At 34.4% G+C, this 71,776-nt stretch overlaps 1 protein-coding gene across 1 annotated transcript; it reads right to left on the bottom strand.

Moving 5' to 3' along the window:
• Positions 1-22,629: 22,629 nt before the first annotated feature.
• LOC114182425 (4-coumarate--CoA ligase-like 9) lies at positions 22,630-40,238 on the bottom strand. The gene is made up of 6 exons (XM_028069294.1): positions 38,881-40,238; positions 25,801-25,981; positions 25,405-25,547; positions 25,127-25,194; positions 23,548-23,650; positions 22,630-22,911 (listed from the first exon to the last, which is right to left on the bottom strand). Exons 1-6 carry the CDS (start codon positions 39,955-39,957, stop codon positions 22,831-22,833), a joined length of 1,653 nt encoding a protein of 550 aa, XP_027925095.1. The 5' UTR covers positions 39,958-40,238; the 3' UTR covers positions 22,630-22,830.
• Positions 40,239-71,776: the final 31,538 nt, after the last annotated feature.

The raw sequence follows: 71,776 nt of genomic DNA, 5'->3' as shown, positions 1-71,776 counted from the left end.
AATTTAGTGCTCACATATGTCCATTTGTTTCAATTTTGTCCTCATATATGTCTATTTGTTTCAATTTAGTCCCCACATATATCCTTTTGATTTAATTTAATCCCAATTTTTTTTTCAAAATAGATAAATATTGGCTCTCTTATTATTTATATAAATGTTATATTGATATTTGTTATTAAAAATGACTTACAAAATTAAGTATTGATATTTATATTAAAATTTAGTAATAAAAGTCATGAATAACAAAACATGGGTTAATAATTAAAAAAAATATAATATGTTATAACATCTTTTCAAAATAGAGCAATATTATCTCTTTCTTAAATTTGAAATTTGAGACCAAACTTCTTACTTATATAAATGTTATACTCATAAGAGAGAGACAATATTTCTCTATTTTGAAAAAAAAAAGGGACTAAATTGAATAAAAAGGACATATGTAGGGACTAAATTGAAACAAATAGACATATGTGGGAACTAAATTGAAACAAATAGACATATGTGAGGACTAAATTGAAATCAAGATAATGATACTAGGAAGTGATAATAACGCGTGTCAGTACCTTGCCACGTCGCATTGATAGTGCCACGTGTCACACTAGGGACCTAACACGTGGCAAAAAAATTCAAAATCAATTAAAAGAAATTCAAAAAAATTAAAAAAAAAAACAAAGACTGACATGTGGCATGTCGTTAACGACGTTAGTAATTTTTTTCTGAAAGAGACCTAATTGAGACATTTTTTCAAAAGTTGAGACGCAATTGACACTTTTTTAGTAGTGGGGACCAAACTGAAACATCCGAACGAAAGTGGATACCATCCGACTAATTAAGCCAAGAAAATATATATTGTCCCACAACTTAGCATAGATAACAAGTACATGTTAAGTGAATTAAAGGTAAGAGATGATATCAGTTTGGGGTAGGGTGTAAATACCTTACCACCTATCAAGGTATGAGATTGAATAAGTTTAAGGTAGGTTTTTGTAAACAAAACCTATCCCAGGAAAATGAATAAGTTTAGGGTAGGCTTTTGTGAAAACCCTACCCTAGAAAAAAAAAGTAAAAGAGAAAAGACAACGATTTTATGTGATAGAAAGGTGTTCCATGAAATACATGAAAATTGTGGAGCATACTCATAATAACATTCACATGTGAGTTTTGTCTTAGGCTTAATGGTGTTTTTGAATTCCTTAAAAAACCAATATTTTTTCGAGGCAAGCCTTGTTACAAGCCTATGAAAGACCTTTTGATCTTACCAATGATTTAAATTTTATAACTTAGATGATGGGCAAAAGTTGATGAAGTGGTTTATAACATGTTGAGTGATTATTATTGTACACATGTGTGCTGAGTGAAATACTGAATTGTTGAGAATTATTTCAATAGTCTGGCTCTTAATTCTTAACATGATTGAGGATTGAAGTGGATAAATGCAAATCATACTATTTTGTCTCGAACTCTTAGTACTATAAAAGTTTTTTTATGTGGCACAAAGTTAGTTGCTCTTAAAATGTTTTGACCAATTGATTAAAGTTGTCAAAATCCAAAAATTTTAAGCTTTCATGAGGACATGAAAATATTTAAGTTTGGGGTATTTTGATAATTGGCATTATCATGTTTTTATTTTATTTATTTTTACGTTTAATTCTTATTTTATTTTTGGATTTTATTTGATATTTCAAAATTTATTCAATAAAAGTGGAAAAGATAAATGATGGGGATATATTTTGTAAATAAGTGGAAATCTCGAAGATTTTGGAAGATTATCAATAAAATGAGTGAAATATTGACTAACCAAAAATTATCAATAGTATCAGTTCTCCACAAAGTCAGTTACTCAAGTTCAAGTTAGAAGAATTAAAGATAATTCGAAAATATGGAGTTGTAGAAGATTAAAAAGATAAATCCAACATGGAATTCCAGTACAAAATCCCGAAGAAGTTTTTATCTTATATTTTTCTCAATAAAGTTATTTGTTTCCATTGTGCTAATTTCAATTGATTTTTTACATTTAATTCTAAATTTAATTTTTAATCTAAACCAAAAATGTTTTGTTCTTTGTACCTTTATTAGTAAAGAATCCATTAAATTTAAATCACATTAGTCTTCATGGGAACAATATCTGGACTTGTGCTCTGTATTACTTGTGTGATTTAGTACACTTGTCAAACATGTAACAAATATCCCTACAACAAATAATTTTCTCTTTTTTTATAGCAAAGACCAAGATTAGTAGTGCCTTTTACATAACTAAATATTTGCTTATCAACACTTAAATGTACTTTTGTTGAGTTTGATAAAATTTTGCACTAAAACAAGAAAGAAAAGAAAACATTAAACATTATGTTAGATCTAGATATAATGAGATATAGTAATGATCCAACCATATGCCTATGCATGGTATAATCTACAAACTTTGACTCTTGTTGATTATAGGTGTGACGCCCTGACTACTATACTAAATAATTATTATTTGATAAAAAGATATGGAATTATTTTTTTTCCATAAGATTATCTTTCAGAGAACATTAATAATAACATAACTTCATATTCATATATATAGTTTACATCTCCATAATTGTTCATGAAATATTACAAAAATATATATTTGTAAAATATTAAGATTCCTACATTAGAATAGAATATTTATCTATATTTTTAATATCTCCTAAAGATATTAATAGAAATTATCCATGAGTCAATCTTCAGAGGATCCACCAATAATATCCCGAACAACTCTCACTGAGCATGTTCCTCTTCTGCTCGTGCAACAGGTACATATGAAAGAAAAATATGAAAGGAGTGAGATCTTTATAAGCCTTAAATATCAATCTTAATAAACTCAACAAACAATACAGACACCGGGGGCCTAGATTTGGACCTACAACCACAAAACTTGATCTTGTTTTACCAGACATATGGATCCATATTCCACTTCTGATGTTCCATCATGAACATCAAAAGTTACTTTGGGAAGTGATTAGGTAGTTGAGTATTTCTCATAAAACATTGGTACAATTATAATTATTTCTTTCTTGAGAATATTAGCCATTTATCGGCCCACAAAAGAGATATATACTCACTACCTAACCTTGGCGATGCCGAGCAGGTATCAGATAGTCTCAAGTTTGGCCTATGAATATCCTAGTCCAGTGCGCTATTCTAAACTATCTAGATATTCACCTACTTGGTAAAACTTCCTTAGACCCCACCATGGTCCCTGCCTTTCATCCCGCAGTGTACCAAACTGTGACTTCCCAAATACAAACACTTTGACACTGGTTTAATCTGAACTTATTGAAACCAAACTTAACTCTTACTTAACTGACACACTCTTGGATGTTTTCAAAGGTCATAAAATGTGATGACTATCAAATCATGTCATTGTATAAACTATACACAAAGAATATAAAACAACGTTAAAATGTACATGTAATTTTCTTCTATCCAAGCTCACTAAATAAAATAATATTTACTTTCACTTCACACATTTTTTTAATTATAAAATAATGATAAAATAAGAATCAAAGCAAGAACTTTAAATAAATTATTAGATAAGGATTAGAACATTATAAATAGATATAATAACAAAAATATAAATTAAACAGGACCAGTGCGTAACTGTAAATATATTAATTGAAATAAATAAACACGACCAATGCATAACTAGAGATAAATAAAATAAAATAAAATAATTAAGTAGGATCAGTGTGTAACTAGAGATAAAAAAATAAAATAAATAAATAGGACCAGTGCGTAACTGGAGATAAATTAAATAAAATAAATAAATAGGATCAATGCATAATTGGAGATTAAATAAAATAAATAAACACGATCAGTGCATAACTGGAGATAAATTAAATAAAATAAATAAACAATACCAGTACATAACTGGAGATAAATTAAATAAAATAAAATAAATAAATAGGACTAGTGCGTAACTGGAGATAAATAAAATAAAATAAAATAAATAAATAGGACTAGTGCATAATTGGAGATTAAATAAAACAAATAAATATAAGAGGATAATAAATAAAAATAAGTTAAATGAAAGTAAATAGAATAATATAAGAGTCAAAATAAATAAAAGATTAATATAAAACCCATGAATTTATCAAGATTAATATAAAAAGAGCTTAACCTCACTCCCCCTTACCTTATTAATTGAAGGGCACACACACTAATAAACTAATAATATTTGAAGAGGATTAGGATCTCTTTGAATCTATGCTATAAAATTTCTTTCCCTATTTTCTCTTTCTCTCTCTTCTTTCTCTTTCTCTTTCTCTCTCTCCTTTCTTTCTCTTTCTCCTTCTTTCTCCTTTCTTTCTCTCTCTCCTTTCTTTCTTTCCTTTCTTTCACTTTCTTCTTCATGTAACAACTTCTTCTCTTACTATATATATAAGCTTATGCATGTGCTAATTTTTAAAATCATCATTACATACATTAATGAAGAGATAATCCTTATCTCTTCATCTTATCTTCTTCTTTTTTTTTCTTTTCTTCTTATCTTTTCTTCTTATCTTCTTATCTCTTCTTCTTCTTCTTCTTGTTTTCTTTTCTTTTTCTTTTCTATATTTTTTTATCTCTTTTAGAAAATTCTTCATATTTTTTTTTACACACACCTATTTAATTAAAATATTTTTACCTAATATATATATATATATATATATATATATATATATATATATATTATTTGTTTTGTTTTGTTCTTATTGTTATTTTCAATAAGTAAAAACTACATCATGATAAAATATATTTTTAATGTTTAAACTACATCATAATAAAATATAAAACATTAGTAAAAATAGAATATTTTCTAAGTGTTTTATTTAAAATAAATAGTACAGTTTATTAAAAAATAGGGATGTGTTTTGATGCATGGGAGTCTTCATTTCTTTATCATCTTCCAAGTTAAATTTCTTAAGAATTTCTTTAACATACTTAGTTTGATGGATAAAAATATGATCCTTAGCTTGCTTAATTTGTAGGCCAAGGAAGAATAGCTTTCCCATCATACTCATATCAAACTCCTTCTTCATTAGACTAGAAAATTCTTCAGATAAAGATTTATTGGTAGCACAAAGATTATGTTGTATCCATATATTTGTATTAAAATGAAATCATTTAAATGATTTTTTCTTGAAAAGGGTGGTATCTACTTGTCCTCTAGTCAATCCATTTTCAATTAAAAATATACCCAATCTTTCATACTAAGCTCAAGGAGCTTACTATTGTTATATATAATAATTTGAATATTGCAAAAGCTGTCAGTTGCAACGACGAGACCGTGATCTTCGGATGCAAAATTGGTGCATGGTTGCAACCATATCCTTTTAAACGTTGGGATATTTTATTTCCTTCGCAGGCCATGGATTTTGGCCCATTTATGCCCCCATCCACCATCTATAAATAGAGCATCATTCTCCTCCTTAAAACACACACTTTCATACTCTCATTCTTTCTCTCTAATTCTCTCCTCCTTTCTCTCTTATATCTCTTCTCTCATTCTGGGTTTATTTATTTACTCTTTTTAAGAGTTACTTTGCTAGTTCTGAGATCCTTGGAAATTCTGAGAAGTTCCTATTGTATCCTAGGGGGCTTGCGCAATACACTGCGGATAAGTCCTTAAAGGCAGTGAATCTACACGCCTCGGGAAGTTTATTTGGTTCATGACTTGTCAGCTACTACAACAATCTTAAGGACTTATGGCTGACAACAACAACAACACATCCTCTACGGAGAATCCAAATACTGTTTCCGGAGCTCAGACAGTCTTTGCGAAACCTTTTCCGGATGTGTCAAAAATCAAGGTGTTCTCTGGACAGAACTTCCGACGCTGGCAAGAACGTGTGTCTACCCTTTTAGACATGTATGGAGTTGCTACTGCTCTCACATCCTCAAAGCCCAACTCCAATATCCCTTCAAAACAAGTTGAAGACTGGATTCATGCAAATAAGACGTAGTCAGACAAAGATTCATCATAGGAAACTACTACCAATGGGAGATGATTGAAGATAAGGACATTAAGATCCAAATCAACGAATATCACAAGTTGCTTGAAGATATCAAAGCAGAGAACATAATCCTTCATGATGAGTTTGTTTCAGAACTCCTAATCGAGAAACTATCGTCATCTTGGATTGACTATAAACAGCAACTGAAACACAGGCACAAGAAGATGTCGCTTCAAGAGCTCATTACACACATCATAGTCGAAGATACGAACAGGCAGGAATGTGCTATTGCAAGGGCCAAAGCATTATCGGAAAAAGCTAACATTGTAGAAGAAAAACCTGCACCAAAAAGGTACGAGAATAAACCTGATCACAATAAGAAAAGTAATTTTCGAAACTTTCGTCCCAAAGGATTTGACCCCACCTTTAAGAAAAAGGGAAATTGCTTCGTATGTGGGAAGCCTGGCCATCATGCACCTCAGTGCAGGCGTAGAGCAAGAAACGACAATCCTCCTAGGGCAAATATAGCTCAAGGGGAAGATACTATAGTTGCGGTCGTTTCACAAGTAAATTTGATGACCAATGTGAGTAAGTGGGCGGTAGACTCTGGTGCTACCAGGCACATCTGTGCAAACAGAAGTGCTTTTACCTCTTATACCAGTATAGGGGAAGGAGAAGAACACGTCTATCTTGGTGACTCTAAGACAACTCATGTCCTTGGGAAAGGAAAGGTTCTTCTGAAACTCACATCGGGGAAGACTCTGGCCTTGAGTGATGTGCTGCATGTGCCCTCTATTAGAGTTAATCTAATATCTGTAGCTCTACTGGGAAAAGTTGGGGTTAAAGTGTCATTTGAATCTAACAAGATTGTAATGACAAAAAATAATGTTTTCGTGGGGAAGGGATATTGTGATCAAGGTCTCTTTGTACTTAATATTTCAGAAATTATTAATGAATCTTCTTCTGCTTATGTCGTTGACTCGTATGATATGTGGCATGCTAGATTAGGACATGTGAATTCTTCGTATGTTATGAAATTGCAACGACTAGGATTAATTAATATGCATGATAAACAAAGTGGTAAATGTGATATTTGTGTAGAATCTAAAATAACAAAGAAAACTTGTTATCCTATAGAACGTCAATCTGAATTATTAGGGTTAATTCATTCTGATCTAGCCGACTTAAAACAGACTATGTCTAGAGGTGGTAAAAATTATTTTGTAACCTTTATAGATGATTATTCTAGATACACTAAAGTGTACTTAATCAGGCATAAAGATGAAGCTTGCGATGTGTTTTTAAAATATAAAGCAGAAGTAGAAAATCAATTGAATAAGAAAATTAAAAGGATTAGATCAGAAAGAGGTGGTGAATATGTTCTGTTTAATGAATATTGTGTTAGAGAAGGTATCATCCATGAAGTAACCCCACCATATTCACCTGAGTCTAATGGAGTAGCTGAGAGAAAGAATAGAACTTTTAAGGAAATGATGAATGCCATGCTTATTAGTTCTAGCGCACCTAATAACCTTTGGGGAGAAGCCCTTCTTACTGCATGTTTTTTACAAAATAGGATACCTCATAAGAAAACTGGTAAAACACCTTATGAATTGTGGAGAGGTTATCAACCTAATCTTAAATATCTAAGAGTGTGGGGGTGCCTAGCTAAGGTAATGTTACCCGATCCTAAGAAAAGAAAAATAGGCTCTAAAACCTCTGATTATATATTTTTAGGCTATGCCGAACATAGTGCTGTCTATAGGTTTCTTGTTCTTAAAAGTGATGTAATTGAACATAATACTATTGTGGAGACAAAAAATGTGGATTTCTTTGAACATATATTTCCTTTAAAGGATAGTGAGACACCTGAACAGTCTATAGATAATAATAGTGATGCCATGTGTGAAGTTTTGAGAAGAAGTAAAAGACAAAGGAAGGAAACTTCTTTTGGAAATGACTTTTATACCTATCTAGTTGAAAATGATCCAACAAGCTTTTTTGAGGCTACTAGAGTTCCTGATGCAAAACAGTGGGATAAGGCCATTAGGACTGAAATTGAATCAATTCAGAAAAATAATACTTGGACCTTAGTAGATTTGCCTAAAGGAGCAAAACCCATTGGTTGTAAGTGGATATTTAAGAAAAAATATCACCCATATGGATCCATAGATAAGTATAAAGCAAGGTTAGTAGCAAAAGGTTTTACTCAAAAACCCAACATAGATTACTTTGACACCTTTTCCCCTGTGACTAGGATTTCCTCAATCCAAGTTTTGTTAGCCTTAGCAGCTACCTATAAGCTAGTGATACATCAAATGGATGTTAAGACTGCTTTTCTAAATGGTGATTTAGAGGAGGAAATCTATATGACTAAACCTGACGGGTGTGTTGTCCCTGGTCAAGAAAATAAGGTATGCAAGCTTTTAAAATCTTTGTATGGGTTAAAACAAGCACGTAAACAGTGGCATGAAAAAATAGATAGTGTCTTACTATGTGATGGTTTCTTACCTAATGATGTTGATAAATGTGTGTATTCTAAATTTGAAAATGCTGAATGTGTCATTATATGTGGATGACATGTTAATATTTGGTACATGCATTGATATAGTTTCTAAAACTAAATTGTTTCTAGGATCTAATTTTGAAATGAAAAACATGGGTGAAGCCAGTGTGATTTTAGGTGTTAGAATCATAAGGAAGGGAGATAGTATATTACTATCCCAAGAACAATACATTGAGAAACTTCTTAGGAAATTTGGTTATTATGAGTTCAAACCAGTGAGTACCCCTTATGATGCTAACTCTAAATTAATGAAAAATAGAGGAGAATTTGTTTCTCAACCTCAGTATGCCCAGATAATTGGGAGCTTACTGCACTTAATGAGCTTTTCAAGACCTGATATTGCTTATGCAGTAGGTAGACTGAGTAGATACACTCAATGTCCTAATCAGGAACATTGGGATGCACTTGCAAGACTTATGAAATACTTACGAGGTTCAATGGATTCTGCCATTGAATATAGTGGATTTCCCGCTGTACTAGAAAGGTACAGTGATGCTAACTGGATCTTTGATTCAGATGAGACAAAATCCATTAGTGGTTATGTATTCACACTTGGGGGGTGGTGCGATTACATGGAGATCAGCCAGGCAAACAATTATTGCAAGATCAATAATGGAATCTGAGTTTGTTGCTCTCGAAATGGCTGGTAGTGAGGCTGAGTGGTTGAAAAACTTCTTAGCAAACATTCCTCTAGGAATGAAACCAACCCCATCTGTTTCAATTCATTGTGATTGCCAATCGGCAATAGCTATAGCTAAAAACAAGAACTACAATGGGAAGAACAGACATATTCAATTGAGACATAATTTGGTTAAGCAGCTGCTAAAGAGTGTAATTATTTCCATTGATTATGTGAGGTCAGAACAAAATCTAGCAGATCCTCTGACTAAACCCTTGGGAGGAAACATGATATTAGAAACATCAAGGGGAATGGGACTTAAGCCACTTGCAAACAAACAAGTGATGGCAACCCAACCTTTGTGATTGGAGATCCCATGAATAAGGTTCATATGGGTAAAAACAAGTCACTTGTTAGTTCTGATAGCACTAAAATGATTTTAAATCAATTATGTCCATTCCTATGGTGTGTGTGAAAGTGCTAGAGACTACATTTTTAGAGGTTAAACTTTGTCATTAAAATTCTTTACGGTGTAAGAATTTTAGTTTAAACAAAGTTTTAATGATTTTCATATCCCTTACGGGTGGTGTATGATTTGTAGCATACACTTGATGAAATCACCTGTATGAGATCTTGGCATTATTTCTAGAGCACTCATGAACACCGGGCACGCGCATGGCCTAGTAAGCGCAACACAGCGATAACAACAAAGAATTGTGGGGGTGTATTGTGATTGATGAACCGCTAACACACATCAAGTGTCCTTGGTTCATATAGCTTGCTATACCAACTACACTGTGTGTTAAGTTTCCCAATCTAAGACTGGTTCATATAGCTTGCTATACCAGTTCTGATGCATTACATCTTATATGAAACCCATAATTTTCTCTTTTCTTCTTTCTATCTCTTATCTTTTGCAATATGTGGGGGATTGTTATATATAATAATTTGAATATTGTAAAAGCTGTCAGTTGCAACGACGAGACCGTGATCTTCGGATGCAAAATTGGTGCATGGTTGCAACCATATCCTTTTAAACATTGGGATATTTTATTTCCTTCGCAGGCCATGCATTTTGGCCCATTTATGCCCCCATCCACCATCTATAAATAGAGCATCATTCTCCTCCTTAAAACACACACTTTCATACTTTCATTCTTTCTCTCTAATTCTCTCCTCCTTTCTCTCTTATATCTCTTCTCTCATTCTGGGTTTATTTATTTACTCTTTTTAAGAGTTACTTTGCTAGTTCTGAGATCCTTGGAAATTCTGAGAAATTCCTATTGTATCCTGGGGGGCTTGCGCAATACACCGCAGATAAGTCCTTAAGGGCGGTGAATCTACACGCCTTGGGAAGTTTATTTGGTTCATGATTTGTCAGCTACTATAACAACTATAAACCATATTATGCTTTTTTGAGTTTGTAGACAAAATTAGGATGCGTGGTATTTTCAAAACGATAGGGTTTTCTACATAGACTCTTTCTTGACGTGGAGTTTGCATTTAGCATTGTTCTTGCCATCTCTTATAAAGCTCAATTTTTCCTTTCAACAACACCATTTTGTTGTGGTGTCCTTGGAGTGGAAAAAATATGTTTTATTCCAAAGTTTTCAAATAGGCTATAAAAAAAAATTTGAAATTCCCCATTGTGATCACTTCTAACAAAAATAATACATAAGCTTTTTTTCGTTATAAACTTGTTTTAAAAATTTGCTAAAGATTTTGTAAGACTCATCCTTATGGCTTGAGAATTTCACCCATGTCCATCTAGTATAATCATCTACAATAACTAGACCATACCTCTTACAATTTAAGGATTCAATTCTTGTAGGAACAAATAGATCTATGTTATCATCTTAAGAGGTCTTTGAGTGGAAATTTCAATTTTTCTTTCAAAAGAACTTTGGATTTGCTTGCTCTTAACGCATGACTCATAGAGAATATTATTTTTCAATGAAACTTCTTCCATGCCTCTCACAATACTATGTTTATTCAACTTTGAGAGTAATCAAACTTACATGGCCACACTTTATGTGCCACAGCTAGTGATCTTGTTTTATGGTCATTAGACAAGACACTTTTTGGGCTCACAACTTATCCATATCAATCTTATAAAAATTGTCTTATCTTTTAGAGGTAAATAAGTGTGTTTTATTATAGTTTTTTTAATATGTCTTTATCCTTATTAAACATTACATCACACCCATTGTCACATAATTAGCTTATGCTAAACATGTTGTGATTTAATCCATCAACTAAAAGAACATAACTAATGAATAAAGAAGGTATGAGACTTACTTGACTGATATCAATTATCCTTCCATGCTGGTCTCCTTCAAATGTTATCTTTCCTCCTCTCTTCAACTAAAAGTCTCATAATGTAGTCCTTTCTCCAGTCATATGTCGCAAGTATCAACTATCAAGTACCATGATAGGGGTCTTCTTTGTTGGATTGAAGATGTCTGCAAAATATTTGTTACATATATTACAATTTGTTTTTGTGTTTATACAACTTATTAGAAAGAAAATAAATTTTATAAGATACAAGTACTAAAAAAGAATCAAATAATTCTACACCAAATATTTTTAAAAATATAACATTATAATTATAAAGAAATATATAAATTAATTATTGCCATATATGTGATATACTATTGAATTACTTGTTTTTATTTAAAATTCATAAATTATTTATAATCAAATCTTTGAATTATATATAATATAGAGACACAATAAGTTTATATGAATTTAGTAAATTACAATTTCAATAAATGTTTATTTCCTAAAATTGATTTTAATAATAGTATCTTAATGATAATGTGTTTCAAATTTTACATAATTAATTTATATATATATATATATATATATATATATATATATATATATATATATTAAAATGAATATTTAAATGTTTTGAAATTATATCATATCCTAAATTTAAGTGATGAAATAAAACTATAAAAAATTTTAAGAATTTATGAAATTTTTATGTATAATTCAATTCGTAAGATTAAAAAATTTAACAGTACAACGAATTAAATTTACATTTTATAAAATTTATTAAAGTTGTAGTTTGACTAAATTTTTGTTGTTATATACATGTTTAATCACACGAAAGGTCCCCATTTTTATTAAAAAATCTTAATTGAGTCCTCCATTTCTAAGTCGTCCCAATTGATCTTATTTTTTGAAAATTTATTTTAATTTGACCATTTTCGTTAGGGTATCATTGACGACCTTAATTGTGTGCCACGTGTCAACTCGTGGTTTTTTTTATTTTTTTATTTTTTATTTTTTATTTTTTTCTAAATTTTTCTAATTATTAATATATAAATGGTTAAATTATGTCTTTAGTCCCCATTTTCGTAGAAAAATATCGATTTGGTCCCTTTTTTTATTTGTCTCAATTTGGTCCGTATTTTGGAAAATTTGATGTAATCAAGTCCTTTCTGTTAGTATTGTAATAAAAACGTTAAAGAGGTACCACATGTCGGTCCGTAGTTTTTTTATCTTTATTTTTATTTTTAATTTTTTTTAATTTTTAATTTTTAATTTTTTTTATTTTAAAAAAAATTAAAAACTTTTCACGTGTCAAGTTGACGTCATGCCACATAGCAGTGATAATGTGAATGTCACAACAACAATGTCATGCGTCATTGTCTCATTCTTAATTTCGTACCTGTCTTTTTATTTGGTCTAAATTTAGTCCTAATTTTTATAAAAAATTTACAATTTCGTCTCTCTCCTAATTGAAACAAAGATTAATTTTTTATATAAATGTTATACAAATAATTTTATTAAATTTGATATTTTTATTCAAAAAGATATTTTTGTTATATATTTTTAACAAAACTAAGTTTATATAAAATTTGTATTTCACATTTAATTTATTTTTCAAAAATATACAATTATTTAAAATATAAATTCAAATAAAAACCTAATATTAAAGTATGATGTAATAAAATATCAATACAATAATTTGAATTTTTTTCTACTAGCATTATTTTCTATTAACAACTTCAAAATAATTTTAAATAAAATTCAATGTGAAATATAATATTAAATAAACTTAATTTTATTAAAATCATTTAATAAAAATATCAATTTTAATAAAAATATTTTATACTATTTATATAAAAATTAAATTTGGTTTCAATTTGGAAAGAGACAAAATTGCTAAATATATACAAATATTAGGACTAGATTGAGACAAAATCAAAATACAAAAACCAAATTGAGATGAGAAAATGACACCTAGAGTGACAGTGATACGTGACATTGTCATTGCTGTAAGACCCACTTTTATTGAGTGCCCTAATGTTAAGGGCTGCCACACTATTGGGCCTAAAGGGCTGGCCCATAGGGTGCCAAGGCCCCTAAAGCAGCCAAGGTCCCTCAATTGCAAGTCATTTTGAAAAATCAGTGCCCTAACTCACCCATTTTCTCTCCACAGAACCTCTGCTAGGGTTTGGATATCTACCCAAGTTCAAGTGAGCTCAACCTCCATCTCCTGTTCACATAAGTTAGTTCTCGAACCTAGTCTTTCTAAGTTGTTTTAGTGGTTTATGTCGGGACTCACTGTGTGAATCCAATCTCCTTTGTCGTGCCACTGTTTTCGTTCATAGATTTGTCCTTGGAGCTACTGGTTTCGCTGGCTTAAGAGTCAAAGTCCAATATTAGCCCTTTTCAATGTAAGGGAAGCTAGGGTTTCACATTAATTCTATTTTATGTGATTAATGTTTTGTGAAATATGAGAAAAGATTGGGGGGTTTTGGTATATTTCTGAGTTAGGGGTTCAAATGTTCATGAAACTGTGATATTTGACGTTATTTCTCGTTGCTGGATGGGTCGCACAGTCGTTGGGCGAGTACCTTTGGTCGCTGGGCGACTCTATGTTTTTCTCATATGCGTATTTTTAGTAAAATTGAATTTACCGACTCCTTAACCGTTGGATTGAGCTCAAATTTTGACATTTGGTTCATAACATGCTATTTTATGGTTTGACCGGTTGGATCGTCGATTAGATGTTTGTAGCTTGAGAAATGTGTCACGCATTACTGCAATGATTTTGGTTTTTGCTGATAATAAATTTTCTTAGGAATTTTGGTGTATAGAATTTTGCTGATTATGGTTGTGGGTTGTGCTTGATTGTATAGAATTGCAGGTACTTAAATGTTGGCACACATTTATTTGGGATGAATACTATTTTGTGATATATGTATGTCTTGGTATGCATTTATAAAGTATGAGATGAATGAATTTGCATGAGTGATGTGATTCATGGATTGTGAATGATGAACTTGGATAAATCTTAGCATGCAATTTCAATGAAATGTTTGGTTTATGATGTACCTTATATAATGCATGAGACCTACGAAATGATATGCATGATATAAGTTGTGGTTACAAATTGGATTGATATGATTGTATGATCTCGGCATGTGAAACAAATGAGATGGTTGGTGTTAGAGTGGCATGGTATTGGCATGAGATGAAATTCCACAACTATGGTTTGAGAGTAATGAATGGGTATGGAACCACTGGGAAAGAAATGAAAGGGGTGAATTATAAAGAGCTGGTATGTGATGTATATGTATGTGTGTGATACATCTTTCTTAATTAGTCTGGTATGCTTGGTCTATGTCAGTGCGTAATTCCTTGGAAATCTCTAGGTGGGATTTCAGGGTCATGCTTCAGTGGTCGGGACGTAATTCCATGGCTCCTGTTAGTGGGTGTCCATGGTTGTGCCCCATCTATCTAACTTGGTAAGGATTCAAGGTAAGGATTGCATCCTAACACTCTAAGGAGTTAGTTAGTCTCACTTAGAGCAAACTGACTCTTGTGGTGAGAGTAGCAGGAGGCCTGAAACCCATTAAGGGCTAACCTTGTGTGTAGGGGAATTTGATTCATTGTAACACTTGTAACACATAGCTCAGGGGTGAGCAGCTCGGGGTGAGGAGAGGTATCCACCACAAGTGTAAGCATCCGCTGAGTCCGACCGGGTTATATGTATCCGGATGAGTCGAGTCGAGTCTTAGTGTATTGATTTGGAAGGTCATAACATGCTTCGATGATGTATGTATATTGGACTGTGAAAGTATATCTGATTGCATTGATGAAATCTTTTTGGCTCTAGCTAACCCTTTTCTCGTTTGAATGTCTTGTATGTTATTCTTCTACTTATGCAATGATCATCAATTTATTGATGGGAGCAGATGCGAGAGGTACTTGTGGTCAACAGGGGAGAGATGATTTCGCTGCATAGTCTACTTGGGCTGGACTTCACGTTTTATTTGGGATTTTCTTTAGGGCTAAGGCCCGTGTATTGTATTGTCCCTAAGGCTTTATTTCGAATATTGGCTATCTCTTACTTCTTTTGGGTTGTAGGCATTGTAGTGAGCTTTAGTATTTTCTTTTAAGTACCTTGGATAACTGTAAGGAGTGACCTTATACTTCGCAACTTGGCTTTTTATATTATCCGGTGTAAGATTTCATTTAATTATGTTATTATTTAAATGGGGTGTTACATTAATGGTATCAGAGTAGTTCCTCCTTAGGATGACCTGAGGTTGTAGGTTTGTCATGCCTCGAGGGCGTAAGGTTTCAAGTATAGTCGAGTTTGTCAGTGAAACCAAAAGTTTTAAGAACAGAAAATATCTTGATAAAGTGATGAGGGTGCACACTCATGACTAGATCGAAGGTTGTTTTTCCTTTCGTAATTCTAATGGTTTGGGGAAGGAAGGGTAACAGACGAAATGTTTGGTTGTCTGTAGATGATTGAGTGTTGCCTTGTATGTTCTAGTTTGTCTTGTTACGCCTCTGTGTTTTGTGTCTCGTGTCTGTAGCGATGAGGGAATGCAGATTTAAGCTCAACTTGACCTACTCACCCTTACCAGGGTTGGTGGGGCCTTTGAGAAAATCTTTTGTCTCAAGGGTGCGAAGATGTAGAGGATTGTATATTGATAGATGATGAAAGTTGAGTATTGGTTTAGAAGGCTGAGAAATGATGTTGAAAGTTAAGAAGCAACGCTTTGGACTGAGAGAGAGGTACAAGATCAAGTTCTAAGATCGTACACCACAAGTTTTAGGAGAAGAGTTGAGTTCAGAGATTAGTATATGAGAAGATATCGGGGCGTGCTCATGCGGTAGGGTGTGAGAAATCAACTTGGTTTTACACCTTGACAATGTCTAAGGTTCGAAGTGTAATAGTGTGGGAGGTTTGAGGTTGAGGGTGGAGGCCATGAACTGTATAGGGAAAGTAGACGTGTAGTTGGAAGCTTATGAGAGGCAGAGCTTTGAAGATCAGCCAAGTGTGATGATGTTATAGGAGAAGGGAATATATTACGAGTTATATACCAGATCAATTCAGTAAGTAGTAGTCGGGTCTCCTTAGCAGTAGTTACCCAAGTTAGGAGGAGAGGGGATGTTTTAAGTAAAGTGGGCCACAAAATAGGAAGGTTTGACATTGGATATGAGATGAACGATTTCAAGCATCAGAAGGAGAAGCACATGGTTAAGTTTGTTGTTGTAGGGAAGGACAATTAGTAATGTCACAACACGAGGAAAGGGGAAAGGAAAACAAAAGTTTTGAGTAGCTATGAGAGTGTTTGCGATGATTAGCGCTAAAGTGGCCAACACGGGTGGTGATTGGATTATGGGCTTTGGCTTCGCTTAGGGTCGTACACTCTTTGATGTCTCTAGTATGGTATAGGAGTCATGGTTGTCTACAAGAAGGAGCTGAGTTTGAGAAGGTGGTTTTTGTTATAGTAGCGACCAAGTGAAGATTCGCTCGGGTGTGTGGTGCCTTCGTGGTGATCAAAGTGTTTAAATTCAAACCCAATTCAAATTGTTTCCTTTGCAAGGTTGGGACATAGTCTCCAAGGTGAATTGGTTATTTTCTCAATCCCATTCCAATGAGCTGAGACGACCAACAAGGTGATGTTCTTTGATTAAAAAAGGATAAGTCAGTGATTACGTATGAAGTACAGAACAAACTAAATAGTTGGGGCAAAGTGTCACGTGAATCAGAGTCATCTGACAAAGGAAAGTGAATAATAGACGCAAAGGATCCCGGTAGCAGAAGAGTTTGTAGACGTGTTCTGAAACAAGTATTAGAATTTTAACCTTGGTGTGGTGGCGTTCACTTTTGCATTGGTGTCTGAAGGAGGACTTGTGCCAATAATTTCTAATTGGATGGTTCCTACTGAGAATTTGAAGTAAATACAGAGTGAGGGAGATGTTGGAGAAGTAGTGGCTTATACTAAATATAACAACAAGGATGACTGCGAGTTTGGTGAATCTTAAAGGAGAGGTAGTGGGAGGATAGACTGTTCAAGGGTAAACGTTGGATAAGGGAGGATAGACTTTTTGACCTATGGTTTAAAAAAGGTGGATGTGATGTTGAGAAAATAGGAGGTTAAGGCTATAAACAAGGGAGTCAAAAGGATTTTGCAAGTTCCATAGAAGTTTTGGAGGAAGGTTTCTTAGCGATGATTGATTCCTTGTCACGGCATACATGAAAGGAACATCATTTTGAGTAAACAAATAAGTGACTTTGTGTGTTGATCAGAGTAGTGCAACGGGATTACGACAAGTGATGCTTATGAAGGGTAAGAGGTGCGTGAAAAGAACTATCTTACTCACGACCTAGAGTATTACTACGACAACCAGTTCTTGTTGAACAACAAAAGTGTCGTTCTTATGAGTATCAATTAAAGATGTTCAAAGAATCAATTAGAGTCGGAATTATGGGGTTACTCAGAGAAAGTTGTGCAAGAGTAGTAGGAGATTTGATTTATGATTTCAAGTTAGAGTGTCAACTTGGAGTTTATAAAGTGAGAGTAGATGTTTAGCCAGGGAATGGAATTCAAGATCTGTGATTTGACGAGTTAAGAGTAAGGGTTGATTGAGAAACCTAAGTGTTTGGGGTGGAAAGAGAATATGTGAGGAGATTTCATTAGTTTAGTCATCCGACTAGAACTAATCAGCCTCCCAACAAGGTTGGGGAAGAAGCAATTCAGAAAAATCTTAATTGAGAAGTATCTTTGAGTTGATAGGTATAAATCAAACTAAAAATTTCCAAGTCAAGGAAAGAATGGTTCTAAGGCTTTTGTGGAGGGATGGTTACAAGTTAATAGATCAGAAACTAAGGTGAGATGCCGAAATGAATTTGGTGGTTGTAAAAGAGGGAAGCTTAATTTGGAAATGGAATGACTTGGTTGTGGATTTTGTTACCATTGGTTGAAGTTAGTACAAGAGATAAGATGTTATGAGTGTCGTTATGCATAAAAGTGGTCAAGGGTGTTGGTGGTGAGGTAGTAGGCCATAACTCAATAGTGATCAAGTTAGTGGAGTGATGTATAAAGGGGTGAACAAGATGACGGGAAGTGATAACAAACATGCTTTGGTTTGAGACTTAAAGTGATATGAGACTTTGATAAAAACCTACAAGAGGTGTGGAAGAGCATATGTTGGGTGAGTCAGTATATCAGATACAAGTTAGTTGGGCAAGTACGAAAGAGCAACTCCAGTGTTAAGGTTGTAAGTTAGAAGTTTCTTCGAGTGTAATGACTAAACCAATTTACATTGTTGGACACATATCGTATAGTACAAAGGTAAAGTTTCCAGTGACTATAGGTGTTGGAGTCATCAAATATGTCATGTCTAGGTGGTGGTTGTCGGAGGATGTGAGGGAAACGCGGTTTTCTTTCTATCCCATCGGTGAACTTTCAAGGTCGAAAATTTTCTTGTTGGGGAGAATGTAAGACCCACTTTTATTGAGTGCCCTAATGTTAAGGGCTGCCACACTATTGGGCCTAAAGGGCTGACCCATAGGGTGCTAAGGCCCCTAAAGCAGCCAAGGTCCCTCAATTACAAGTCATTCTGAAAAATTAGTGCCCTAACTCACCCATTTTCTCTCCACAGAACCTCTGCTAGGGTTTGGAGATCTACCCAAGTTCAAGTGAGCTCAACCTCCGTCTCCCATTCACGTAAGTTAGTTCTCAAACCTAACCTTTCTAAGTTGTTTTCGTGGTTTATGTCGGGACTCACTGTGTGAATCCAATCTCCTTTGTCGTGCCACTGTTTCAGTTCATAGCTTTGTCCTTGGAGCTACTGGTTTCGCTGGCTTAAGAGTCGAAGTCCAATATTAGCCCTTTTCTAGGTAAGGGAAGCTAAGGTTTCACGTTATTTCTATTTTATGTGATTAATGTTTTGTGAAACATGAGAAAAGATTGGGGGCTTTTGGTATATTTCTGAGTTAGGGGTTCAAATGTTCATGAAACTATGATATCTGACGTTATTTCTCGTTGTTGGATGCGTCGCACAGTCGTTGGGCGAATGTGTGTTTTTCTGATATGCGCAGTTTTAGTAAAATTGAATTTTCCGACTCCTTAACCGTTGGATTGAGCTCAAATTTTGACATTTGGTTCATAACATGCTATTGTATGGTTTGACCGGTTGGATCGTCGATTAGATGTCTGTAGCTTGAGAAATGTGTCACGCATTACTGCAATGATTTTGGTTTTTGCTGATAATAAATTTTCTTAGGAAATTTGGTGTAAGAATTATGGTTGTGGGTTGTGGTTGATTGTATGGAATTGCAGGTACTTAACTGTTGGCACACATTTATTTGGGATGAATACTATTTTGTGATATATGTATGTCTTGGTATGCATTTATAAAGTATGAGATGAATGAATTTGCATGAGTGATGTGATTCATGGATTGTGAATGATGAACTTGGATAAATCTTAGCATGCGATTTCAATGAAATGTTTGGTTTATGATGTACCTTATATAATGCATTAGACCTACGAAATGATATGCATGATATAAGTTGTGGTTACAAATTGGATTGATATGATTGTATGATCTCGGCATGTGAAAACAAATGAGATGGTTGGTGTTAGAGTGGCATGGTATTGGCATGAGATGAAATTCCACAACTATGGTTTGAGAGTAATGAATGGGTATGGAACCACTGGGAAAGAAATGAAAGGGGTGAATTATAAAGAGCTGGTATGTGATGTATATGTATGTGTGTGATACATCTTTCTTGATTGGTTTGGTATGCCTCGTCTGTGTCAGCGTAATTCCTTGGAAATCTCTAGGTGGGATTTCAGGGTCGTGCTTCAGTGGTCGGGACGTAATTCCATGGCTCCTGTTAGTGGGTGTCCATGGTGGTGCCCCATCTATATAACTTGGTAAGGATTCAAGGTAAGGATTGCATCCTGACACTCTAAGGAGTTAGTTAGTCTCACTTAGAGCAGACTGACTCTTGTGGTAAGAGTAGCAAGAGGCCTGAAACCCATTAAGGGCTAACCTTGTGTGGGGGGGGGGGAATTTGATTCATTGTAACACTTGTAACACATAGCTTAGAGGTGAGCAGCTCTGGGTGAGCAGAGGTATCCACCACAAGTGTAAGCATCCACTACATCCGACCGGGTTATATGTATCCGGATGAGTCGAGTCGAGTCTTAGTGTATTGATTTGGAAGGTCATAACATGCTTGGATGATGTATGTATACTGGACTGTGAAAGTTTATCTGATTGCATTGATGAAATCTTTTTGGCTCTAGCTTACCGTTTTCTCGTTTGAATGTCTTGTATGTTATTCTTCTACTTTTGTGATGATCATCAATTTATTGATGGGAGCAGATGCGAGAGGTACTCGTGGTCAACATGGGTGAGATGATTCCGCTGCATAGTCTACTTGGGTTGGACTTCACGTTTTATTTGGGCTTTTCTTTAGGGCTAAGGCCCGTGTATTGTATTGTCCATAAGGCTTTATTTCGAATACTGGTTATCTCTTACTCCTTTTGGGTTGTAGGCATTGTAGTGAGCTTTAGTATTTTCTTTTAAGTACCTTAGATAACTGTAAGGAGTGACCTTATACTCTGCAACTTAGCTCTTTATATTATCCGGTGTAAAATTTCATTTAATTATGTTATTATTTAAATGGGGTGTTAGAATTGCCACATTACATTGTTATTGCCACATGACACGATGTTAACTTGACATATGACATTTTTTATTTTTTATAAAAAAATTAAATTTGAAAAGAAATTAAAAAAAATAAAAAAAATCATAAACTGATATGTGACACTTATTTAATGTTGTTAGTACAGAATTAGTGAAAAGAACCTAAGTACATCAAATATTTAAAAACAGAACAATAAAACCAAATTAATATTTTTCTAAAAAAGTAGAAACTAAAATCATAATTTAACTTTTATAAATTACAATATTATACTTAATCACGGCCATTTGACCTTTTGTAAGAGTGGCTTCCAGATTATCTGTTTCGAAAATCTTTCAAGAATTGTGAAAACAAAACATTTGGAACAGAGTTTAGAATAAGCTTTCTATAATGAAAATTTCAAAATAACCTCTTTGAAATATATAAAATGATTCTAAAATAAGTTAAATAAAATTTTTAGAATAAATTTTCCAGAATATATATAATACTTTTCTAGAATAAGTTTTCCGAAATAAAATTTTTAAAACAAGGTTTTTCGAATAAAATTTTCGGAAGCTTTCTGTTACAATAAAATTTGTTACCCAACGTGTTCTCGCTTCTTTTTATACAGCCACAATAATGATGGCAATGACAGAGACAATGATACATGGTGCTGTGTGCAGCGGGAGAACAACTTAGAGTATGTTTTTATGAGGCGATGAATTAAGAGAGGAGATGATTGATTTGGGTTGATTAGAAGGTGATATTTATGTTTTTTTTTATGGATTTGGGAGTGATAGTTGAGTATATTTAAGAGTGATTTTTGTGAAAGCTTGTGAAAGATTTGACTGATATGACTAAAAAAAATTTAATTTAATAAATGAAAATGTATAATGACCTATTTGTCTTTGATGTTAAAAAAGTATAATTAAATGATATTTAGATAAATTGTAATTAATTTTTCATAAATAAAAATATTATAAATGTGGTGTGTAATCGGATACAAGTAACATGTATCTGTATACTGAACCATTGATACAACCATTTCTTCCAATATTCTTCATATATCAGGCATCAGTAATCTTGTTCCATGACTACGAGTACAACAACTACGCAACTACGTGATTTTTTTCATAAGGATACTGTAGTAATTTACCACACCTTCAAATCTCTTCAAAAAATAGAGATTCATTTATCTACTAATCCAGTAGTTAATCGTTTTTCCATCGTTGCCTTTTCCCAAAAGCAAACAATTGTTTCTCCTCCTATTCATCGCTTTCCATTCTACTTCTATAGTCTTTCTTCGTATGAGAGTAGGTACTTTTTTTTTTCTTAAAATTTGAGGTGCTATTAATAATAATGTGGTATTTTATTTCATTAGATAATTTAAGATACCAATTTATGTCAAACTTCATTGGATAATCTTTACCAATTTTCTGTCAACAAGTTTAATTCTAAGACTGTGAAAACAAATTTAAATTTTCTTTACTTCCACAGATTTTAAAACTTTTGTAACTAAAATATGTGATATACACACCATGTATTCTTTACATATAAATACAATATGAATACAGACAAATGGAATACAAACAAAATATTTTTCTGTTTTTGAAACAAATCATTGAACCCATAAGCACTTTATTGTCAACTCAAAAGAAAAACCATGCATCACTTTCGATAAAATAAATTAAAATAAATGAGGCATTATAACTTAGAGAGCGCAACTTTACTTAAATCCTTTTCCTGAAGCATTCTTGGGAATGGAATCAACAAATGCTACACGCCTTATTTTCTTGTATGGTGTAACCTGAATCCAAGACAATCACACCAAAATAAAAGTAGAAATATTATTTATGCCATAAATATTTATTTAAAGCTCAAATATTTTTCAGTATATTAATTTAGCAATTGTTTCTTTTGTCCTTAAAAGAAATTTTGCAAAAATTTGTCCTACAAAAAATATAACTGTCCTCTCTACTCCTTGAAAGAATCTACAAAAATAGTTTTAATAAACCGTGTTTGGTCCTCAACACTCATTCTACTACTATTATTGTTAAGGTGACAAATGAAGGATACACCACCCACTTCCATTGAATAATATATTGATTAGAAAATTTCACGGGTATCATTGCACCACTAGAAAAGCATAATTTAATTTATTTTACTTTTATAGCGGAAATAACGCATGTACTGTCAAAGATTTAGTGTTTCTATTGGAAGATCTTCAAACGTTTTTTTATATAAAAAAATGATATTATGATTTTCATGAATTTCATCTCTTATTTTTTAGTAATTTAGTGTGAATAATGCATTATTTGTTTCTTTAAAAAAATAAATAATTTACAACAAAATAGGGAAAAAAAAGGATTTATAATATATTTTTCTTTTTATTATAAAATATTTGTGAAACTACATATGACTGAAAATTGGAAGGAAAAAAGACCTGTTTGGCAACAAAATCTATGACTTGAGCTACGCCAAGGGAACTTTGAGGTTGTCTCACAACAAACGCCATGGGCACTTCGCCTGCTTCATTGTCAGGGTATCTGTAAATCATACGTCAACCTTATTACTTCTTTCTCAGATAACATGTTCAAACTATGTATGGTATGTAGTGTAGCATTTAGTCAGGGATGTTGAAATTTTTAATCCGGTAAAATTAAATTAAACAGAGGTTAAGGTTTTTCTTTCCTTTCACAAAATCGATTTACAACAAATAACCCTTTGTGGATTTTGATAATATGTTAGAAGTGAAAATTTAAATCCAACTTAATCTTATAAAATTAGTTTATGATTTAAAATTTAAACTCTATTTATATATAATAAAATTGTCTTATCTTTAATCAGAGTTTCTAATATTAATCGATTCTTTTTTCTTTTCAAAAAGATTTAATGTGATTTTTTTTTCTAAATTAAATTTAACGTCATTTTATTTGATTTGCTTCTGAAACCAAAAAACAACCATATTTTTAGTGATTATATTAACTTATTTATCAATATTATTCTCTAAATAATACAATAAATATTTACAAAAATAAAATAAATCACCTTAAATAAAAAACAGATAATAAAATATTCAACCATCACTTTAAATACATAAATCAAAATGTTTTTTTTAAGTCTATTTTTAGTTAACAACTTTTTATTCCTCTCTTTTGGTAGGTTCTGGTAGGTGTACGACTCTGTAAAACCATTAAAAGAATATAGATATGAAGGCTAAAATATACAAAAAAACAATTTCAATATAAACTAAAACATATGCTTTTAAAAATACTAGACAAAAGCAAAAGAGTTAGTACTAGTATCACAGAAATGGAATGATTAATGAAATAAATAATAGAAGTAATCGATTACAAAAACTAGCGTCCAAATCTTAAAAACAACTTCGTATTTCACAGGGGACAAATGAATATTTTAAAGAAGTATGATGGTATAGTGGAAAAACACATTGAATTGTATAATAATCCATAATTGAATATCAGTGTAGAAAACAATTGAATTTCCTTTTTTCTTTTCCAACAACTTTGTCACTATAAATATAATAACATGTACACCAAACACGATGAAAACCATAAAAATATGCCCGAATCAGATTGGAATAAGACAGTTTGAAAAGTAGAGGAGTGAAAATATAAAATGAAGACCAATTGCCATTTTTTATTCTTTAGGCCCAAGCCAGATTTTGATTAATGAGACTACTTTTGGATTATAATCTTCCATAATTTAAACATAATTCATATAAATTTTAAAAGTCATCTAATAATATATATGTTTTCCTTTTATATTCTCGTTTGAAGAAAATATTTTACAAATTAAGCAAATTATATATATGAACCACCAATTATTATTTTTGTTATAAAAAGGAGTTATTTTTTGTAAGTTTTGATAATCTCTTTGAGAAATGTCTCTCCACTATATTTCATATTAAGTGTAACAAAATATTTTTGTCTTCAACAACGTATTCATATAAAACTATTTAGCAAAAGGTAGCATAATTGGTTGCTAAAAAATTAGAATCTTACGGAATAACTGCAGCATCAAGTATGTCTGGGTGAGATAGGAGCAACTCTTCTAGCTCTGCTGGAGCAACCTGCAATGTACAAAGATATATATTATTTGTAAAAGAAAATTTAGAAAACTAACCCGTAATAAAATAGTAAGATTAAGTCTAACTTATTATTATAAAATTAATTTGAAAAATGAGAAAGAAGAATGTTGGATTTTTAAGATAAAAAAAAATACTAATAATTATATAATAAAACACAGGTTTACTGTGTAATTTAATTAAAACTCATTTTACCTGGTAGCCCTTGTATTTGATAAACTCTTTGAACCTATCGACAACATACAAAAAACCATCATTATCGAAATAACAAAGGTCTCCAGTCCTTAACCACCCATTCACCAAAGTTGCTGAAGTTGCTTCTGGATCATCAACATAACCTACTTCAACATAGTCCATGCATGGGTTAAGTTATAATAATAATAATAATAATAATAATAATAATAATAATATAATTCAATCTTAAGTATAACATATAATGAGATTAGATATTACTAATAATTTGATAACAATAATAAATTTTGTTAAGATATTTTAAGTGAATTTAATACATGTTCATAAGTGTAAGATGATATATGTACCCTTTTATATGCAATAGATTCACCGTAATTAATTGATATAAATTATAATTACCTTTCATAACATAAGGTCCTCTGATCCATAGCTCTCCCCTTTCACCAGGAAACATGAGTTTCCCTGTTTGTGGGTTAACAATTCTTGCTTCTATGTTGGGTATGAGTGTACCTACTGTTCCCACGTGATTAGCCTCCTCAGGAGTCGTTCGGGTAACCGCAGACTCAGTTAAACCGTATCCCTACATTAATATTTACATACCAGATATTCAATTCCTATCATTTCTTCATGGAAAAAAATATATATAAACGAAATTTTATGAAAATCCAATATATTAATCATGTCCTCCTTGCATGATTTTCTCCACAATTATTAGTAAAGAAAGATAATAAAAACTTAAAATTAACTTTATGTATAACTTAACTAAAAAAGTTATGTTGGTTTATGTACTCTCCTGAATTTGGACTCGTCAAGCTCGGAAGCATCGAACACCTCGGACAGCTTGCTGAGCTCGGCAAACCTTATAATTAAAGAATATCGTTCACCACGATTTCTTAGGTAACTGACAAGTGAGTATCCCCTTTTTTCTAGGAACATCACCGTGCGAAGTTATTGGAGAAGTTACGGAAAGATAGAGTGGAGGAAATGGTTAGTGGTTAGCTAGAATCCAGGAAACAAGGTAATTGAAGAGAGAAGGGACCTGATAAATCGGAAAAGGAGAAACAACAGAGGACGGTCGTGAAATAAAGAGAGGGAGAGAGTGAGAACACAAAGAAAAAGAAGAGAAGAAACGCTCTGGTCCCATCGGCAATTTCTCGGACCGAAACATTGGCGCCCACCGTGGGGTCCGGTAAAACTTGAAACCGGCACCACTTATAGAGAAAAGACGTCTAAAAATGGTGATTATGACATCAGAAAATAATAACAACAATCAAGCAACCCTGGAGCAGATCATGCAACACATTGAAACTCTAAGACAGGAAAATGAGGTTATCAGAAAGCAAGCTGACGGTGAGCGAACTCAATGGTTAGCGGAGAGCGAGAGACGACGAGTGGAAATGGAAGTCAAACACGAAAGATTAAGGAAAGAGACGGCGGAGGCAAGGCAATGTTTAGACGAATTGATGCGTCAACAGGAACAATTGCAGAAAAGTAACGAAGAACTACGAGCTTGGATGCGGGAGCATAGCAATCTTGGAGACTCCAATATCAGTCGAAGAGGGGCAGAGCAGGACGAAAGTCATCCATTGGCTAGGGCGATCATGGAGGAGGTAATCCCACCTCATTTCCTTATCCCTAAAGTATCTCCTTTCACCAGTGAGGGTGATCCGGAAGCGCATCTGAAAGCTTTCGAGCACAAATGCTGATATCGAGCGGAAGTGATGCAGTGCATTGCAAAATGTTTGTGGGGACACTCGGGCTCAGCACTGAAGTGGTTCGGCAAGTTACCCAACGCTGCCATCCCTTCTTTCACTGTTTTTTCCCGCCTCTTCCTAGAAAGGTTTGCGGTAAATCGTCCCAAGCAGCTACAAATTGCAGATATGTTCGATATGAAACAACGACAGGAGGAGTCACTGAAACAGTTCCTTAACCAGTTCTGTGACGTTAGCATGGGACTCACAAATCCGAGCGAAGAGATGTTGGTGGGAGCCTTTGTGAAAAGGTTACGAGCAAATCCTTTTAGCGAATCCTTAATCCGAGCCCTAGCCGCTACTTTGGCGGAAGTAAGGAACCGAGCCACCATATGCATAGAAACCGAGGAAGCAATGCAGAGGAAGAGATTGGAAGAAAGGTGACCTCCCTCGCAGGAATATAAGGGAAAGGATGTTCGTCGACAAGTATTGGAAACATCCTCTCCCCACAAAAGAGCCAGTCGCAAGTTCACACCATACAATCCACCTCGTCCATTCGATAAGAAGATAACTAAGTCCATGTGTCCCCAGTTGTCGGAGCCCAAGATTCGAATCTTGAGGGATCATGAACTGATCAAACATCTACGCTTCCCCTTGGAGACTAGTTGGCTTCTTGGAAGAGAGCTATCATCTTGGTGTGAGTTCCACAAAACCCATGGGCACAATACTGAAAATTGTTATTCCCTGACATGTCAGTTGATTAGCTTAGCTCGCCAAGGGCTTATGAACAAATACATCAAAGATTACCTACCCAAGACAGAACCCGCTAAATCATCACTTAAGCCGACGCAAGGGTCTCACGAGATTCCTATCCTGGGGAACTTCAACACAATAGGTGCGGATCGACAAGGTCGGCTAGAAAGCGATACGCCCGAAGTGTAATCATGGCCACAACATTGGGACCGCCATTGCCGATCGTCGATCTGATTTTTACGAAAAAAGATCTAGAGGATGTGGTTCCTCATGAAGACGACCCAGTGGTGTTGTTTGTAATTTTGATGGGGAGAAACGTGCATCGAGTATTGATTGATCAAGGAAGTTCCACCGATGTCATGTTCTGGGAAGCATTCGTCGGTTTGCAGATCCCTAGAGATCAACTTCTGCCATTTGATGGAGTCTTAGTAGGATTCTCGGGAGAACAAGTAGAAGTCCGTGGTTATGTAAACTTGAGAACAACTTTCTCCGACGAGCATGCCGCAAAAACGATAATAATAAAATATATTGTCGTCAATGCTCCATCATCTTACAACATGCTGCTTGGACGACCCTCCCTCAATATGCTTGGAGCCGTGGTCTCCACCACTCACTTAAAAATGAAATTTCCAGCGGAAGGGAGAGTAGTGACAATGAGAGTGGATCAAGAGGTTGCATGTAAATGTTACGAAAGAAGTCTACGCTCACGACGAGATACTTACAATGTCTCTCAACTCCCTGCTCGTACAGATCTTCCAGAAACGGAACTCGACCCTAGGCCGACTACAGACCAAGGACCGAGACCTATAGGTGAACTAAAAGAAGTTGAGATCCTCCCGGGGAGAAAGATGAAAATTGGCGCAGATCTTGACCCAATTACCGAGATGGCCTTGTGCCGTGTCCTGCGTACGAACATGACGTCATTTGCATGGCCGGCCCGAGATATGCCTGGGATCAACCCGGACATACTTTGTCATAGGTTGAATATAAATCCCCAAGTAAAGCCATGAATTCAGAGATGACGCAGGCTCAATGAGGAAAAAGCTCGGGCCGCATCCGAAGAGATAAGGAAACTGATGGAGGCTGAGCATATCCGAGAGAAACAATACCCGGATTGGCTCGCCAATGTAGTAATGGTGAAAAAGGCCAATGGGAAGTGGAGGATGTGTGTTGATTTCACCGACTTGAATTTAGCTTGCCCAAAAGATTCTTATCCATTGCCCAATATCGACATACTCGTAGACCGAGTCTCTGGCTGCGGGTTGCTAAGTTTCATGGATGCATATTCGGGTTACAATCAAATCCGAATGCATCCTTCCGATGAGGATAAAACCGCGTTCATGGGCATTAAGGCGAACTTTTGCTACAAAGTAATGCCTTTTGGCCTTAAAAATGCGGGAGCAACATATCAAAGGATGATGGACAAGATTCTTCAACCTATGTTAGGTCGGAATGTCGAGGCATATTTTGATGATATGGTGGTGACCTCCGTAGGAAATGAAACTCATGCCTTGGATTTGCAGGAACTTTTCGATACGATCAACAAATATCAATTGAAGCTGAATCCTGAAAAATGCGTATTCAGCGTCAAAGCTGGAAAATTCTTAGGATTTATGCTAACCGAGCGAGGCATAGAAGCAAATCCGGACAAATGTCAAGCAATTATAAACATGAGAAGTCCAGGTTGTATGAAGGAGGTCCAACAACTGACAGGTAGGATGGCGGCATTGTCTAGATTCCTCGCAAGAAGTGAAGATAAAGGACGTCCCTATTTCCAATGTTTAAAGAAGAACGAGAAATTCCAATGGGCCTCGGAGTGTGAGGAATCTTTTCTTCAAGTAAGAACTGACTTACCAGTAAAGCAAATACTCAAACGACCAGACATGACAGGGCGACTCGTCAAGTGGGCGATAGAATTGGCGAAATACAATGTATCTTACGAATTCCGAGGTCCTATCTAAGCACAAGTTTTATCAGACTTCGTTGCCGAGCTCACCTTGCCCGCCCCAAACGGATCTGACCTTACTGACCAGAATAACGAAGTGTCTGAATGAATACTATTGGTTGATGGTGCATCTAATCAAAAAGGCAGCGGAGCAGGCGTGGTATTAGAGGGTCTAGGTGGGATCCTTGTAGAACAATCCTTAAAATTTTCCTTCAAAGCTAGCAACAACCAAGCTGAATACAAGGCTCTGATTGCCGGTATGTTATTAGCAAAGGAAATAGGAGCGACTCAACTGGCTGCTCGGAGCGATTCTTTGTTGGTTACAGGCCAAGTCAATGGAGAATTTACTGCCAAAGATCCCCAGCTAGCTAAGTATTTAGATTATGTAAAAACATTGGCTACAGCTTTCCATACTTTTCGATTGACTCATGTCCCACGAGAAGAAAATAGTCGGGCCGACCTCCTGTCTAAACTCGCCAGCTGTACCAAACCCGGTCAACAGAGGTCAGTAATAAAAGAGACCCTAACAACTCCTAGGGTCAACTCGTCTAATGATTTCAGGGTAATGACACTGAACAGAACGCCCACTCCAGAATCTTGGATGACTTCCATCAAAACCTTTTTAGTTGACGGAGTCTTACCAATAGATACCGTTGAGGCACAACGTCTCAAGAAAAGTTCAGCACGGTACACCTTAATAGATGGACATCTGTTTCGTTTTGGGTTCTCGAGGCCTTTATTGACGTGTATTGAGAAAGAAGAGTCTAATAGAGTCATGTCAGAGTTACATGAAGGAATCTGTGGCAATCACGTTGGAGGTCGGACCTTGCTATTGAGGGTCTTAAGAGCAGGGTATTTCTGGCCTACAATGAAAAAAGACTGCATGGAACATGCCAAACGATGTGATCAGTGCCAAAGGCACGGAGATTTCTATCGATCTCCTCCTGAAGGACTACACTCTATACATCCTCCTTGGCCTTTCCATACCTGGGGTATAGATATTCTGGGTCCTTTCCCAACAGTTATTCGGCAATTGAAATACCTTATAGTGGCGATGGAATATCTAACGAAATGGATAGAAGCAGAGCCAGTCGCTTCAATCACTGCATCAAAATAGAAAAATTCTTATGGAAGAACATAGTTTGCCGGTTCGGTGTTCCTTGCAGACTCATATCCGACAATGGCACCCAATTCACCAGTGCGCAGGTTCGACACACATGTAAGCAACTAGAAATCACCCAATGTTTTTCTTCTGTTGAACATCCGTAGACAAATGGCCAGGCAGAAGCAGCGAATAAGGTAATTCTGAAAGCACTTAAGCGCCGAGTACTTGCTTCCAAAACTTCCTGGTCGGATGAAATTCCCAAAATCTTGTGGGCATACCACACCAAACCTCAATCAACTACTCATGAAACTCCCTTCAGTCTAGTTTACGGAACGAACGCCTTATTACCAGTTGAGATCGAGAATTTTTCAGATAGCAGAACTAAAATCACCATGGAGGAGAACAACGAAGGAATCCGAGCTAACTTGGATGTCCTAGACGAAATACGAGAATTGGCACGAATCACCGGAGAGGCCACAAAACGAAGAGTTGAACGAAGGTACCAAACCAAAGTCGTTCCACGCGACTTCAAAGTCGGTGACTTGGTGTTGAGAATAGCACATATGACTGAGGTGGAGGACAAACTATCACCCAAATGGGTCGGTCCTTTTCGGATTAGGGAAGTATTACCTGGAGGCGAATACAAAATGGAAACCTTGGACGGGACCTCTATACCCAGGACATGCAACGCCGCCAATCTGCGCTTCTATTTTAGTTAGCACTCTATTTCCTTTTCTTCTCCATTTTTTGTAACAAACTGTTGGCACATTTTCTTTCCTTTGAAATAATAAAACCCCACACTCTTTTTCCCTGTCACACGACACGGTTTTTTAACGAGGTGGGAGTTGTTCAAGTAATGTGTTTAAAATTTTCTCTCTCAATTCATATAACAAAACCTCAGTACGCTGAGGGCTAAGTCGGTCCGACTACTCGATAAAAGGATAATAAAACCTCAGTACGTTGAGGGCTCAATGCGATCCGACTTTATCGTTAAAACCTCAGTACACTGAGGGCTCAATGCGGTCCGACTTTACCGTGAAACCTCAGTACGCTGAGGGCTCAATGCGGTCCGACTTTATCTTCAAAACCTTAGTACGCTGAGGGCTAAGTCGGTCCGACTTCTCAATAAAAAGAAGTTTAAACCTCAGTACGCTGAGGGCTCAATGCGGTCCGACTTTATCGTTAAAACCTTAGTACGCTGAGGGCTCGATGCGATCCGAATTTATCTTCAAAACCTCAGTATGCTGAGGGCTTAGTCGGTCCGAATTCTCGATCAAATGAAGTTAAAACCTCAATACGCTGAGGGTTGAGTTGGTCCGACTCCTCGATAAAAAGAAGTTAAAACCTCAGTACGCTGAGGGCTAAGTCGGTCCGACTCCTCAATAAAAAGAAGTTAAAACCTCAGTATGCTGAGGGCTAAGTCGGTCCGACTCCTTGATAAAAAGAAGATAAAACCTCAGTACACTGAGGGCTAAATCGGTTCGATCTAGCCACACAAAACGTTGAGGATTTCGTCGATCCAACTCAGGATATGTGACCATATGTCCCTGCTTAGCCGAACCGATCATGCGATCGAATGCCGAGCACCTCGTCCATCCCCAAATGGTGAATCGCTCAAATATTTAAGATACATGGTGATTCGCTCAAATATTCAAGGTACTTTTTCCGATCTTAGTAATAAGCATAATAATGTTAAAGCATATTTTCATTTCCTCTTTAGTTGTTATCTTAAGAATATCTCATACTATGAGGTATTATTTCTTCTATATTTCATTTTTTGACCAACGTGGTCCGATTTTACGTACCACTCGCCTCTATCTGGCAAGTCAATCTTATCTACAGGAATTCCTGAGTTAGAATACTTTTAAGTCAAAACATTTTCACCCAGACATAGCCAAATCTCAAACTTAATATAAAACAGAAATTACTCAATGTTCACAAAATTCGAAATCCTTGTAAAATAAAAGAAAATATTTTTGAAGTCTAAACTATTACAAAGATGTTATTAATCATCGGTTATCTCGACGAGCTGGCCATCCACCACTTCTTTAGTAATATCAGCACCTGAGATATCAGCATCAGGGCAGAGTACTTTGATTTGGTTCAAGGCTAGTTGAAATCCTTGATTCAAAGTGGTGCACAGTTAGTCGGCCATCTCCTCCTTTTCATTTTCCAGCTTCTTACACTTCTCTACCAATTCCTGAACTTGAGTTTCATAAGTTTCCATCTTCGGAGTCAACTCGTCGACTTTAACTTTCAGAGTCGCCAACTCGGTTTCTTTGCCACCCAATTCGATTTCTTTATCTTTTAAAACTTGACGAATCTTGACGAGCTCGGCTGCATCAGATCGGAGTTTTTCATCTCCTTTTTAGAAGCCTCAATCTCACGTATCAAGCTAGATTCTTTTAATTCTAACGCCTCTAAGCGGTTGACCAAGAACAGGGAGGACGCTTTGGCTTGATGCAAATAGCGAAGCAGTCCTTCTCGGGTCGAATTAGAAACCTGTTTTGAAAGAATGACATCATCCGTGGCTGAAAAATTATGAGCTCGTCCATGAGCTATGTGTTCAAAATCCTCATCCCAAAAACTCTTCCTCGAACTCGTTACTGTCGCTTTCCGGATCTCCGTGATATCTGGCAAGGAGTCAATATAATCCGAAGTTTCTGAGATGGGAGGTTGATTCCCTCCGCTTACCACTTTCCTTTTCTTCAAAGTTGGCTCTCGTATTGTAATTCCGGGTCCACTCTCTGGTTCCTTATGCGAAGACGAGCCCTGGACTGGGGAGCTCGCCCCGATTTTGATGTTCACTTTCTGTTTGATATGCCGCAAAAGGTCCTTTTGAGAGAGAGCCATTTGTTTTTCTGCGAATTTCGAAAGGTCAGTATTCAAGAGTTATGAGCACAAAGATTGACCAAAATGAGCAATAAACTTTGTTAAGTCAGATTAATACCAACGAAAACTCTTAAATCTACTTCCCGGTACTCAAGCTCTAAGATCTTTTGAATGTCGAAAATGACTTCTAGACCCATCAACTCCTCACAGCCCTTTCGATCAGCTGGGTTTGAGTCTTCAAGTTGACGTGTGACCTTTGGAGAGGGGTTTTTTGTCCAGTACAGAGGGAACCCTTCTAGCAAGGTCGGATTGTGGGAAGGTGCCAAGATTTTTATAAAAGCCCCTTTAAAACCTTTATAGGAGGATTGATATAACGCAAAAAGAGCTCGGCCACTTACTCCATTCAGAGAAGTCCATAGCAGTTTCGAACTATTTTTTAACTCAAAGAAATATAGAAACATGTTCGGCGTAGGTCGGATCCCAAGACCACTGCACAAGATATGAAAAGCACGGACGAAGGCCCAACTATTACGATGTAGTTGAGCAGGCGCCACATTCAACACGGTTAATAACCCTTTTTCAAAATCATTGAAGGGGAGTCTGAAACCGAGTCTTTCAAATAAGGTAACATAAATAAAAGTGAAAGTCTACAAAGGCGGGAGAGTGCCATCCCTACACACGGGTTCGTCTAATTCACACAATCCCACAACCACGTCGTTTTCATCATCCTTACATAAAGCCTATTTTTCCCTAAGGGTTTGGATTCGTCTCTCGGTGCAAAAACCAGTACACTCTCTTTTTAGATTTAATGGAGCCCAAGGGTATTGTGAGTCGTAGGAAGTCATCTTGGATCTACTAAGGTCAAACAAAATGAATTTAAGCATAAACCCTAAATCTCTTAAAAACAAGCAAGAAATAAGACAAATACGACTCCCAGATACACCCGCTGCTTTAAATCTAAAAATTTTCATAGAAAGGTTTTGGAAAGAAAAACGAAAGTAATCTATAAACCTGAGTATCAATCTAAACTAAATTAGGGTTTACCAGCCTGAAAGGTTCAAGAAACAGAAAGAATTGTGCATGCAAGAATGCCATCATCAACAATAAATTTCAGGAAAGGTAAGTGAAATACATACCTTGGTTGGAGTCACAGACAGGGAAAACAGAAACACAATGGTGGAAGTCGCGAAGGGTGCACCGGACAAGGGTTACCGAGAAATTGTTGCAAATAAACAAGAAAGAAGGTGAGGGATGTTTTAGAAAACGAAACGATTACCTTTATTCAAATTATAACCGTTAGATTCAAAAACCACTATCGGTTCGATAAGCTGACACGTGTAAGGTTAGGTGATCGTAATAAGTGAAGACAGAAACGTCATGTCATTGATGGGTCATTGACTGGAATGGGAGATAAGACAACTTCTCACAGTGCAAGCACAATGAAAAGTTGGAGGGCTGTGTACTCTCCTGGATTTGGACTCGTCAAGCTCGGAAGCATCGGACACCTCGGACAGCTCGCTAAGCTCGTCAAACCTTAAATTAAAGAATATCGTTCACCACGATTTCTTAGGTAACTAACAAGTGAGTATCCCCTTTTTTCTAGGAACATCACCGTGCGAAGTTATCGGAGAAGTTACGGAAAGATATAGTGGAGGAAATGGTTAGTGGTTAGTTAGAATCCAGGAAACAAGGTAACTGAAGAGAGAAGGGACTTGATAAATCGGAAAAAGAGAAACAACAGAGGACGGCCGTGAAACAGAGAGAGGGAGAGAGTGAGAACACAAAGAAAAAGAAGAGAAAAAACGCTAAGAGAAAAAACGCTATGGTCCCATCGGCAATTTCTCGGACCGGAACAATTTACTTTTTTTTTTTCATTTATCTATCGCTAACTTTAACTTATGAATAACTTTATTTCATTTTTCTTCTAAAGATACTTGTACGAATATTATAAAACAAAAACAAATATTCAACCCACAACTTGTACAAACAAAAATAAACACTGAACTCAAAAGCTATTAATGAGTTAAATTTTTTTGTTAATTAAATTATTTTGAAAGGCAATAAAATTGGTAATTATATATAAAGTTAATAGAAAGTGATAATATGATAATGATTCAGGGTTTTATTAAATAATATAAAAACCATAATTTGTTCATTTTCAACAAAATATGTATTTTTCTTTATTTACATAACTTGGCTAAGCCAACGATAGGGACAACACATTTTTAAAATAAATATTAAAATTCAATTTATTAGTGTCTACTTTAGAACGATAAAAATAAAAAATACTATCATACAATTAAATAAATAAGTATAAAATATGTATAGTTAATATAGACTAAATCCACTACAACTAATAAATAATTCAAATTAAGATAACGGACTCTAAAATTGTAAGTAGCTAACATAACCTTTTGAGTTACATGATATTTAATAAATATTTTCACTTTATACATTTAACTTTAGTTTAGTCATGCAGTATGCAATAATATTAATTTAATTTAATATTAATCAGTACCGATTTTAGATATTTTAACTCAACTTTTAATTTATAGAAATAGATGTTAGCCTGATAACATTCATATTTTTAGTGTTCTCATTTGTTTGTGATTTAATTCCAATACTAATTTAGTTAGGGCACTTCTATTGCAGAAGTCACTATTTGAAATGTTAATTTAACTTTTATGGGTTTTATATTATTTTAAGTCTCTCTAAATACGTTTTTTATATCGCATAACCGTTATTTTTTTTTTTGTATTCTTATATTTGTTAGCATAATGGGTGGGGATTGTTGATATTGTTGCGGAGACAAGTTGTTTACAAATACATGTATCCAAATGCACGGTAAAGAGATGTTCATGCAACTTCAATAACGACACAAAACATGCAGAAAAATTCTTCTTATTTATCGAAGCTTCTACAAAGGTTATTAGTCAAAGATTTTAGACAGTTCAGCTCAAACATTATTTTTTTGTTGTTGTAAAGAAGCCAAATACATTACACGAGAATTACATATTTTAAGCACCATTTTTTTTTACGTTGATCAATATCCCTTCTACATTTTGTTTCAACCTGAGATTATATTTCAAGTTATGTTTTCTAAGTATTGTCTCTAGTTAAATTTTTTTTAGGTTTACCTTGTATTGTTTAAAGTCTGTGTAATATTGGGGTCCATTAAATATGTAGCCTGAGAGATGATATACCTCGTATTTATTTTTTAAAAAGGTTTGAATACTCATAGTACTTTATTTCTATTATATTTTTTTTTGTCGATAAAAAAAAGAGAAAAAATTTCTTATCTTCAATTTATTTATTTTTTATTATCATCTCATTTTACCTTTTTTTTTTATCTGATATTAGGTCAAGGATAAACTCATCTGATTATTTAAATCATGTTGATTATGTGAAATATTAAATTTGGAGTCATTTTGACTTTTTCTTTCTATAATAATATTATTCATGCACTGTATTGATTATGACTAATCTCGAAACTTTGGTAAAGTTTTCTCTCAACACGTTTTCCCTGTCCTTTAACTCAAAAAACCTCTATAAAAGGAATGAATCTAACATGTACGGCTTAATTTTAAAAGGCAGATATACCAATTTTTATTTATTATATCTGAATTACTTAGCACATAAAATAAACATATTAATTGTTTCATACTATGATTAAAAAAAATTATCATCGTGTAAAATATTTTTATTTAGTTTATGATAACTATTCCAAAATTCATCACGTAACATGATTTCTAACTTATTTTTGACATGAAAAGTAGATTGACTTTTATAAAATACGTTTTAGAAATGACATCATTTATGCATTTATTTAAATAGTTACAATTTCATTTAGTGAAACAATTTTACACTATTACCTACTACCTACCCTTATATGAAAATGAAATTATTTAAGTTTATACCGAATGAAAGGTTTCGTTAAATTTATTTAATGTTCTTGATATTATAAAATAAAAATAAATTATTTAAAACAACTTCATAACTTCATGTTTATTTGAATTATATTTAAGTTTAAAAATAAGAATAGTTTTAAGATAGTTAAAATAAATAAAATTGGAATGATTAAAATTTTATTTATATTTAAGTTCGAGTACTTTTTTCTCTGTCTAAAATTAAGTCAAGAACAAATAATTGATTTGTAACCGTCAATATAAATTTTAGAATAACTATTTAAATTATACTAGTGTAAACACAGGCGCTATCGCGCCTGTGTGTACGCATTTTTTGAATTATATTAAGACTTGATGATATTGTAATGTTATTAATTTAATAAACAAAATAAAAGTATATTTATAAAAAATAAAATAAAATGTACGAAGAAAATAAGAGAAAAATAACTATTGATGAATAATAAGAGAAAAAAAGAAAAAAGAGATAAGTAAATATAATTTTATAAAAACTTATAAAAATAACCGTTAATTTTTAAAAATTTAATAAATAATTAAATTATAAAGGGTAAAGTTGGAATTATGAAATGTGGACACAAAAGAGGGAATCCCCTTTATATATAGTTATAGATTAACTCGCGAACACAGACACGATTGTGCTTGTGTGTTTAGATTTTTTAATTTTTAAGAAATTTAAGTTAAAATTAATAATAAATATATAATTAATTTTTTAAATAATTGTTAAATGTAAAATTAAAAAAATTAAAAAAATATATATATACTTTTTAAATAATGATTTAAGATAAAAGAGATTTTTAAAATAATAATTTAAAATAAAATAGATTTTTAAAATAACGGTTAAAAATAAATTATTTATAAAATAATTAATTTTTAAAATATGTAAAAGTAAAATTGATATTATGAAATGTAAACATAAAAAAATCTCTTTATAAATTGTTATATAGATATGTAAAATAGAAAAATAATATTTTAACTACTAAATTTTGATAACTTTCTTATAATTTTAATATTTTCTTTTAAATAATTTTTTATTTTTATTTTTCTCATTTTTAAATTTTTAAAGCCACTTATAAAAATAACAAATCATATTATAAAAAAAAATTATCAAAATTTAGTAATATATATATATATATATATATATATATATATATATATATATATATATATATATATATGATTTTACAGAAAACCGAGGAGGAAATATGAAAATAGGATGCAAATTTGAAGTACCTGCATGACTAGGACCTTGGGGAACTTAGCTTTGAAAGCTTCATCGGTTTCCTTCCTCAGTGGGGCTCCACCGCACACGATCCCTTCCAACGACGTCAAATCGTATCCGTCTGTCACTTTGTCCTTCGTCACAGCTACAACCAGTGCCGGCACCATTGTAATGTGCGTCACTCGGAACCTCTCCGTGGCGCTCAGCATTGCCCTCAAACTGAACCTCTCCATTATCACCACCGTATCCGACAGCACCATCGCCCCGAGGCTGAAGGTGAAACCGTACACGTGGAAATATGGCACCGTATAGAGGTACACCGCAGGCTCCGCGCGCTTCGTGCGGACCGTGTCGTTTCCCGCGGCTATTGCGGTTAGGTTGCGGTGAGTAAGCATAACGCCCTTCACCTTCCCCGTCGTGCCGGAAGAGTACAGAATCGCTGCCACGTCGGACTGAGTCACCGGCGTGGGGGACACGGTTGGACTCAGTGGCTGAATCTTAGTCCTGGTGAGCGAGTCGAACTCAGGCGAGTCGAGGAGGACCGTACGGACATGGAACTCGCGTGTTTTTTCGGCGTTTGAAGTCACAGCGAAAACGATGGTGGGTTTGCTGAGGTGGAAGAGGCGCGTGAGCTCGGAGCGTGTGGAAAGAGGGTTCGCGGGGGAGACGACCACGCCAAGGGAGAGGAGCGCGAAGCAGAGGATCGGAACTTGGATGATGTTAGGGGAGAGAACGAGCGCGGTGTGGGCTTTTGATAGTTTGAGAACTGTGGCGAGGTTGGCGGCTAGGTTCTCAGCGCGGTGGATGAGTTCGCCGTAGGAGAGGCTGTGGCCGGAGGTAGAGTCGATAACGGCGGTTGAGGAATCGGGAAAGTGAGAGTTGCAACGGAGGGAGAGAACGTAGGAAGCCGCGGAGATGGCGGCGTTGGGAGGAGGGAGAATAAGTGGTGGTTTGAGGCTGTGGAAGGTTCTGGAAGCGGGATTGAAACCGCTCCTTGGATCTGTGACGGGTGGGAATGTAGCTGCCATCTTCTCCACGTGAAGGGTGTTCGGATGAAGTGTCTCTCGATATATAGTGTGCACTGTCATGTTCGCCCGATAATGCTTTTGGTTTGTATTTACGAAAATAATATTTCGACAAAGGGAGTTTAAAATTTTTTATTACGAATGCTTAATTAAAGCAAACATTACACGTGCGAGAAAGATTGTTTTTACAAACTGAAAGAGAGAGCGCAAAAGGCAGAGAAAGTTCTGAGCATTGTAGTGACAAAGTGAAATAGAGAGAGTGAAATACAATGAAAATTTCGAGCAGTGGTGGAGACAGGGAGAGAGATAGTAGCCGCCCACCTCAAGTTCTCGCCGACAACCATTTGATAGTTCACACCGGAGGCCACTTTCACTATTTCCAGTGAATATCATTCATCCCGACCGTTACATTTATAGTTCAGTGTGATTTTCTAGTGGTCTGTGTGGGGTTTGCGGAGACTACGACGACCTTCAAACGTTGACGGGAAGGATTTCGTCATCCACAGTGTTGCATTGTAAGTTTGTTGTACTTTCATTAGACACGTGCCTACGTCTTCGATGATGATGAAGGTTTTTTTTTTGGTAAAGTTTTGAGCTTTGGTGGAAAAAAGTTGTTTTTTTTTTTGTTTTGGATGGAAGTTTGCAAAACTGATTTGGTGGTGTTGTCGTCACTGTTTTGTGCATTTGTAGTGCCCATTGGTATAGTTTGCTTTTGTGTGTTCTAGAGTTGTGGCTCTTTGCAATTTTTGAAGAAAACACATTCGGGGAATTGTGTATTTGGGTGCTTATGTGTTGTTGTTTGGATTTTTTCATTTTCTATTTCAATGTGATGTATGTAGTAACATTTGTATTATTTGTTTGACATGAAGAACTACAACAGATAAGACAGCAAGACATTTAGGATTGGATTCTAGATTTTGACAACATCCACAGGCATGACGTCCTTCAATACTACGACGTCTTTGTTAAAAGTTAGTTGTTATCGAAGTTCTTTGATGATATTGTAAAGCACTTCCAAGAGCAAAATTCTGGATTGAACACGAATGAAATGAAGTGCATGCAGTGGTGTCAATTAATTTGAGTGGAGTGTGATATTTTGATAAAGTTATTTGTTTTGTTGACTAAAAACATATGGTAGATCCCCTGATTTTTTGTAATGGGTGCCCACATGAAGGACATATGTGTTATTGAAGTTTGACTGAATATTAATTTGGAACTTTGTTGTTCATTTATATGTTGACAGTTTTTATATATCTGCAACTGCAGTGTAAAAATTGCAACAATACTCCCCACATTTGAATGCTTTAGTCTCCACTTATTTAAGCTTTGATGTAATTTATAATTTTGAAGGACCAAAACCACCCATGTTAGTCAATATACAATGTTCAGGTTATGGAAATTGTATGATGTAGAATGTGTGTAAGTGAATGCATTGTGTGATCACAAAACCATATTGAAATTTTTTTAAAAGATGCAATTGCAGTCCAGAATTTACAACACTAGTCCCAGATAATAATTCTTAACTCCCCAATTACTGATGAGTTGAGGATTTTGACAACTTTCAAGCAACATAAGCACGAACTATGGTGGATATGCAGTGTTTCGTTTATTGAAATTGTATGAAGGACAATGGGTGTTATGATATTTTAATTTTTTAACCAACTGCAAGACCGATTAGGAATTTGCAACACTGCTCCCCACATATCAATAGTTGACTCCCCAGTTACGGGTTGAGTTGATGATTTTGAGAATTGTCAAGTAAGACAAGCACCGACGTTAGTAAATGAAAATTAGATGATGGAAAATTTCTTAAAGTGGGTAAATTATGTGACCCCGATACCATATTTGATTTACTTTTAAAAAAATCTGCAACCTTGGAACATAATGTCCAACTTAACTCCCCACATATTAATGCTTGACTTCCCACTTACGTATAACATGAGTATTTTAGCAGTTGTCATGTAAGACAACCACCCATCCACTTAAGTGAATGGAGATTGGATGGAAAATTTATTTAAGTGGCTGAATTGTGTGATCCCAATATGATATTTAAATTAGTTTTAAAAATATCTACAACCTGGAAACATAATGTTCAACTTAACTCCCCACATATTAATTCCTGACTCCCTAGTTAAGTATGACTTGAATATTTTGTCAATTGTCAAGTAAGAAAGTACCCACGTCAGTCAATGAAAATTGGAAGATGAAAAATTTGTTTAAGTGGGTGAATTGTGTGATCCCAATACGATATTTAAATTAGTTTTAAAAATATTTGCAATCTGGATACATAATGTTCAACTTAACTCCCCACATATTAATTCTTGACTGCCCAGTTATGTATGACTTGAGTATTTTGTCAATTGTCAATTAAGAATGCACCCACGCAAGTCAATGGAGATTGGAAGATGGAAAATTTGTTTAAGTGGGTGAACTGTGTAATCTCAATATGATATTTAATTTAATTTTAAAAATATCTAGAACTTGGAAACATAATGTCCAACTAAACTCCTCACATATTAATTCTTGACTCCCCAATAACATATAACTTATGTATTTTGTCAATTGTCAAGTAAGAAAACACCCACGTTAGTGAATTGAGATTGGATGATGGAAAATTTGTTTAAGTGGGTGAATTGTGTGATCCCAATACGATATTTAAATTAATTTTCTTAATATTTGCAATCGGGAAACATAATGTTCAAATTAACTCCCCACATATTAATTCCTGACTCCCCACTTTAGTATGACTTGAGTATTTTGTCAATTGTCAAGTAAGAAAGCACCCACGTCAGTGAATGAAGATTGGCTGATGGAAAATTTGTTTAAGTGGGTGAATTGTGAGATCTCAATACGATATTTAAATTAGTTTTAAAAATATCTGCAACTGGAAAACATAATGTTCAACTTAACTTTCCACATAGTAATTCCTGACTCCCTAGTTACGTACGAGTTGAGTATTTTGTCAATTGTCAAGTAATAAATTATAGGGGAGAATTCGGTCCCCTGGAACACGAATTCTACCTTACAAAATGTAATTTTTTTTGTATCCCAGTCAGAATTCGGTCCCCAAGGACCCGAATTCTGAACTGGGTTTTTTATTTTTTTTTCATTTTCTTTAAATAAATAAGAATTAAGATTTTTGATTCTTGACTCCCCAATAACATATAACTTATGTATTTTGTCAATTGTCAAGTAAGAAAGCACACACGTTAGTGAATGGAGATTGGATGATGGAAAATTTGTTTAAGTGGGTGAATTGTGTGATACCAATACGATATTTAAATTAGTTTTCTTAATATCTGCAATCGGGAAACATAATGTTCAAATTAACTCCCCACATATTAATTCCTGACTCCCCACTTTAGTATGACTTGTGTATTTTGTCAATTGTCAAGTAAGAAAGCACCCACGTCAGTGAATGAAGATTGGAAAATGGAAATTTTGTTTAAGTGAGTGAATAATGTGAACCCAATACCATATTTAAATTAGTTTTAAAAAAATATGCAACTTCGAAACATAATATCCAACTTCACTCCCCACATATTAATGTTTGACTCCACACAAACGGATGACATGCCGATTTTGATAATTTCAAACATTCAACGAAGACCAAGGGTCAATGTTCAGTGTTTTGGTTATGCATTTTGGTAGATAGAAAATTTGTGATAGTTACTGTGTTGCTTGATGAAAAATGAATTTTGTACCTTTTTAAATATCTACGACCTCAGAACATAATTTTCGACTTCACTCCCCACATATTAATGTTTCACTCCCCACTTATAGATGACTTGGGGATTTTGATAATTTTAAAAAACCACAAATATCCACCATGGTCAATATTCAGTGTTTTGGTGACTGCATGGTGTCATCAAATTACCGCAATTATATTTCTTTACAACCTGCAAGTGCAGTGCACATTTTCTACCAGTACTCCCCACATGTTAATGCTTTACTCCCCAAATATGGAAGATTTGACGACTTGAACAATTTGAAAGAGTCACAAACACCCACAACAATGAATATTCAATGTTTATTAAATGGACATTGAATAGTGCAAAATTTGTGTAAGTGACTACATTATGTTATCACATCCATATTTCAGTTCTTTTAAATTCTGCAACTTCGGTCCATAATTTGTAACTTGACTGTCCACATATGTAGTCTTTACTCCCCACTAACAGATGACATGACAAATATAACAATTTGAAATTGCCACAAACACCCAGTTTACTCAACAATCAATTTAAATATTAAATGACATACAATAGCAATAAACTCCTTTTGTTGCAGACTTAATGTATCATTCAGAGCATTGAAAAATGTAACATTTGGGTTAAATAAATGAAAATTTTCAACCTTTATGTTCAATGTCATCAAAAACAAATTTTTGCATGTTCAACTTTCGGCTACTCTGTTCCATAAAATTAAACAAACAAAATAAGGGTTTTGGAAGGAGGAACACCTTTCGATGAATACGCAAGAGGGAAAGAGGTGTAATGGACTCACAGAACAGTGGGGACGAGGAAATGGTTGTCGTCGACGACTTCCGGTACCCGCTGTCTCCAATAACCCCCACACACAGATGCAATGCTTCACTTCTCTCTCTCTCTCTCACTGTCTGCAATGGTGCTTTCTTTCTACAACTTTGCAGCACTCCTTCTCTCTCAGTCTCCACCACTTCCGAAACTCTATCTGTCTTTCACTCTCTCTCTTCCACTTTGCGAAACCAATCCTCCCGCACGTGTAAGCAAATGTTTCATTAAAGCATTTGCGAGAAAAAATTAAAAACTCCCTTACCACATCAGTATTGTAAAAAACGTGTCAAAAAAATTTGTCAAAATATCATTTTCGTTGTATTTATGTATCCTTTCACCGGTAGTTTTTAAACGAGAAATGACATTTTCCTTTAATAAATTTGACAAGTCATATGATTTATATTTAATTATTTTTTTAAATATTTCTTCATAATTTTGGGTACCAAAATAAATATGTTAAAGTTGAGAATATCACAGCTTTTCTTCATCGGCCTGTAATAAAATGTTTGAGGTTGTGATGGACCACATATCCCCTAACCGCTTGACATATACAAGAAATATACTAAAAACTAAAATAAATTATTATATTTTATAAATTTCTTTTGAAATTGAAGAGTTTAGTTGCATAAATCCCCGATTGACTCTCTCTGGATACACTTCTTCTGAATCCGATACAGATGAATCTCTCCTGGATAAAGAGGAAGAACAAGGAAAAACCTTTCCTTAATATCCCCATGGCTAACACCTCGTCCTCCAGGCAGGAACCTATTTATGAATCCCCAGAGAAGAAGAAGAAGTCAGCACTTTCCCTCCTAGAGGAGATAGCCAGAGACCCACCGTGTTGATCTGCCAGAGAAATGAATTGTTCTAGAAGGACTTTGTGAGATTCTTTATCTCTGGAGAAAAGTAAGATATCATCTATGTAGATGATAGCACTGTTCAGGATGGGCTCAAAGATCTTGGTCATAGCTTTCTGGAAGAGAGAGGGGGCTACTTTGAGTCCAAAAGGGAGTACTGTCCACTGATATTGGGCATTAGGGATACAAAATGCAGTCTTGTATCTTTCTGAGGGTTTAATGCCTATTTGCCAGAAGCCAGATTTGAGGTCAAATTTTGAGAAAATTGATGGGATTTCTTGTTATTTATGTTATTTCTTATAAAAGAAAATACGGCTATAACGCCAAGAGGGCAAAAAACGCCGGAAATCTTCTATAAGAGTTTCATAAATGACTGGATAACCGTAAGTGGTATCAAAGCCTAATATGCACCCACCTTCTTTGTCAGTTCTTCTCGATACCCAGGAACCTGATATAATATAAATAAGAGAGTAGAAGAGAGATTCCCTCCTCATGGATACGCCTCAAACCTTTATTTCTCAAAAAGAAATTAATAAATATCAAAATAAAATGAAAATCTTAACAGAACAAATTTATGTTTTATAAAATACAAATTAAATTCACAGGGATACATTAATTCAAGGTAAAGATAAAATACAAAATTTAATATATTAATTACGTGAACAATAAAAGGAAAAAAGACAATACATTTCCATTAAAGTTGTTAAAAAATTCAAAATTTTAAAATAGTTTGTAATCCAAATTTAATTTACATAGATAAGATAGAACAAATGAAGGACTTATTTCTAAATAAATAAAAAATTCATATATTGATAACAATTTTTCTAGGAAAATTAATTACACTAAGAATTTTAATAAATTATAAAAACACTATCACAAATCATATAACTATCTTTCCAGTTATGGAACATTTAAAGGGGATTTTTTCCTACCTCAAACATTACTTCTGCATGTCCAAAAGAAATTTAAATTCTTAAAATATACTTTTATCATTTAATTAGACTAATTCAAATTTCATCCCATATATTTTCGGATATTAACTTCCGGTAAAATATATATCGGAAGTCGACCTAAAAATATTAATTACGATAAAAAATATTAATTACAAACATACTTAAAAAATAAATAAAATTAAAAAATATATAAATAAAAAATAATTAAAATTTAAATTACAAAAAGAGAGAAAATAAAAAAAATTATATATAAATATATAATTGAAGTTTAAATAAAATAAAAATTATTAAACTCTATAAAAAACGAAAAAAGAAAAAAAAAAAAAAAAAATATATATATATATATATATATATATATTTAAAATGTTATTAATTTTTTATTTTTACTTTTTTGAAACATTTAATTTCGTTTTTAATATTTTATATTATTTTTGAAATATGTAATAAAGAATAAAAATTAAATAAAATGAAAAGTAAAAAACTAAAAACAAAAAATGAAAATTTTAAAAATTAAACTTTAAGTAAAATTAAAAAACCTGAAAATAAAATAAAAATTATGAAATATATTAAATTAAAAGAATAATAAAACTTTAAATTAAAAAAAATTTATTTGGTTTTAGATTTTTTTTTATTTCATTTAATGTTTACTTTTTTTTACTTCACTTTTTTTTAGTTTAATATACTCAAATTTACTTTTTTTGTTGTTAAAATACCTTTTTGATCACAATTTTCGTCAAGTTTTTTCAAATAAGTTCTAATTTTGGTTTTGTATTCAAATAGGCCCTAATTTTCGTTAATTTTGTTCAATTGGGTCTTTTTTTGCTAACACCGTTTAAATCATTAACGACCATGAATAGTGACTGACACGTGTCACTTCGTGGTTTTTTTGAATTTATTTTTATTTTTATTTTTATTTATTTTTAATTTTTTTTAATTTTTTTTAATTTTTTTTTAATTTTTTTTTAAAATGTACACGTGTCAACCCAGTAGTGTGCCATGTGTCACATCATGGTTTTTTTTGAATTTTATTTTTTATTTTTTAAAAAAAAATTGAATTTCCACGAGTCAATCCAGTAAACGTGTCAAAGTCAATATTCTATATTCAATTTGGTCCGTATATTTGTTATTTTTGTTCAATTTAGTCCCAATTTTTGTTAACATTAACCAATTTGGTCTCTATCGAAGATGTGACCAAATTTAATTTTTATATCAAAGTTATAATGATGTAAATTTTAATATATTATATAAAAACATTTAATAAAAAATGTGAATTTTAATATAAAAATTAAATTTGGTTTCAATTTGGAGAGGGACCAAATTGGTTAATGTTAACAAAAATTGTGACTATATTGAACAAAAATAACAAATATAGGGACCAAATTGAATATAGAACATTGACTTTGACACGTGGCAGCCTACTCGGTTTACAGGTGGACATTTAAAAAATAATAATAATAATAAAACATAAAAAAATTCAAAAAAACCATGAAGTGACACGTGGCACGCTACTAGGTTGACACATGTACATTTAAAAAAATTCAAAAAAAAAATTCAAAAAATTCAAAAAAATTAAAAAAAAATAAAAAAAATAAAAAAATTCAAAAGTTCAAAAAAATCACAAAGCGACACGTGGCAATCACTGTTCATGATCATTAATGATTTAAACGGTGTTAGTAAAAAAGGACCCAATTTAACAAAATTGACGAAAATTGGAACCTATTTGAACACAAAACTAAAATTAGGACTTATTTGAAAAAACTTGATGAAAATTAGGACCAAAAAGGTATTTTAACCTTTTTTTTAAAGTAATTTTTGTTTTAAATTTATACAGTTTATAATTTTAAATAATTTTAATATATATTTTAAAAATAAAATAAAGTTTTAATATATTTATATATATAAATATATAAATATATTTAATTTTGTTTGTATATAACGTATTTAAAATTAAATAAAATAAAAGTAATTGAATTTTAAATTTTAAGAAAAGTAAAAGTGAGAAAAAATTTTATATACGTATACTAGAAATCGATTTCCGGTGTGAACCTAGAAAATCATACTTTAAGAGTGACTATGTTTAAAATAATGAGATCCTAGTATTATTTTAATAAATAAACCATTTATATATAAATAGAAATTTCATAAAAGGATTTCATTATTTAGAAAACGCTATCTCTCTAAAACTTTGTTTCTCTAAATTCTCTCTGACTTCTCTGTAAAACCTCTCACTCCACTCTCATCCTTTTGAAGATCAGAGGCCGCCAAAGTGATCGATGCGGCGAGATCTTCGAGTCTATCCAATCAGAATCTTGAGTTGAGTAAGTTGTAATTATGTTATTTTCTTAGTCTTCCTCTTAAAACTCTACATATGATCTTTGTTAATTTTGAAATGATTGAAATGCCAAGAAGGGAGAAGGGGGGTTGAATTGGCTAGTTAAAAATTTAGGCTATCTTTAAAAGCTAAAAACCTCCTTTAATTGAATCAATTCGATCACCAAGTTAGGATGCAAAAGCCACTAGACAATATACTTTTAATCAGTCAAAAATAGAGTTGATCGATTGATTTTACTAGACAGATTCTGTACTTGTATAATCAACCGATTGAAACAGAAAAACAACTGACTGAAATATTGGGAAAAATGCAGAAATGCAGATTCGAGATTTGAACCAAGAACAATGCACAAGAATGATAAAGACAGGTTCTAATTGATTATGCAAATATGCTCAATGCCGCAAATGCCATCAAAGCACTCAAGAATATGAAAAAGATGAATTAAACTCAAGTTCTTTAACCTTTAAATGATTATGCAAGAGAGAAGGGTTAGAGAAAAGATTGGATCACAAGATTTTTATACTGGTTCACTCAAACCTGAGCTACATCCAGTTTGTCAAGGCAACCCGAGTCTGACTTTGCACTATTTCAAAAGATTTACAAAGTTTCCACTCTTACACTTTCAAAATAAGCAAAAACCACACACAAGATTATTGAATCACACAAGAATCACAACAACACAACAAGAACCCTCTTGCAGACCTAGAAAACTACTAATCACACACACAAAGCTTGAGAAAGATCAAACCTTAGTGGTAGCACAACTCTGCCTACCACAAACCACCTTCTCCAAGCTTCAAACACAAGCCAAAAGCTCCAAGAATTGATCCAAGATCAATCTTCAACAACTAAATATGAATGATAACGAAAGAGAGAGATTTCCTAGGTTTCTAGAACAATTTTGTGCTGACAAATGATCAAGTTACCTATCTTTCGAAAATCACAACACTTATAGTCAAACTGTTAAGAAAGTCAACAGGTTGATTTCCAAATCAATCGGTTGATTTCACTTGACTTAAGTGAAATCAGTCGATTAAAAAATAAATCAACAGATTGAATAAGTCACAGTTTAAGACTATTACAGCCAACCTTTTAACCTGTTGAAAAACTATTCAACAGATTAAAAGAGACATTTTAACTTGTTGAAAAACCATTCAACAGATTAAAAAACACAACAAAGACCAAATACATCAAATTAATGCTACAAGGTCTACAATGTGAATTACAAACATCAAATACTCTTTCTTAATGATTTATCCATGTGGAGAGCACACGTTCCAGACTTGATCAATATGAATACCATCAAATCTCCTTATCTTCATCAATGTAGGCTTGATTCCAATGGTAATGGATTCTAAGTAGTTCAAAACGCTTCATCAAATATTCATGAGACATACAACCTTGGCTTCACATGTCAACATTCTCCCCCTGATTTGATGAAGTCAACCTCTATCTTCTTCTATCTTCTATTGCAAATTGCTTCCATTGGTTGGATACCATTAAGTTGATGAAGTGACACCTAAGCTTAAACTTGTGAACTTGAAAATCATTTCCAGTAGCAATATACACAAGCTAGCAAGCACACATAGATGCAAATGCTCCCCTATCAATAATATGGGTTCAATTTCAGATTTGATTATTGATTCCACTTTTAATGCTTCTACTCTAGTCCAATTTTGATCAATTTTCCATTTTTCAATTTTTCTCCCTCTTTGGATTCATCAAATAGAACAAATGCATTAAGAGAACAAACAGTGCATAACATTTCATTGATACTAGAACATGATACATCCAATAGGAACTAAAAACAGAGAATAAAAATAGAAACTGATACAATCAACTAACTAAAAATCAAAATCAACTGACTAAAACTGACAAAACTCAAACTGAAAAATCACAAACACATGGATGCAATGCATGATCTTAAAAGCCAACACACTTAGTCATCCTAAGGATCATTTCTGGTCTGGAATGAAGTCAGCAGGTCATGGATATCATGGATTTGACCATCCAATGCATTGAATCTCTCATTGCAATAGTTGTGATGTGCATGTTGGGAAACATTGAGTTTATGTAGTTGATTCAGCATCATCCTCTCAAAATGTGAGTACATAGGGCCTCTTTCCTCTATAGGGTTGTAGGGAATTAAGTCCATGGGTCCAGCAGTTGGTTCATCTTCTTGATTTGTACCACTTGGGCCAACTTCATGATCATGTGCACCACCAACTACAGCAGTTGTCCATGCATTTCCCACCTTGAGAAAGCCCATTTTGGTTCAGCAGTCCAGTTGACTCTTCCGACTCATGTTCTACATCAATTCCAAAGTATTATATCAACTTTGACACCAAAACCACATATGGCAGCCTAAAGTCCGTGAGCCTCTTGGCCTTGAGCATGTGATCACGAAGCACATAGATCTAATCCACTTAAATATTATGTTGGATGCAGTACATGAGAATCAAATCTCCCTCATTCAATGTTGAATTGTTGCTACCACGTGGAACAAGGATTCTTGTGACAATCATACCAAACAACCTTTGATCCACCTTGAGACCACCAGCATGGAAGTGCTTGATCTCAACAACTGGATTCCTCATACATTGGCCATAGTATTGGACCTTATTGAATTCTGGAACAGCTCCAATTTCACCTTTCCTCACTTGCACACCCCTTAATTTGAGTCCAGCCACATCTTTCCAAGCTTTCTTGTTCATCTCCATACGGATACCCTTGATACTTGACAACAACATGTCATTTTTGAACTCTAAGTTGGTGAAAAACACCTTCACTAAGTCTGGATAAATTTTCCCTGAAAGTTTAAGGAAGGACTTCAACCTTTGATGCTTGAGTTGTTGAAATAAGCTCTCAAAGCCTTCAACCCTCAACCACGAAAACCTCAACACCTTAGGAATGTTGATTTGCTTCATGTTCATCTCAATGACGAACACTTAGATGTTGTCCTCATGATCTTCAAACCATGCTTCAATTCTCCCATTATTTTCTTGGTTTGGAGACCTTGGGGTAGGAGGACTAGAGTGTTCATCATTAGATTGAGTGGCTCTTGGTTGACGATGAGGCATGATTAGTGTGGGTATGGCTGTTTCTAAGAGATGTATGATGTAAATGCAGCAATTCAAGTGTAGTATTTATAATTAAATAGGTTGATTTTCAAAAATAGTTGATTAATGAGTGCAGATTTTTCTAATTAATTCGTTTTAGGTTATCCAAGCCAAATTAATGTAGCTAATTACAGTATCTCACACATTCATGGTGTTTCCAATGAGTTTTATGAGTGAATCAATTAGTTCAGATCATGTGAGCTGCATGCACATTGGAATTATACACTACACATGTTTTTTGGTCAAACAAATCAGTAAAAACAACACATGGCTGATGAAATAATTGTTAGGAGCAGATATTACCTGACAAAAAGATGCTTTCTTTGACTAGGCCAGCTTTGTAATTCAATTCGTTAGTAAATTTACAGTTTAAGTAAAATCAACACGTTGAATTTATAATTCAATCGATTAAAATAACATTAAAGCATCAAAGATTAAAACCAGAATCTAGTTAAGTGAAATCAACTGACTGATTTTGAAAATTAATCGATTGAAAATCGTAAAATTGAACTTCATTCTTCTAGATTCAGTTTTAATGAAATCAACATATTGAATTGTGAAATGAGCAGATTAAAATCCATAGCAGATCATATTTTCATCATTCAGTAATAGTTTAAGTGAAATCAACACATTGAAAAGCTAAATCAACAAATTGAAAGATATTACAGATTGGAATTTATGCAAACAAAGACAGATTTAAGTGAAATCGACACGTTGAAATTAAAAATCAACAGGGTAAATATGACAATTTTCAATTTTTGCATACAATAGCTGATTTTTACGAAACCAATGCATGAACATATAAGATTAACATGCTAAAAACACATAAGACCACATTCTTCATGTCTAATATGCCTAGTTCGGTTCTTAGCTTGTTAAACCTATCTCTAGCCAATGGTTTTGTAAACAAATCAGCCAATTGATTTTCAATTTTAACAAATTGAATTTCACAATCTGCCTTTTGAACATGATCACGAATGAAATGATGCCTAATCTCTATATGCTTGGTTTTAAAATGTTGTATTGTATTCTTGGTTAAGTTGATGGCACTAGTATTATCACAATACAAAGGTACCTTACTTAGCTTTACACCATAGTTCAAAAGTTGATACTTCAACCATATGATTTGTGCACAACCATGTCCAGCAGCAATATACTCAGTTTCAGCAGTGGAGAGTGTCACACATGCTTGCTTTTTGCTATTCCATGAGATTAGACTTGAGCCAAGTAGATGGCAAGTGCCACTTGCGCTTTTCCTATCCAATTTGAACCCTGCATAGCCAGAATCTGAAAATCCACAGAGTTATGTTAGAATCACATGGATACTATAAACCAATATTGGTTGTTCCTTTTAGATACTTTATAATCCTTTTTGCAGCTTTAAAGTGTGATTCCTTTGGATTTGCTTGGAACCTAACACATAAGAATACTCCAAACTAGATATATGGCCTACTTGCTGTAAGATAGAGCAAAGACCCAATCAACCCTCAATATTTGGTTGAATCCACTTATTGGCCAGCCTCATCTACATCCATAAGGCAGTTTGTAGCAATTGGAGTGGCAGCTTCCTTTCAATCCTTCATTTTGAACTTTTTCAACAGGGCAAAACAATATTTTGATTGGTTTAAAAATGTTCCATGCTTGAGTTGGTTGACTTGCAGCCCTAGAAAGTAGGTAAGCTCACTCATCATGGACATCTCAAATTCTCTTTACATAACTTCAACAAACTCTTCACACAATGTGTTGTTATTTGAACCAAATATGATATCATCAACATACACTTAAACAAGTATAACATCACTTTCATGTTTTCTAATGAAGAGTGTTTTATCAACTACACCTCTAGCATAACCTTTTGATAAGATAAAATATCTTAGCCTTTCATACCACTATCGTGGTGCTTGTTTCAAACCATATAAGGCCTTTTTCAATTTGAAAACATGGTTAGGATAGAGATGATCCTCAAATCCAGGAGGTTCTGAGACATACACTTCTTCATTTAGGAAACCATTCAAGAATGCACTTTTCACATCCATTTGATGCAATTTAAACTTACACATGCAAGCATATGCTAAGAGTAATCTCACATCTTCTAGCCTAGCTACAAGTGCATAAGTTTCATCAAAGTCAATGCCTTCTTCTTGATTATATCATGTAGTAACTAGTCTAACTTTGTTCCTTACAATATTTCGTCTTCATCCATTTTGTTTCTAAAAACCCATTTAGTTCTAATTATATTCATATCATCAGTTTTAGGTACTAGAAACCATACATCATTTCTTGTGAATTGATTGAGTTCATCTTGCATAGCAACAATCCACTTACTATCATTCAAAGCATCATTCACATTTTTAGGTTCAATTTGAGATACAAAATCAACATGTTCACAAAATACAATTCTACGTTTAGTAGATACTCCCTGTTTGATATCACCTATGATGTTGTCCTTTGATAAACCTCTAGGCAAAATCCCAATCCTTCGGCAAGTTATTGCCTGCAGTTTTTTCAGTCAGCTGTTTTTCCTTTTCAGCCAATTGATTTCCTATAGTAGAGAGCTTTTCTGCAGTAGAAATCTGTTTCTATAGAAAAAATCAGTTTCTACAGCAAAAATATGTTCCTGCAGTAGATCTTCTTCATCTGCATTCTTTGGCACTTGATCTTTCAACTTTGGGTTAGTTTTATCAAATACAACATGCATGGATTCTTCAACAATCATTAATATCTTATTATAGACTATATATGCATGACTTTGTATAGCATAGCCTAGATAAACACCTTCATCCGCTTTTGCATCAAATTTGCCAAGACTTTTTTGCCATTATTTAAGATGAAACATTTACATCCAAATACTTTTAGGTGACTTAAAACAGGCCTCCTCCCTTTGAAAAGCTCATATGGTATTTTTTTTTCAAAATTGGCCTAATCAACACTCTATTCAAACATAGCAAGCAGTGTTGACCGCATCAGCCAAAAAATACTTAGGTAGTGAATTTTCATTTAACATAGTTCTAGCTAGTTTCTCAAGTGACATGTTTTTCCTTTCAACAACACCATTTTGTTGTGGGGTTCTTGCTGCAGAAAAATTATGCTTAATGTCATGCTTTTCACAAAAGCGTTTAAACCTTTCATTTTGAAATTCCCCACCATAGTCACTTCGAATAGACATTATCTTAGAACTCTTTTCATTTTCAAGCATCTTGGCAAGTCTTTTAAAAACATGAAAAGTGTCATTTTTGGCAGCTAAGAACAAAGTCCATGTGTACCTAGAAAAATCATCAAATATGACTAATGCATAAAGATTACCACTAAGGCTCATGGTTCGAGATGGACAAAATAGATCCATATGAAGCATCTCTAAAGGTCTTTCAGTTGAAACAACATTTTTGGGTTTAAAAGAGACCTTGGTCTATTTTCCTTTTTGACATGCTTCACACACTCTATCCTTCTCAAATTTGAGTTTTAGTAGTCCTTCAACCAACTATTTTCTATTCAGGTGATTAAAATGCTGCATGTGTATGGACAAAGTCTCCTATGCCATAGTCAAGTGTCATCCTCTTTTGTAAGCTGTTGGTGTATGGCCGGGTACATCCAGGCCCAATAAGACAGAAATAGCCGGGATCACCCCAGTCCAAGTATGAGGCACATTCGTTGTGGCCCAGTCACTAGGGTACCTGCTTTTCACCTTTTCTCCAACACAACACAGAGGGCCCAATAAGTATAATGGCCGGATATACCCCGGCCCCTCTTGGCCGAGTACATCCCGGCCCAAGGGAGTGACAGATGGAACATGTGATTATGATGCAGAGGTACAGAAGAGCAGAGCACAATCTCAGCAAAAAAGGAAGGAGTTGATATTTGGCGAAGTACAGACGGGCAAACCCCACAAAGGAAGGAGTTGATAGTTGGCGAAGTACAGACGGGCAAACCCCAAAAAAGGAAGGAGTTGATATTTGAGAAGTACAGACGGCCAAACCCCAAAAAGGAAGGGGTTGATCTTTGACAAAAGTACAGACGGACAAATCTCAGAATGGAAAGAGTTGATATTTAACAAAGACACAGAAGAACAATCTCAGCCAATAAGGAAAGAACTGATGCGTGTAACCTTAGTCGAAAATGGAAAGAATCGATCCTCGGATACAAAGGGCCCGCAAATAATAATAACAGGTCCATTAAGAAATTAGTATAAATTAAGGCCTAGTGAACAGGTAAAGGTACACTTTTCCCACTAACCAATTACACCTCATATCAATCACTTTCTGACTTGAGCATCGGAGTGCCTGCAGGTACCTCCACCCCAGAGTGCAGACTGTAGGGAGATCCAGGAGGAGTCCAAGGAGGAGCAAGAGGAGGTTCGACACAGAGGGTTCTTGAGATAGTCTGGTTCCGCACCGAAATGGTACCGATTAGGTACAATTGGCGCCCACCGTGGGGCTAGACAATTCTCAAGAAGGATGGTGTCGACAAAAGTAGCAGTCGATCAAAATATAGTAGCAGCAAAGGTGCAACGAGAGATGAACCGCCAGTTGGAGGAATTGAGACGCAAGAACGAGGAAGAATTAAACACCCTGAGAGAGGAGAACCAGCGGATGCGAGCACAAATTGAGCAGAATCCCATACAAAGGGAGGAATCTCGTAGCAATGAAGAGGGAGGGGACGGTACCGGGCGAGACGAGTCCCGAATACAGACCACCACCAACCAAACAGAAGTAAGGCCCAGAACAGCCAGACGCCACCCCTTCGTGGACGGGATCATGGAGGTGGAACTTCCCGCGCGCTGGAAGGGGTTGACTATGAGCCAGTACGATGGCACTACTGATCCGGAGGAGCACGTAGACGTCTTCACCACCCAGGCAGGATTATATACTTCGGATGATGCAATCCTTTGTCATGTTTTCCCGACATCCCTAAAGGGACGTGCACTCAATTGGTTCACACGATTACCACCCAACTCTATCGATTGTTTCGATACGTTGGCCACCCGTTTTGGCATACAGTTCGCCACCAACAAGCCACACCATCTTACTACTCTAGCATTGGTGAATATACGACAAGAAAAAAAGAGAGTCTCTGCAGGAATTTATGGAGCGATTTGGGAAGATATCTTTGAAGATCTCTAATTTGAATCCTGAGGTCGCCATGCACCACCTCATAACAACACTAAAGTCTGGCCCTTTCGTTGACAGTCTATGCAAGAAGCCCGTGAACAATCTGGATGAGCTTCGGACCAGGACCACCAAATTCATGCAGATGGAGGAACTGAAAGAGTTCCGCAATACAACTCGATCAGACACTCAGGAGAAAAGGTACCATGATAGAGAGCGAATGTTAGCACCACGATCTAGCCACAGGTTCAAAGACTCTAGGCAGCCGAAATACAACAGATACACGCCCCATGTGTCCAACAGAGCCAATATTCATGAGGAAGCACTGAACATCGATCTAATAACAGCCCTTCGAAGGGTCCCGACTCCCCCGAACGTCGATACCACTAAGCATTGTCAGTATCACTGAAATTATGGGCACACAACGGAAGATTGTTTTACCTTGAAAGACAAAATCGAGGAACTGATACAAGCGGAACACCTGAGAAGATTCGTAAAATGGGAAGGCGAGGGATTCTCTTCCAGGGGAGAACGAGAAAAACGCTACGAGGAACAACCACGAAGGACATCAGGATACCGAGAGAGGGAAGGAGAGGGCACCCGAAGAAGGGCCGAACCCAAAAAAGATGATGAGCGGGATACGAGAAAAAGACCACTGAGAGGAGTAATCAATTATATTTTAGGAGGCTTTGCAGGAGGTGGAGCCACTACATCGGCAAGAAAGAAGTACGTACGAGCAATTCAGAGCGTCCATGCCGTAACAGTATGCCCAGGCGGCACATGCCACCCATCACGTTCCGAGACGATGATTTCCAAACGATTAACCCCCAACATGATGACCTAATGGTGATATCAGTAGAAATCGAGGACTTCGCAGTAAGAAAAACCCTGGTGGACACGGGTAGTTCGGTGGACATCCTATATTGGGGCACTTTCAGAAAGCTAAGAATTCCAAAAGGGAAAATCCAACAGTACTCAGAGCCGATCGTGGGCTTTTCAGGAGAGCGAGTGAATACGAAAGGCTACGTTGACTTGTTCACCAAATTCGGGACAGGAAGCATAACACGAACGGTAAAAATTCTATACCTTATTGTTGACGCTCACACCTCTTATAATATTTTGCTAGGGAGACCTTCGTTGAACATGCTTGGTGCGGTGATATCCACATATCACTTAACTATAAAATTTCTGTCAACTTCGGGAGACATAGTCACTGTACATGTAGACCAGCCAACTGCGCGCAGATGCTACACAGACAGCTTGAGAGAAAGACCCATACACCAAGTTGAGAGCCCAGCACCGCTACAATACCAAAATCAAACCCAAGTCCTTTCACCAGGGAAATCTAGTGTGGCGAATGGCAAGTGCTACCCGGAAACACGAGGGGAAGTTCTCGTCCAACTGGGAATAGGGCCATTCCGTGTCAAGGAAGTTGTGGGTAAATGCGCATACAGATGGGAACACCTATCAGGTATCTCTATTCCAACAACCTGGAACGCCTCACATCTGAAGTATTACAGTTAGTTTGTTAAATGCTTATTTTTTATTTTCAGATTTCTTACGAACGATTTGTGAATTGATTACATAATAATGGTGTACTCTTTCTTACCTTGATTCATTATTATTACTCTACGCTTACATTTTCCATCGCTGAAGCACGCACACATTTAAGTCAAGTGCATCAATCAAATACTTTCTTAGCATTCTCTCTATGGGAAAGGAAGCTTCATCAAACTAGATGATCCCCCCATATCTATATCAATGGGAAAGGAAGCTTCATCAAACCAAATGATCCCCTCATATCTGTATCAATGAGAAAGGAAGCTTCATCGTCCTAGATGATCCCCTCATATCTATATCAATGGGAAAGAAAGCTTTATCGCCCTAGATGATCCCCCATATTGATAAAATAAATACGACAAAGATGACACATAACAACACACAAAAGCGGACTTACTAACCTAGTAGGGAAGGAGGCCAACCACATCCCAGCCAGGAATGGCCAGGTACATCCCGTCACGGAATGGCTGGGTATATCCCGTCCAGGAATGGTCGGGTACATCTCGGCTAAGACACATGTTGGTAGCGTCACAACCACATCTCGGCCAGGAATGACCAGGTACATCTCGGCCAAGACACATGTTGGCAGCGTCATAACCACATCCTAGCCAGGAATGGCTGGGTACATCCTGTCCAGGAATGGCCAGGTACATCTCGACCAACCACACTCTTTCTTTCCTTCATACTCAATTTTACACATTTCAGCCTCTTGTTTCACTTCTTTCACTACGAGACTGGGGGGCTGGTGTTGGTGTATGGTCGGGTACATCCCGACCCAATAAGATAGAAATAGTCGGGATCACCCTAGCCTAAGTATGAGGCACATTCGTTGTGGCCTAGTCACTGGGGTACCTACTTTTCACCTTTTCTCCAACACAACACAAAGGGCCCAATAAGTGTAATGGCCGGATATACCCTGGCCCCTCTTGGCCGAGTACATCCCGACCCAAGGGAGTGGCAGATGGAACATGTGATTATGACGCAGAGGTACAGAGGAGCAGCGCGCAATCTCAGCAAAAAAGGAAGGAGTTGATATCTGGCGAAGTACAGACGGGCAAATCCCACAAAGGAAGGAGTTGATATCTGGCGAAGTACAGACGGGCAAACCCCAAAAAAGGAAGGAGTTGATATTTGAGAAGTACAGACGGGCAAACCCCAAAAAGGAAGGGGTTGATCTTTGACAAAAATACAAACGGACAAATCTCAGAATGGAAAGAGCTGATATTTAACAAAGACACAAAAGAACAATCTCAGCCAATAAGAAAAGAACCGATGCGTGTAACCTCAGTCGAAAAGGGAAAGAATCGATCCTCGGATACAAACGGCCCGCAAATAATAATAACAGGTCCATTAAGAAATTAGTATAAATTAAGGCCTAGTGAACAGGTAAAGGTACGCTTTTCCCACTAACCAATTACACCTCATATCAATCACTTTCTGACTTGAGCGTCGGAGTGCCTGCAGGTACCCCCACCCCCGGAGTGCAGACGGCAGGGAGATCCAGGAGGAGTCCAGGGAGGAGCAGGAGGAGGTTCGACACATAGGGTTCTTGAGATAGTTTGGTTCCGCATCGAAATAGTATCGATCAGGTACATAAGCAAATTTCAAGTACCTAGCTCTAGATACCAATTGTTAGTTTTGAAATGGTTGAAATGCCAAAAAGGGGGGTTGAATTGGCTAGTTAAAAATTTAGGCTATCTTTAAAAGCTAAAAACCACCTTTAATTGAATTAATTCAATCACCAAGTTAGGATGCAAAAGCCATTGGAAAATATACTTTCAATCGGTTAAAAACAGTTAATCGATTGATTTTACTAGATAGATTCTATACTGGTATAATCAACCGACTGGAACAGAAAAATAGTTGACTGAAATACTAGGAAAAATGTAGAAATGCAGATTCAAGATTTGATCCAAGAATAATGCATAAGAATGATAAGGACAAGGTCTAACTAATTATGGAAACATGCTCAATGCTGCAGATGCCATCAAAATACTTAAGAATATGAAAAAGATGAATTAAACTCAAGTTCTTTAACCTTTAAATGATTATGCAAGAGAGAAGGGTTAGAGAAAAGATTGGATCACAAGATTTTTATACTGGTTCACTCAAACCTGAGCTACATCCAATTTGTCAAGGCAACCCGAGCCTGACTTTGCACTATTTCAAAAGATTTACAAAGTTTCCACTCTTACACTTTTAAAATAAGCAAAAACCACACACAAGACTATTAAATCACACAAGAATCACACCAGCAAAGCAAGAACCCTCTTGCAAACCTGGAAAACCACCAAGCACACACACAAAGCTTGAGAAAGGTCAAACCTCAGTGGTAGCACAACCCTGCCTATCACAAACCACCTTCTCCAAGCTTCAAACAGAAGCCAAAAGCTCCAAGAATTGATCTAAGATCAATCTTCAACAACTGCAGTCTGAATGATCACTAAAGAGAGATATTTCATAGGTTTCCAGAACAGTTTCGCGCTAAAAACTCATCAAGTTACCTCTCTTTCAAAAATCACAACAGTTATAGTCAAACTATTACGAAATTCAATAGGTTAATTTCCAAATCAATCAGTTGATTTCACTTGACTTAAGTGAAATCAGTCGATTAAAAAATTAATCAATTGATTGAATAAGTCATAGTTTAAAACTACTGCATTCAACCTTTTAACTGTTAAAAAGCCATTTAGCAGATTAAAAGAGATATTTTAACTTGTTGAAAAAACATTCAACAGATTAAAAAACACAACAAAGACCAAATACATCAAATTAATGCTACAAGGTCTACAATGTGAATTACAAACATCAAATACTCTTTCTTAATGATTTATCCATGTGGAGAGCACACGTTCCAGACTTGATCAACATGAATACCATCAAATCTCCTTATCTTCATCAATGTAGGCTTGATTCCAATGGTTTTAGGTTTTAGGTTAAAATGGTTTTAGGTTACGTCATAATCGTTCGAGTCAATCACATGTAAGGGAAGCTAATAATTGATTTAATTAATGATTTTTTTTGATGCAATTGTGGTGTAATTAGAATTGACAACCTGTATGTTGTGAATTGGTGAATTGATTGGTATTATTGAATGAATTGAGATGTGATTATATTGTATGAATTTGGGTTAAATTGAGAAAAATGGAATCTTGAATCATATATCTAATTGGTATTATCTTTCTCAGTTTAAGAACTATTTTAAAACTAAAAATCTATAATGGAAGTGCCAATTAGAGTCATGAAAAATAAGTAGCAAATTTCTCAAGAAAACCAGACCTGTGTTGTTTTCTGGTGTGATACTAAGCGTTAGGATCGACACCGAGCGCTAAAAAATGCGAGACAATCAACGCTGAGAATCGTTTAAGCGGTGCCTGAGTGCTGAAAAATGTGAGACGATTGGCGTTAAGCGCATGCCAAGTAGTGCCTGAGTGTTGCGACCTTTGCAACTATGGAAGTGATTTTAAGTTCGGTGCTTAGCGGTGGAATCTGGCACTAAGCATTGGTTTGCCTTGTTTTACATGATTATTGTTTAGATCTTTTTGAATGCATTGAATGATTTTAAATGGATTTTTATAACTTTATCACTATGATATGTATGAGATTAGTGGATGTGAGCCTGTTTTGTGTGGATCATGGAAGAGTTTCACGAAGAAATTCTAAGTGTTGGTAAAGTAGTGTATGCAAGGACATAAGGACTCAGTTTTGGTTGGCATTCTGACACTCCAATAATCATTAAGGCTCACGTAGAGCATAATGAGTTGTCTCATGAGGAGTAGTAGAAGGTCTTAGTCATTGGACTCAATAAAGTCCTAGGTGCGAAAGGAGACTTACTTGGTGTGTGATTGGGTGATAACCCCTTGAGGCCAAACTCTGTAGAGTTTGGGAATCATACACTGGTGCTAGCCACCAAGAGGTCGGACATCACTTGCATATATCCGAATAATTGATTCTAGAGTCAATTGCTGATATGTATTGGAATGTTTTCTATATAAGTTTGTGATAAAAAATGTTAATGTGGTTTTGCTCTAATTGAAATTTTCTTTAATTATCATTAGCTTACCCTGTATGTTTTGTGTTTGCTTCATCTTTTGGTTTATTCTTTACAATGATCACTTAATTGTGTGAGTAGAGGAAGTTGTAGGTGAGGAGGCTTCACGAAGGGTTAATAGTACGACTGGGCAGTAGTACATGGCCATGCTTATAAATAGATTTTTTTTTGCAGTTTATAGTTAGAACCTATCTATCTCTGTTCATAGTAGGCTTGTACATATAGTTATTGCTACTCAGTTTTGGATGGCTGTATAAGACTCTATATTAAAGTCCATGCTATCTATTTTGTGCTATCACTATATAATGCTTTATTTAGTAGTTTATAAGCTATTAAATGAGATGTTACATCTGGTGTGTGTGTGTATATATATATATATATATATATATATATATATATATATATATATTACGGATGTTGACTTCCATAATATATATATATATGTACCGAAAGTCAACTTCCGGTAATATCTAATATTTATGTTACTTGATATCCGGAAGTGTAAAATCTTTACCGGAATTCGACATTTGGAGGCAATTTTGGGGGTGAGATATGTTTACTCTATTCAAATGGTCAAAGAACATTTTTAAAATTTAAAAAATAGGTTAAAATACCTTTTTTGTCCTAATTTTCGTCAAGTTTTGTCAAATCAGTCCTAATTTTGTTTTTTTGCTCAAATAGGTCATAATTTTCGTCAATTTTGTTCAATTTGGTCCTTTTTTGCTAACTCCATTTAAATCATTGACGGCCATGAGCATTGACTGTCACGTGTCACTTTGTGATTTGTTTGAATTTTGTGAATTTTTTTGAATTTTTTAAAATTGTTTTGATTTTCATTTTTCATTTTTTTTTTCAATTTTTTTAAATGTACACGTGTCAACCCAACAACGTGCCACGTGTCAAAGTCAATGTTTTATTTTTAATTTGGTCCCTATATTTGTTATTTTTGTTCAATTTAATCTCAATTTTGTTTAGAATTGAGCAATTTTGTCCTTGTCGAAGATGAAACCAAATTTAATTTTTATGTAAAAGTTATAATGTAACACCCCATTTAAATAATAACCTTAATTTAAATGAAATGTCACACAGATAGAATGAGAAACAAAGCCATGAAGTGTAACGTTACTTCCTATTAATATCTAAAGACATCCAGGAAAAGATTTAAGGCATACCACGATGCTAGATACAAAGTGAAGTAAGAGATTGACAGTAAATCAAATAAATCCTAAGATAAAACAATACATGGGCCTCAACCCTAAATGATAGCTAGAATCCAACCCATGGAGGCTACGCAGTGGAATCATCGTTTCCCTGTTGACCACAGGTAGTTCTCGCATCTGTTCACATCAATAAATTGATGATTATCGCAAAAAGAGAAAACCACACATATAACACATACAACAAACAAATAGAAGGGCAAGCTAGAGCAGAAAACAATTCATCATACAATTATATACATCTCCATAATCCAAAATGCAAATATCACCCATTCATGTTATGACTTGCACACAATACACTAAGACTTGAGACACGACTCATCTGGATACATATAATTAGTCGGATTCAGCGGATGCTTGCAATTGTGGTGGACTTCCCTGCTCTACCGAGCTAAATTGTTACAATGTCTCCCCCCCCCCCCACACATAAGGTTAGCCCTTAATGGGTTCCAGGCCTCCTACTACTCAGACCACTAGAGTTAGTACGCTCTATGTGAGACTAACTAACTCTTTAGAGTGTTAGGATGCAACCTTACCTTGAATCCTTACTAAATTATATAGATGGGACACCACCATGAACTCCCACTAACAAGGGTCATGAAATTACGTCCCGACCAACTGAGGCACTACCATGAGATCTCACCTAGAGATTCATGGAATTACGCCATAACCAATGAGGCACCACCACGAAACTATCGTGGAATTACACCCTAACCACATACGAATCATATTCCACATCCAAGTATGTAAATTTTATGCATGCAGATCTCATGCCAACATTTATAACCAACCTTCATTCATATTAAATACCAAAGCCATACCAAACTCATCATTTTTAGCCCATGAATCATTCCATACATGCATCATGTTCAAATCATGTTTAAGCTCATCCATCACAAATCATAAATCATCTCACTCATGCATAATCACCCAATTCATGCTTTAAAAGTATAAACAATCCAAACATATGGCCAACATTTAAGGACAGAGAAGCAATAAAACAAAATGCATTCTCGCCCAGCTTCTCGCTCAGGCAGAAAGGTCTTGCTCAGGCGAGAGGGACTCTCGCTCAGGTGAGCTCCTTTCGCCTAGGCGAGAGCTCGACAAACAAGAACAATGGCCTTTTGCACTTTCTCGCTTATGCGAGATCTCCTTGCCTGAGCGGGACATTCCCTCGCTCAAAATGACCTGGGCGGGACAAACTCGCTTGGGCGAGATTATCAGATCTCACCACTATTCGTACGTGTAGCAACCATACTTTCATACCCACAACATAGAACAAAGCATTTTATCCAACCACAGTAGCATACACTTCATACAAACTCGAGGTAGATAAAAAGTAAGCAACAAATTTGAAAATACGAGGAACCTTAGCTTCCCTTACCTAGATAGACCTAGCCAAACGACTTCGACATTGAAACGAATGAGTATGAGAGTTCCCGGAGCAAATTTAGGAACTAAAAATCCTAATACATATGAGGCACAAGATTACTCCACAAAACCCTAACAGAAAACACAAAGAACCAAATCAGAGAGGAAGAGTATGGGTTGACGAACAACTTACGTGAGCAGAAACGAGGTCGAGCTAAACTTGAATCTGACTGAACTTCAAAACCCTAGCAGAGCTCTGGAGGAGAAAAGGAGGGTAAGTAAGGTGTTGTTTTGCCAGAATTACAAGAGTGGAAGAGGTTTGGCTGCCTTAAGGGCCTTGTACGCCCTATGGACCAGCCCTTAGGCCCATTAGATTGGGGTAGTCCTTAAAATAAAGGGTTAAAATGTAAGTGAGCCTTACATATAATGATATGAATTTTAATATATTAAATAAAAATATTTAATAAAAATTGTAAATTTTAATATAAAGTTAAATTTGGTTTCAAATTAGGAAGGTACAAAATTAGTTCATGTTAACAAAAGTTAGGACTAAGTTGAACAAAAATAACGAATATAGAAACCAAATTGAATATAAAACATTGACTCTAACACATGATACGCGGTTGGGTTGACACGTGAACATTTAAAAAAATGACAAAAAAATAAAAAAAAGAATAATAAAGTGACATGTGACTGTTATTGTTCATGGTTGTTAATGATTTAAACGGTGTTAGCAAAAAAGGACAAATTGAACAAAATTGATGAAAACTAGGACCTATTTGAGAACAAAAATAAAATTAGAACTGATTTGACAAAACTTGACAAAAATTAAGACAAAAAAATATGTTAACCTAAAAAATATTTAGAGATACAAAAAAAAAAAAACTTAGAGGTGCAGGAAGAAATCCCCCATTCAAAACATGATGGATTGTTTGAAAGCCTAGATACATACAATTTCGGCCTTTATGTCCGTCCTTAGGTCCATATGTCCTATAAATAGTATTAACGTTGAGAGGCTTATTCTCAAACTTAATTCAACAACAACTCCGAATCTCCATAATATGGGGTTGATTCTAATAATGAATTACGAAGTTGGAAGAGAGAGAAAAGAAAAAATCACTTCCGTTACCAATAATGAATCTTTCTGACATTAGAGTTTTTGAGTTTTTGCTAAAACAAGTTTTATCAAAAACAAACTTTCAAGAAAAACTAAGCACACTAAAAATACTTTAATAAATTATAAGTACAGTATAATAATTTGTTTGATTATCCTTTTAGTTATCTTATTTATTTGATTTCACTATTAATAAAAAGTTTAACAAAATCTCTTAAAATCTAAAAATGCAGCAATATAATCAATTTCATCTCATTGGCAGTAAAATAATAACGAATATGTCAATTTTAATATACCAAGGATCTTGTTTGATTTTTAAAAGTTGTGGAACTTGATTCAACATTGAAAGAAAACATTTCTAATTTTTAAAAGTGAAGGACTTAATTAAGTCAAAAGAATTTAGATATTAAATTTTCAGTATTACATTAGAACTTGTTCATCGCAAGTGTAAGTTGAAATATATATATAATCTTAGTATTCAATACAAGGACTCAACATATTTTTTAGTAAAATAGTAAAAGAATAATGCAATAATGTGATTGTTTTTCCTCGTATAATAATATCATGTTCGTCACAATAGTAATTAAGTGAACAATTCAATGGCTACGTCGACCAAGAACAAGTCTCATCGCAACACCGCATCCGTGAGTCACGGCGGCAATAATGGCATGAAACATTTGTTTATGTTTAAACGCTTTCGCGTGTTATCTTTTTTAAAACAAAAAAACAAACTGAAGATCAAGAAACAACCGACCCTGACACCATACTTTCATACTTCCTAAGAAAGTGTTTTCTCGTATATTCATTTAATTAATTATTATTATTTTTATTTTTATTATTTGTATAGTATGTAACCCTTGTTTCACTTATTGACCCATCGGATGATTGGCTGATTAGTTAGGTGGATTGGTGAACAGATAACACCATTAGTTGAAGGTAAAACACAATTAACAACAAAAAAAAAAAAAAAAAAAACAGATTAAGCACTAGATGAGGATCATGTCAACCGAGAAGGTAAAAGTCCAACACAAAAATATAAATATGTGAGTCATTTATTAGGCTAGGTAATAAATTAATTTAATTACTCTATCATTTAAGGACAAAATGTCTTGTCCAGGTACCATTAAAGTGGTGAAAAGAAACAAGGATTGATAGCAGTTGGAAACCATTGGAATGAAAATCATCTAACCTTACAGAAACATTATTATTTTAAAGCAAATTATTGGGTGCATTACGATAATTACAAAATCATTAGCCGGGTGGTGGTGGTAAAAGTTGTATTTGAAGTAATCTAGTTATAATGTCAGAAGTCGGGTTAATATTTTGGGTTAAACTCTTTATACTTTGTGTTGAAATTTCAATAACCAGTGCTTTTTATTTATATTAAGGTACTGAATATCGATAGGTAAGTAAAATTATGAAGAATGATTAAGTAAGATCATAACAAAGATTCTTGAAACGTTTGATTAGTGTTAGATTGTTATTATGTATTTGATAGACTCACTAAATTGTCTAGTCTCTTAGTATTTATTGAGTCTTAGATCGTTTGGTAAAAACATCTTATATAACAGTTTGATGGCTAGTATATTTTGTAGTAAGAAACGCTTATTATTTTTATCTAGACATGTTTTACCTGTGTCAATTATAATAATATTTGTTATATAAATATGTTCTTGTAGCTTTAGTTGAAGCTAACTAACGGAGAGCTGTAATTTGAAGTCTTATCATGAGTGAGAGTTTGTTGAGGGAAAAACTCTTGTAATCCATGTACTATAATAAATTCTTTAGTAAACGTAGCTTGAAGTTCTGTGATAATTCAATTGAACTACATTATTACTTTGGTGTATGATACTTTATTATTTTTCTATTTATCTTTATCATTTAACACTTGCATCTGTTATCGATTTTGTTTATGTTGATGCTTTGTAATAAATTTGTGAGCTAATTCCTAACAAAAATTGTCAAGAGAAAAAATAATTGTTATGAAATTAGTGTCAACATGACTCACTAAATGTTAAAGTAGACGTAGAATTTTAAAAGTATGAATGTTTGAATTGAAGAATCGTGTAAAGTGTATCTTATTATAAATTTGACGTCTTCAATAAAATTATGAATGATGTGTTGCTAGGTTGATTTTGTAGTTTATAGTGTTTTTGAGTTATAAGATTTACATTTAGGGTGCAAGTAAGTTTTACAATGTTTGATCTTTGATTTGTTTTGAAATAAATATATTTTGGAAATGTTTTTAGCTATTTAAAAGTTAAATTAATTTTATTTGATTAATTTATTTTTAATTAGCTCAATTGATATTGATCTTACTGGACTTTAATACACCTTAGCTGATTTTATGGCTAAAGAATGTTTTATTTTAACTAATTAAAACGTGATTTAGTCAACGAAAATTAATAAAGGTCCTTTGATGAAGTGATTTTAATTTATTAAAATAAGGATTTAATCAACTAAAAAGTTGTTTAGACCTTCATTTTAAGTAGCTTTAGTAGATTAAAACTAGTTTTTAGTGTGGTAAAACTATTGGTACAACTTTGCAAAGACTACTTTATAATAAAAAAAGAGAATTTGGAATTGAGGTTTAAAGATTTGAAATTTTTGAAAAATATTTCTACAAGGATTTTGCCTATTGTTAAACACACGAAAAGAAAGGTTAGCTCTAAAAAAGGAGGAGAAAGATATTAAAAACCGAACTTCCATGAAATTATGTCTATCACCTTCCCTGTCATTTATGTCTATTAGAGCACCGAAAATATCTGTGAAATTGCACAGATAAAAATGTGAAATTAAATTACTGTGATAATCGTATGCATGAATATTTATTTTATGTTTGAAAATTACTTGCTTGAAAGTCGTCGTATGTGAAATAAGTTTGAGAAGATGTTTTCTCGAACGGAGTAATAATGCTCAAGCAGTTACTATGTTTTACACTAAGGCTAGTAATAACCTAACAAACTATCAGGCCCTTCTAGCTTGAATGAAAATGGCTCGAAAAATGGGAATTATTTTCTTCATTAGTCTCGATCACGTCTTTATTACCATACTAAACCCTTTTATTATAGGCACAGTTTTTTTAAATTAAAAAATATATAAAAAATAGAAATTAAAAAATGTAATAAAATATCAAAATTTTTAATTGAAATTTATAAAATTATAAAATAGAAAAAGTATTAAAATTTATTAAAAAAAAATTATTTAGAAAAAAATATAAAAATAGAAATTGGATATTTTATGCATCTCTTTTATTATTTTTTTAAATTTAAAAAGTTGAGTATTATAATTTTTTTTTAAATTTTAATAAATATTTTGCAATGTATATTCATTTAGTAAAAATGACTAATTATGTAACATCCTTATTTTTCTTAACATTTTCAAAGTCATTTAGTTATAAATAATTAATTATTCTAGTAAAATATCCCGAAAACATGATTTTGAAAAGAACATTTTCTTTAAAGCTAAATTTGATAAGTTTAATAGACTAATTTTCAACTCGTCTAATGAGCGTAATGACTTCAAGTTCTAGTCATCTAATGCTTAAGTATACAATAACCACTTACAAATCTTATTAAAAATAAATGAAGAACTTTAAGACTTTTATTGAAATGGAGAAAACATAAATCTATTATCTATACAAAATAATTTCGAGTAACATGAATAAAAGGAAAATTATAAACTATAAATTGCTAGTCCAAACTCATCGCACTCTTTACTTGTTTATCCTTACTATGCATTTAATCAAAGAATTATCAATATCATATACATCTCATAACACATAATCTCAGTAATAGTCATGGAGACATGCCTAACTCGTAGCAATCATAGGGACATGCCTAACCCTAAATCGTCATGGGCATCTGTCCAAACCGTAGCAATTTTGGGGACCTTCCCAAACCATACTAGTTTAATTTTAATTTAACTTTTCCATCTACTATGTTTAAATAATTTGAACAAAAAACATTTAAAAATCCAACACAAATTTTGGTTCCTCAAGAACAAAATTTCGATTGATTTTCTTATATAGAATGGACACATTGAAGGTTAGAATTTAGATCCCTAAGGACTGAATTTTGACATGCAAACAAAGTCATGTTATCCCTGTAAATAGTGCACACAGTGTGCTATATTGAGAAAAAAAAGGTTCTTACTATGCTTATAAAAACAATTAAAAGAAATGCATATAAAAATTAAAGAAAAAACATCTTATTTAAATAATTAAATACAAAAACACTAAATTCTTAAAAATATTTCTTTACACTTACATATTTAAATATAATAAAAATATTCAATTTTTTTTTTCAAATATCTTAAATTGTTATATCTCTATAGACAAGTGGACTCTTGCATGGGGTAGTGGCCAACGTTGGGGACATATCACTACCAATCTCAGTGAGCCCATTCTTGAAGAAGACGAGAAACCTTCCAATATCTTTAATGGTTATGGCAACATACACCCATTGCAAGAAATTCTTTATCGAAGAGGTAGACAGGTCACAACCATGATGGTTGTTGGGCATGTCTACTCCGAAGTTGTAGCAAAGGCATTGGAAGATGCATAATCAAAGACAAACACTCATACAATGTTTTCTTTTGACAGGAGCACCAAATATTTTATACAAGAAACGCAAAAATCCAAGAGACATTTGACATAGAGGAAGTTTGCAGTCCGCTTGGACAAATTGTGGTGTGAATGTGATAAATTCCAAAAAAAAACTACACCTACCATGCTCGTATATGCTTACAACATGCAAATATGCACACCACAATTTTGAAAATTACATCGCACATATGTATAGATTGAACCAAGTCTTTCAAGTATACAAAGGCCTATTTGGTGAACTCGAGAATGAAGATTGTTGGCCTCCTCACACGGCCAAATACTACGTCCAAATCCATAAATGAAAAGAACATCAAATGCCAAACCTAAGGTATGTCGGATAAGAGCAAAGATGGACTTAAGGGAAAAACATGGATGGTCCAAAAAATGTTCAAACTGTCAAACAACAAGAGGCACAAAAAGATATGTTTGAACATTGTTGAGGCGTCCACTTCTCGCCATTGATTATATTTCACCTAAAGTGTATTACTAATTATATATCTATTTTTTTACTTACTTCTTTTGAAATAATTTTTTTACTTTACTTCTTTTGAAATAGTTTCACCTACAATCAACTTATTATTTTATTTTATTTTTCTAACCCATCACACCAAAATTTTACAAATTAAATTATTTTAACCATATAAATATACATTCGCTACATTTAAATTTTCTTTAAGGGTGTTTCAAAGGCCTTTGTTTGATCAACTCCCCACTTAAAGTCCACACCTTTCTTAACCAACTCATTTAAGGGGGCGCCTATTGTGCTAAAATGGGGCACAAACCTCAAATAGAAGCTAGTCAACTTTGAAAATATCTAAGCTCACTCACATTCTTAGGTGTAGGCCACACCTTGATAGTGACCACTTTTTCGTGGTCCACATGAACCGCAAAAAAGCATTTTTCTTAATTAGTATAGAAGAACTCCTTCCTTAGGGTCCCTAGCACATTCTTAAATTATGCAAATGCTCTTCCCTATATAAGTTATAAACAAGGATATCATCAATGTAGACCACTATAAACTTGCCAAAGTACTTTGTAAGCACATGATGCATGAGTCTCATGAAT

The sequence above is a fragment of the Vigna unguiculata genome, chromosome 4 (genome assembly GCF_004118075.2).
Source record: "Vigna unguiculata cultivar IT97K-499-35 chromosome 4, ASM411807v1, whole genome shotgun sequence".
Taxonomy (NCBI): domain Eukaryota; kingdom Viridiplantae; phylum Streptophyta; class Magnoliopsida; order Fabales; family Fabaceae; genus Vigna; species Vigna unguiculata.
The sequence above is the reverse complement of the archived record's forward strand: the minus strand, read 5'-3'. Positions and strand labels throughout refer to the sequence as shown.

What these genes read in the sequence shown, in the direction of transcription:
- LOC114182425 (XM_028069294.1), bottom strand. Translation starts at nt 39,957, where the DNA reads ATGACAGTGCACACTATATATCGAGAGACACTTCATCCGAACACCCTT. An exon ending in CCAAGGTCCTAGTCATGCAG is followed by an intron (nt 25,982 to 38,880) that starts GTACTTCAAATT and finishes ATATTAATGTAG; the next exon opens with GGATACGGTTTAACTGAGTC. An exon ending in AGGACCTTATGTTATGAAAG is followed by an intron (nt 25,548 to 25,800) that starts GTAATTATAATT and finishes ATGTTGAAGTAG; the next exon opens with GTTATGTTGATGATCCAGAA.